This window comes from Lolium rigidum, chromosome 7, assembly GCF_022539505.1.
Source record: "Lolium rigidum isolate FL_2022 chromosome 7, APGP_CSIRO_Lrig_0.1, whole genome shotgun sequence".
In the NCBI taxonomy this organism is placed as follows: Eukaryota; Viridiplantae; Streptophyta; class Magnoliopsida; order Poales; family Poaceae; genus Lolium; species Lolium rigidum.
In genome coordinates this window covers 25,312,013-25,384,101 of record NC_061514.1, presented here as the reverse complement: position 1 = coordinate 25,384,101, position 72,089 = coordinate 25,312,013, and the positions used below count along the sequence as shown (strand labels likewise).

General features: G+C 47.8%; 2 protein-coding genes and 2 long non-coding RNA genes across 5 annotated transcripts in view; 3 read left to right on the top strand and 1 right to left on the bottom strand.

Moving 5' to 3' along the window:
* Window positions 1-12,772: 12,772 nt before the first annotated feature.
* LOC124679297 lies at window positions 12,773-15,121 on the top strand. Of its 2 annotated transcripts, XR_006994914.1 has the most exons (5): window positions 12,773-13,023; window positions 13,111-13,173; window positions 13,254-13,601; window positions 13,709-13,899; window positions 14,460-15,121. It is a non-coding gene; the product is annotated as an uncharacterized LOC124679297 (long non-coding RNA). The 2 variants fall into 2 exon arrangements; XR_006994913.1 differs by lacking the exon at window positions 12,773-13,023 and having other exon boundaries at window positions 13,079-13,173.
* Window positions 15,122-32,244: 17,123 nt separating this feature from the next.
* LOC124675876 lies at window positions 32,245-35,173 on the top strand. Its single transcript, XR_006993451.1, has 4 exons — window positions 32,245-32,311; window positions 33,678-34,498; window positions 34,583-34,735; window positions 34,831-35,173. It is a non-coding gene; the product is annotated as an uncharacterized LOC124675876 (long non-coding RNA).
* A 10,134-nt stretch (window positions 35,174-45,307) lies between these two features.
* On the top strand, window positions 45,308-45,830 carry LOC124678970 (subtilisin-chymotrypsin inhibitor-2A-like). Its single transcript, XM_047214809.1, has 2 exons — window positions 45,308-45,376; window positions 45,469-45,830. Exon 2 carries the CDS (start codon window positions 45,479-45,481, stop codon window positions 45,695-45,697), a length of 219 nt encoding a protein of 72 aa, XP_047070765.1. The 5' UTR covers window positions 45,308-45,376; window positions 45,469-45,478; the 3' UTR covers window positions 45,698-45,830.
* A 26,237-nt stretch (window positions 45,831-72,067) lies between these two features.
* The window catches only part of LOC124679148 (K(+) efflux antiporter 2, chloroplastic-like), a 9,175-nt gene continuing 9,153 nt past the window's right edge, over window positions 72,068-72,089 (bottom strand). The window contains exon 20 of the mRNA XM_047214959.1: window positions 72,068-72,089. This exon is cut by the window's right edge and continues 339 nt beyond it. The gene's annotated coding sequence lies outside the window, so the exon portion shown is untranslated.

The following is a 72,089-nucleotide window of genomic DNA, read 5'->3' as shown; positions in this document are numbered from 1 at the left end:
GCACTTCCCATGACAACTAGGTAAGAACATTAGCGAGCTCTATTTGGAGAGAGGGACGAGGAGGCAGAGCTTAGGTAGGGGACATAAAGACACACTGGATACTTCATCCCAGTGTGTTTCGCACGGTTTAAAAATATACATTTGAGATTTCATCAAGGGAGAATTAATACTCCACTATGACACACGTTTTGTTCATACCAAACTAAGTATGTGAGAGAGAGACCATGCCATACTATATATGCTTGACAAGGTGGAAAGCAATGGGTGTGTGTGTGTGTGTTTGGTCTTAAGCTCGTGCGTGCAACGCCAACGAGCAGCTGATGGCCTGATGCATGGTAGGTTGCAACGGGCGTAGGTTGTAGTAAGCTGGTAGCTGTGGCATGCTTACGGCCTGTAATGATAGGGAGGTAGATAGCCAACATGATGAGCGTGAGAGGATCTCTCGATCTCCTGTACTCTTATCTATCTATTTATATGTTGCTAGTACCTAAGCAGCTGGCCGACAAACCATCAAACCACTAACAATGGCGCCCAACATTCCTTTCCTGCTGCTAACAATAAGCCTCGCCCTGCTCCTACCACCACTCCCCATCGTGGCCATCCATCCGGATGCGCTGCAGCCGTTCCTAGATAGAGGCTCCACTTACTCGCTAGTGTCATTCCGCCTGGCCGACGAGGTGGCGGACCTGCAGCGTGACTTCCTTGCAGCCGCGACCAGGAACAGCGCAAAGATCCTAGAGGGGCTGAAGGTTGCCGCGAAGCAGACAGGCAAGGAGCTGGATCCACCCGAGTGGATCCTCGTCGACCTCATCACGACTGAGGGCGACGAGGAGGAGGTGGAGTCCACGGTGGCGGTACGCAACGATAACCTCTATATCGTTGGAGCCACCGACGACGAGCACGGGTGGCACTGCTTCGCTGGGACGGAAACGCTCATCAACGGGTGTTCCCGTCTCAGTTTCAACAGTGACTACGATGGCGTCAATGGCATGATGGCGCGAAAAGACCTCATTAACGTGCCGCTCGGCCGCGCGGCGCTGGAGAAAGCCGTGCGGGACCTTCGTGGCTACCGCGCCAACCAGCCGCTCGACGGCGCCGCTCCAACCACGGAGGCCAGCATGAAGCTGGCGATGGCAACCGCAGCGCTTACGATAAGCGAGGGGGCTCGGTTCACCTATGTAAGGCTGGTGCCAATGCACCGCCCGCCTCCCGCCCCGCCACGTCAGCTTCTCACCCCACTCTCACCCCACTCTCACCCCACCTTGCCAATGCATGGGCTATAGTGAGAGCTCTCACTTCTCTCTCCTCCCTACCGCCTCCCTATCGCCTCCCTACCGCCCCCACTAGCACCACTACCGCCCCTCTCTCGCCTCCCTCTCGCCCCCAACGCAGGCGTTAGCCGGGCGGCAGCGGGCGGTACCGCCCGGCGCCAGCGCCGTCGCCTGCCGCTAGCCTCTCGCCCCACTCCCGCCTCTCTCTCGCCCCAACGCCGCCGCTACCGCCCTCACTCACGCCTGCGTTGGCACCAGCCTAAGCGCACTCCTGAAAGCTGGATGGGAATCCGGGACCCGCCTGCTGTATCCCGAACGGCTTGTTTACTGGTCCCGGATTAGCTGTGCATTGGCCAAAGGCTGGGTGGGGAAGGAGGTTGGCAAGATTGCTAGAGCCTTCGGCATACCGGTCGGGATCGTCCCGGGGAAGGAGTGGGCGGCGGGGCTTCTGAACGTGGCGATATATGGGAGGGCATGTGAGATAGAGATTGATGCACTGATCTAGTGTAGGCTGTCTCCATTCACAAAGTTTAGCTAGCGCCCAGGAATAAAGAATAAGAATAAGGGCGCTCTCCTCTTTTGATTTCGTCTTTTAGACATTGTAATGTAATGTAATCACCTGAGAATTAATTAATAAAAGGCGGAAAATGTCGGACGGGTTGTTTAGCAAAAATATCCTTGCTGTTCTCGGACCAAACCCGAGGTCCACGCTGACGCCCCTCTTCTTCGCCCTCTCCTCTCTTCCCCTTAGGGCATGTACAACAATATCTAATCAGCTGTCTGTAATAAGGTCCACGTAGGAAAGTTTCTGACGTGGGAGAGAGAGAAAACACAAAACTGGAGAGCCCGTCTGTTAGATTATAGACGGTCTAATCGCTGCTTACCGACGGCATTATTACCCGTTGTATGGAGAGAGTCGCTAGTCATGGGCCGGTAAGATCGCACGATCACACGGAATCAACTTTCCCATTCCCGCAGAAGTAGCAAACAGTTGACGCGTTATAGACGGATAAACATACTTACTATTGTACGTGCTGTCTGTAAAGATGTCTACAGGTGAGGTGGACATTTGCTATAGACGCTAGCCGTCTGTACCAATGTACATGCCCTTATGCAATGATTTCCTGGAAGCATGACTAATAACTGCCACTTCGTTGTATACATGCTTATAACAGATAGTGAACACTAGTACTCGCACTTCGTTTTGTTACCATTACCTTTATTACTCAAATTTGGTTTATCTCCCTCTTGAGGATGCGTTTAATTTGCTAAAAGCCTACAACACATGCATATGTCCTCTGAAAATGTTGCTGAATAATTAAGCAGTTTTAGATTACTTGTATCACTTGCAGTTTCATCTCTGATTGCATTGTATCACCTACAGGCTATGTGGTCCGAGGAGTGGGAGTTGTATCCAAGGAAAGGGCCGAGCTCCAAGCATGGTGGTGGCCGACGGGGACTAGGAAGGCAGCGCGACGGTTTCATTCGCCAACGTATGTCCGTGACAGCGACCGTCAGGTAGATACGGAGGCACTGCTGCCGGTCGCCTGCCCGGAGGTGTTGCTTCCGGTTGGCCGACCACTTCCACGACAAGCTGATGCTGCTAGTGAGGCCCTTCTCCTCTTGTGTTAGTACAGCCACAATTTTTGCATGCTTGTACTTGTACTAGTGCTTGTTACTCCAAAAAATAACACCGGCGACAGACCAACGGCGGATTTTCATTCCTGCTCACTGTGTTATTCTTGGTACCCACGAGGTATTATTTCCTGATGCCAAGTTGACTGTGGTGTCATTACCACAAATTGCAGTATTTGTATACAAAGTTCCCTACATATGAAAGGCATTTCAACATGACAAGTTTATTGGAATGCATGCTTGTTGAATAAAACTTGTCTGTAGGTTGAAAGTTGAACTTTCAGTCAACGCACCTATCTATCCATGTCTTAAGATGCAGCTAACTAGCCTTCTGTGTCTGAACTTTGAGCATGTTTTAAGTTGGTGTTCTTTGCTCGGTCTAAACTTATCTCCAGTTAATGTTCTAAGTATCTTTCCTTTGTAAACCTGAGAAGCTCACTGAAAGTTGAAGTGAATATTGAATAAATCAATCGGAGTGAAACAATATTTCTTTGTAGGTAAGCATTTACTTTCCCCACACGAGCTAGATGCTTACTTCCATTGGATTATTTCAGAGAGTGATTGCTCTGTTAGATACACATAAAAAGAAATTGCAAAATTGCAAAATTGCACCATGGCTATCCAGTATATTAAGTAAGATGGGGTTCAAGTATCTGATGCAGATTGTCTGCAACTTTGCTCGTGTGCTTGTTATTCTATGCCAAAATTTCATGTCAAATTCACGTTCTATGCCCTGTTATTGCTCTCGAACTGTAATTTTGGTTATGTCTTCTAGGCTGCAGAAACCTGATGGATATAACCAAATACTAAATCAGCACAACAAGGTAGCAGATCGTCACACAAGAAAATAAGGAACCAATGTTAACCAAGAATTAACAAGCTCTGGCCTCTGCATCAACTTAACTCTTTAGTACTGCAAGCTTATTCTTTTACAGTGATGGTCTTTTCTTTGCAGTGTCCAAATCCTGACTTCAATAAAGAGCAAAATAGGTGGACAATGGTCTGAAGAATGCTTGTCGAAAGAGCAAGAGTACATGAATGGACTAGCAATACCATTCTAATGATGACCAAACAAAGGCACCCATTGAAACAATGGTCTGTTTACTGTACAACTAGATAGAGAATTTTAAGAATACCATCGCTGTATTATCATGCTCTTAACTTGCAACTTTTACTGTTTTGCATTACCGATGAAACTGAGAACACATCAGGCAGTTCTCACAAGATGCAGGGGAGCAGTAGTAGCACGAGCTCCACCGGTGGTAGGGAGAAGCATCACTTGGGTGGCGGCGCCGCCGGTGTTTGGTCACCGGAGGACCTGCAGCAGGTATGACTTCTTTTTAGTTTGTTTCTCATATGAATCTATTTTCAGCTGTGAATTAATGGAGATAGTTTGGTGATCAACACTTAAAACTTGGGTGGGTTAACTGAAAACATACATCTAGACTGTCCTTGACGAGGATGGTGATAATCGATTGGTTTCAGTCGATGGGATTTACTTCTTTTATGATTATATCTGCATGTAATCGTTCTATTTTCCTTTACTGTTTCACACACTATGGCGGTGTCGTGTAGGTGGTAATACCAGTTTTAGCATATTTCATATTTATGCAGTCCAATGGTACATGTGATTAAATGGGGAATGAAAAAATAGACAGGCGACGCAATTTTACTTTCTTGTGTTGATACCAAATTTTTGTTGACCTTCATTTGGTTAATTACACACTGGGACGCTGTTTTTTGTATTACTGGAAATCAAATCCTCTCCATCACTAATTAAAGTCTGGTATATTTCATCTTCTCACTATTCAGATGATGGTAAAAATAGCACAATTCAGCTGTTCTTTATGTGAGCATTTCGTGATTACTAGAATTTCATTAGGATATGGTAGTTCATATATTTCTGATTGGTTTCTCTGTGACTTTACAATTGTGTTGAGGCATCTAGGGCTTGGTTTTTTAGATATTGAAATGTATGTCGTCCAATCTTTCGCCTAAAAGGGATGATATTGGCGCGAAGCCGTTTGTCTCATCAATTAGTAAAAGAATTTACTTGTGTTGAATGTTTAATGTGCCAAGGAATATTATTGTTGGTCACACCGATCTGCCTTTTTTGCCTGTAATTTCCAAAGAAAAGAAGAAGATAATGGATGTTTTTTTCATACCCTCCATATCCTTAAGTCGTTGAGTACCTCAGTTAGTGTTGGCCGAATTAGTTTTTTTTTTTCATCTCACAACTGTATGTTCCCTTTGGTGCACTATTAGAATTCTCATTTTGAGTAGGCACTTAGGGATCCTTCCATGCATGTGACATTTGCGCCTTACTTCAACTTATGTTTTGTAACAACAACCGAGTCTGTCTTAGGTTGCCATCAAGGTAATATTTTACTACGCCAACCTACCTGCGAACTGCACAGACATGTCATGCCCATTTCCCTGTGTTTCAGATTTGATAATGTATGGGTTCTCCTCGACTGCGCCTTCGCCTCCTCTACATCGTGACCTCGTCGCGCAGCCCCGCCCCACCTGACTCTCCACCTCTCTCCCTCTAGCGTTGCGAGGCGATGGCCGACGAATGCAACTCTAGGGAGCCTGTAGGAGCAGGTGATGTGACTACCCTGTTAGTAAGTTTGCTGAGATGAATTTTGGTTGTTCGTATAGGGGAATTTTGGAGGGTGTATTTTCGTTTCTTCATAGATGTGACTATTACAAAAAATTCTAAATATTAGGCTCACTGTTTCCTAATACATCTAAGACTTGATAATACTTTTTTCCATGCGACTAGCAAAGTTATGTTGTACAAGTGCATCTGTGATGTGACTACCCTATTAGTAAGTTTGCTGAGATGAATTCAAGACTTGTACCATATAATTGCTATTAGCAGCAGTATGACTTCATTATCTAGAATGCCTCTGGTTCCTTTTCATTATCTTTGTGAATAGAGAAGTGGAACCACCTGGAAAATTAATTTATGAAATTTAGTATGTGATTTGGTGCATTGCTCTTTAATCATTATTTTGAAAACACAGTTCAATTTATTGGTAGTTTTCTTTATAGACTATCATACGATGTTCTGCAACCATAGTATGGCTTTGTATGTACTGTTGCCGTTTTCTTCATTTATATTTGGCCTATTCTTGAAAGTTGCAAGACATACAAAATTAGATCAACCTCATCATAATGAAGTCACAAGGTAGATGATGTTGTAGTCATATTTTTTCCTTGTGGAGACTAAAGTCGTTAAATTTATTGCATACCCACTTCATCTCCATGTGCTGCAGAAAATCACTGAAGTTGGTTCATGTGGGCCCTTCCAATGAGTAACCATTTTCAGGGAAAGAGCTCTTATATTAGTTACTCAAAGACTTACACAATGAGATCCATAGAGACGTTATTATGAATGTATGAGGGACTGTAATGCTTTTAAGCGAAAAAGCTAACATGAGATACACCAATATTGATTACCAGTGAGACTTATCTTAAGAGGTATTAGGACAAAAGGTGCACACCATTTGATTCTGAAGCATGTCACAGGTGGTCAAAGTGACAAAATACCAAATCATGCATCCCAGAAGGTATGGTTGGCCACATGATATTTCTTACATCAATCATTTTGTGTGCATCTTGATTTCTATGTGCCTATCCACACACATTAATTAATTTTTTTCAAACTGTCAGGTTAGGCATCCTAAAGAGCTCTAATGCTATCAAACAATCTGCAATGGGTTGAAAGGACAAAGGAGGAATGAATCAATAGTTTTCTTGGCCACCCAGAGCCTTGGCTGCGAAAACAAATTGTGTAGTCGTGTTACGCTTTGTTTCTACACGGTTGAGAGGTGGTATTTTGTCTCCTACTCTCCTTATAAAAAAAGTATGTTCTACAGTAGAGATGCCTTAATCATATGCATTATTTTGCACTTGGGCCTATGTACTTTCAATGTGAGTGCAAATATTGAAAGGAAATCTCTAATCTGGTTTTACAGGTGCACTTCTGTTATTGCTAGGTGCTAGAATAGGTTAGGATTGACCATAATTGTGGGTTCTGTGTTATCTCATATATATAGACAATTACAATATATACATGGAAACAAACCAATCACAAATCTCAACCATAATGGCCTGATTATAGAATATCTCAGGCACAAAGTATGGAAGGATATAACCGCATATCCTAGATGATGCGGTATGCCTAACATCCCCCGCTAGCCGCAACGGGAGATTCTCGGAAGCTGAGACTGGATCGGAAGTCCAAAAATAGCGGCGATGGCAGGCCTTTGGTGAAGATGTCCGCAAATTGCCGTGACGAAGGCACATGAAGAACTCGGATGTGCCCCAACGCAACACGATCTCAAACGAAGTGTAGATCAATCTCGATGTGTTTGGTGCGTTGATGCTGCACGGGGTTTGTGGACATGTAGACATCACTCACATTGTCAGCGACAAGCTTTCCCTCAGTAAGAAACCAAGGTTATCGAACTAGTAGGAGTCAAGGAACACGTGAAGGTTGTTGGTGGCGGAGTGTAGTGCGGCGCAACACCAGGGATTCCGGCGCCAACGTGGAACCCGCACAACACAATCAAAGTACTTTGCCCCAACGTAACGAGTGAGGTTGTCAATCTCACCGGCTTGTCTGTAAACGAGAGGATTAAATGTATAGTGTGGAAGATGATGTTTGTTTGCGAAGAACAGTAAAGAACAGAGTTTGCAGTAGATTGTATTTCAGATGTAAAGAATGGACCGGGGTCCACAGTTCACTAGTGGTGTCTCTCCCATAAGATAAATGGCATGTTGGGTGAACAAATTACACTTGGGCAATTGACAAATAAAGAAGGCATAACAATGCACATACATATATCACGATGAGTACTATGAGATTTAATCAGAGCATTACGACAAAGTACATTGACCGCTATCCAGCATGCATCTATGCCTAAAAAGTCCACCTTCAGGTTATCATCCGAACCCCTTTCAGCATTAAGTTGCAAACAACGAGACAATTGCATTAAGTATGGTGCGTAATGTAATCAGCACAAATATCCTTAGACAAAGCATTGATGTTTTATCCCTAGTGGCAACAAGACATCCACAACCTTAGAATTTTCTCGTCACTTGTCCCGGATTCAATGGAGGCATGAACCCACTATCGAGCATAAATACTCGCTCTTGGAGTTACAAGTATCAACTTGGCCAGAGCCTCTACTAGCAACGGAGAGCATGCAAGAACATAAACAACACATTTATGATAGATTGATAATCAACTTGACATAGTATTCCATATTCATCGGATCCCAACAAACACAACATGTAGCATTACAAATAGATGATCTTGATCATGATAGGCAGCTCACAAGATCTAACATGATAGCACAATGAGGAGAAGACAACCATCTAGCTACCGCTATGGACCCATAGTCCAGGGGTGAACTACTCACACATCGATCCGGAGGCGATCATGGTGATGAAGAGACCTCCGGGAGATGATTCCCCTCTCCGGCAGTGGTACCGGAGGCGATCTCCTGAATCCCCCGAGATGGGATTGGCGGCGGCGGCGTCTCTGGAAGGTTTTCCGTATCGTGGCTCTCGGTACTAGGGTTTTCGCGACGAAGGCTTTAAGTAGGCGGAAGGGCGGAGTCAGAGGGCTGACAGGGGACCCACACCATAGGGCGGCGCGGGCCTCCCTCTGGCCGCGCCGTCCTATGGGTACGGGGCCTCGTCGCCCCACTTCGTTTCCCTTTCGGTCTTCTGGAAGCTTCGTGGAAAAATAAGACCCTGGGCGTTGATTTCGTCCAATTCCGAGAATATTTTCTTTGTAGGATTTCTCGAAACCAAAAACAGCGTAAAACAACAGAATCGGCTCTTCGGCATCTCGTCAATAGGTTAGTGCCAGAAAATGCATAATAATGACATAAAATGTATATAAAACATGTGAGTATCATCATAAAAGTAGCATGGAACATAAGAAATTATAGATACGTTTGAGACGTATCAATAACCATATCGGGAGTAATCATCTGTGAATGTTAGCCATCCATACTTTTCATAGGAAATGGTCCACATATATCGGTGTGAATTATTTCTAGTGTTGATGTGCTTTGATTTGCACCCTTTTTAATTTGCTTTACAAATTTTCCTTTAATGCAATCGATGCATCGTTCTATGTCTCGAGAATTCTAATGGAGGAAGAATATCATTTTTAACGAGTCTTTCTATTCTCCCCTCGAAATATGGCCTAAGCGACAGTGCCATAATTTCGATGATTCATCAGTTCTTTTTCTTTTCTTTTGTTCTTTGTCCGACGCGGACAACATTCTTTCACTCACATTACACACAGACAACACCCACATAAGCATTATTACAACATATGGCACACTTGCCATGTACTTCCTGTCCATGTGTACTTTTCTGTTACCAGTTGCTTCAGCAGCTGGGTCGTACATATCTTTGAAGAACCAGCGAACTTGCTCTTTATTCTTTCAAGATACTCCCTTACGGAAGCACACTCTGCAATTGAGCTCACAATAGCGTTCTCAATTGTATTCTTTATAAAAGGCACTTAGCCACTTTTTATTCTCGCCATGCAAGCATCACCTTTTGGTCCGACCGTCGTGCGAACCCGAGTGTAATTGTCACCTCTGAGGGTTGGAACATCCTTGATGCAGCTCATCAAGTAGTACCCTCCTTTAAACCACAATGAAATTAGATCATAACAACAATTACATGCAATAATCCAATGTTGGTCAAAATTAGAACATACAACTGTTTGTGCAATTATATCTATATCACCGTTCGGCAAAAATAGAGATAAATGCGCCTCTTATTGCAACAAATCATGATCATGTCATTAATAACGTTGGTCAAAAAATATCAGAACCATAATTGTCACAATAATCACTTTAATCATCTCTTTAAAATTTTAACTTGTCACTTTTGCCCATATAATTACAACAAAACATGATCATGCCATTAATAACGTTGGTCATAAAATGACATGATCATAATTGTTTCAACAATCACTTTTAATCAACCCTTTAAATTTTAATCATCACTTTTGCATTTTTCAAATTTAAAATGCATCTTTAACTATTTGCAGCGGAAACTTTGAATTTAAACTTTAAACTTTTCAGAAGCATCTCTGTTACTTTTAATTTCCTAAAACAAATATCTCGTTGGTTCAATTTGCTCAGAAAAAAGAACTTGACAAAAAATGCTTCTTTTACTATTTGCAGCGGAAACTTTGACTTTATTAAACTTTAAAACTTTCAGAAGCATCTCTGTTACTTTTTAATTTCCTAAAACAAATATCTCGTTTGTTCAATTTGCTTAGGAAAAAAATTGACAAAAATTCTTCTTTTACTATTGCAGTGGAAATTTTTTCTTTAAACTATTAACTTTTTAACTTTTTCAGAGACATAAACTTTCATCTTGTAATTTCTGAACAAATATCACGTTGGTTCTATTTATTCAGAAAAAACTTGAACAAAATTAGGTCAAAAAAATGACCCAAAACTGCCTAAAATGCCTCTGAAAAAACATTAAACAGAAAACTGGGCGCAGCCCAAAAATACTCCCGCGGCCCACAGCCCACGCGAGCAGCGAATTGCTGCGCACCACACGGCGCGACTCTATCGCGGCCTGCTGACCGCGGCCAGTTGCCCACCAGCGGCCTCGTTAGGCAGCCCGCGGCCTGCCAAACGGCCCGCACCGGCGGCCACACGCTAGGAGCGTCCCCAGCCGTCCGATCAGATCGGACGTCCACACGCGCGTTTCGCGTCGCCTAAAACCGGCCGCCCCCTGGAAAACCCTAACACATTTGCCCCTGGCTCCGTCTCCCGCTCACATGCGGCGGCGGAAAGAAAAGAACCCCGAGCGCCCATGTCCGGCACCACGCCGGCGACGGCGCGAGCCCACGACGGCGGCAGCTCGGCGGGGCTTCCCTTTCTTCCCCTTTCTTTGTTGTTCCTCCCCACCGAGATCCTCGACCGCCATCTATACCGAGGGCCGGCGGCGAGTTGTGCTCCCAACACTCAGCCGCACGAGATAGATGTGGCGCCCCTCTGGCCCTTTTGCCGTCGCGTGCGCCCGGTGGGCGCACCGGCGTCAAATGGCTCAGCGGCGGCGCCCTTTGCCGTCGTGCGCGAGCAGCAGCAGCCGGTGGCCGCGAGCAGCAGCACACGCCGGCGACCGTGAGCAGCAGCAGTCGGTGGGGGTGGGCTTTTCCTTTCTTTGCCGGCGAGCCCGAGGCTCTGCCCGGTGAGCAATTACTTTTCCCCTTTCGGATTCGATCTAGGGTTAGGGTTTGGGGATGAATTAGTTCTGTTTTTTCTTTTTCTTTACTATCCCGATCACAAGATCTAAGGCCCTAGTGGCTCTGATACCAATGTTAAACTTGCTGGATCGACTAGAGTAGATCATGGCCGGGTAGGAGAGGGGTACTGTTAGTTTACCTTCTCCATTGGAGGTGGAGCTCGCCGACCTGGACATGGTGGCGACGGCGACGGCGTGTGGTCGAGCGAGAGGTGGTGGCGGAGCTTCCCGTCGGCACTGTGCGAAACCTAGATCGGTAGGTCGTGTCGGTGGGGCGAGTGGCACTCCGGTCAACCTCGTGATCTGTGCCACCGCCCCCACTACTGTATATATAGCACAGGCGATAGGGGCCCACCAACCAGATGCGGTTGGGCGCCCCCGATCAGGGCGCGGACGAGGTCAAGGGTCCGAGTTCGAGCCGTTGGGCTCGGACGCGAGGAGATCATCCTAACAACTAAAAGTAAATGAAACAACTTTCTAATAATAGTACTCAACTACCATAGATACAGCTTTGTAACATTTAGGCTTGCTCGGTCTGGTAGTTTTTACACATCTTTTTTCAATGCAAACATGGTGGATTTCACTTTGATAATTGTGTAGCACGAGACTGGAATCTGGATATCACAATATTCATGCAAGAATCCAAGACTTGCTTAGGCTGAGCTGACAAGGCTGTCTACCGCAATATTAAATCCAAGGCTGTATAGTGTACATGTACCACTGTCACCCAGCATCTCTCCATTTGAGCAGCTATGTACGTAACACATTTGCATTCTAGTTTTGCTACCTGGCCAAGTCTTGGGTTATAAAACAGTTCAATCGGCTTCTTAGGCCAACAATTTACATAGAAATGATATATTGTTTGTATAAAAGTGGTTCAGACTAATTTTTGTCTCTTTGGAAAAATGCTTTTATTATCTTCTAACCCACGCAGAATGCTAACATTTTGTATTTTTCTTTGCCACACAGCTACTGGCCATGGCTACGACCTTGGTGTTGGAGATCTGAGCATGATAGTTTATGTTGTACCAGGCTAGTGCGGAGTGATAAGAACCCTGTTTTGATTGTGATATTACCAGCCATGTGTTAGTCCTAAGGAAATCACTCGTAATTTTTTTTGTTTTGAAGATGATACTGATAAACCAATGGTACCATCAAGCGAGGAGAACATAGGTTGCAGATGAAACCACAATTGTCACTGAAACAACTAATCATGAGAGTTGGTCAAATGAAGTGGGAGGTGTATCTGACATTTGGTGTCCATCCATTCAGGACCGTGTCAAGGCACCAATGGTATTCGAGGACAGCGACAACGGTATCTGTCTTCGTGGGAGAGCTAGTATGTCAGGTTGGTGCACGGGCGATGAGGAGCTAGCAACACAACTATATGAAGAGAGTGCTAGAGAACATAAGAGCTGTAATTTTTATGTGGAGAAAGTTATAATTTTTCCATTTGCAGTTTTAATAACAGTAGTTTGTTGTCATTGGCAGGTGATTCTTACGTGCATTGTGACGAGCAACTGGCAAGGATGATGGCATATATGGAGTCGAACACTGGTAAGTTGTTGTACTTGTATACAGATTAAATTTAAATCTTTGCTGCAAGTTATGCTGACAGAATCATGAACTGCGTCCTCCGCAACAATGATCAATGATGACATCATTAGTTCATGGCTTGTGCCACCATCTGAAGAAGATGGGTGCTTTGGTGTTGATGCATTTGCGGGTGTCCCGCAAACGATGAACCCAAATGCTGCGCAGTCAGTAAATCCCGGGGTAAATGGTATACCACATGCAGCAGGTGTCGACCCAGGTTGGAAAATTTTACCGAACCACAAAAATCTTTTTATCTTTATCAGTAAAAGAATTAATAAGAATTGCGTATTTTTCTTCTTTGCAGAACCAGGTGTTGGTGAAGGAGTTATTGCTTCGGGAGGAGGTAACATGACCGCAGCTGATGCTGGTAATTACTTGGTAGATTGAGCTGCTTAGATTGTGCATTGAAAAAATCGCACCGCTGAATTCTATGTTTTTGAATATCAGCGGCTCGTGGGGCTGGGAACCCTGTAGGGATGAACATAACATATGATGCTGTGGAAGAATGTGAGTACCAAGCTGATTTGTAGATGCCGGTGGTCCTTCACGGGGATCTCGTGGCGAAGGTGGCACTGGCTCATCGGTTCGAGAAGTTTTAGGCAGCTCTAGCCTTGGAGTGCCATCATTTACTGTGACAGGATTTGCATTTGGAGTTGGGATGTCAGTACGTGTGAAGGCTGAAATTGGTGATAACTTCCCTGGCACTTATGGACCAAGTCATGAGGAACCACTCGCAAGCCTGGTGCTGAATTTCGTTGGACACATGATGAATTGCAGTCCAAGGGAACTAGACAGGTAACATCATAACCCAATAAAAAGAAAATCGACAACTTCACTAAGATATAGGTGACAGCTTGTCAAATGACATATTGCTGGGAATAAAATTGCTTCGGTTTCTGCAGGAAATGGTTTAAGCACACAAGACCTACGCGTTGATCTGAATGGGTGGGACTTCAAGATAGGGTTTGGACCTGCTGGCAGAATAACTTTTATCGGCTGGTCCACGGTGCACAGGATGGTGAAGTAGCTTGAGTTCAAGATATATGGATATTCTCCGATATGCTGGCGGCACATCTTCGACCCTAGATTTGCGGTAAGAAAAATAATCCTACCAAGTTGTAGTTGCTAATGTACAACTCTTAGGCTGGTGCCAACGCGGGCTGGAGTGGAGGCGATACCGCCCGCGACGGGGCGAGAGGCGGGCGGTGGTTCCACCGCCCGGCGGTAGGGGGCGGTACCGCCCGCCTATAGCCCGCGTTGGAGGCGAGAGCGGGGCGAGAGGGAGGCGATAGCGGTGCTAGTGGGGGCGGTAGGGAGGCGGTAGGGAGAGAGAGAGGAAGTGAGAGCTGGCACTATAGCCCGTGCACTGGCACCGTAGGGTGAGAGTGAGGAAAAAAGCTGACGTGGCAGGCTATAGTGTGGTGATGCATTGGCACCAGCCTTAATAACTTGCAGTGACGCCTGATGAATGTGAATGCTAGGCATATTGATAATGCGTATATGAACACTATGATGTTCTTTGAGGACCTTGGGTACAAGCTTGAGTTTGTGAAGAAGGTAAGCCGTATTGAAGAGAAAGTATACTGGATTGAGTTAAAGTTAGATATATATATTTACAGATATCTGAAAGGTTATTACTTATTTATTTGGCAGTTGATGATGCTGCCGGAATTCATGGAGAGCTGGGCATTGTATATTTTTGATCCTGAGAATAAGCATATGTTGGTTATGGATCCAGCCACAACCTTTGATGGCGCAGACGTGATGTGTGCTAAGCACGAGACAAATGCTAAGAAAGTGTTGTATGGCCTAGCCCGTTGAATCAACGAGAACATATGGGAGGTCAGTGCAGCTAATTCGCACATCAGCTACCCTGTAGGCGCACACTTCAACTGTATCAGTTGAGCTCCACAAAAACCCGTATAAAGTGTTTATGTGAAGGCAGAGCTGAGACTGCAGAAAAAATTACATTACATAACCTTCTGTTTTACAGTGAGCATAGTGGTATGTACGAGCATAGTGGTATGTACATCCGGGAGTACAATGCTGTGCGGGGCGACAAGAGGTTGGGCAGTTTTCGGGATGGGAATATTGCTGGTGCTGCGCCAGAGTAGCATTTGCAGTCTCCGTCCTTTTGCTGATGTAGTGAACTAAGTTACTAGATAATTATGTACACCTGACTGATTGGTTGTGTATTAAGTCTGTTCATGTGCAACATGTGTTGATGAAGAAGTGTTGTGTCTGTTTTACTTAGAGAGTTGATTATATTGTTCTGAGGTACAATTTGATGTTGAGAGAAAACAATGGTTTCCTCTTCCTGATTTCTCGTAGGAGTTGTGTGCATAATGTATAGTATGTACTACTGTCTGTCTGGGTCCACTTTTTGTGATCCAACGTTGTAGTGTTGGTTAGTAACTCTTTTATTTGAGTTGGATTATTATGTTAACTTCATTATGGTGACGACTGTGTTTCAGAGATGCTCAGGACCAAGTAGCAAAACAATATACTACTACATGAGCGCAAGAAACTTGAAAAATAACTTATTCAGTGTTGGCTCGATTGCAGTTCTTATTCGGTGTAAAAAAAACTACTTCATCCCCTTGGATGCGCTCGCGCGCTCATCATCTATGGGGCAGCTGCAACGAAATTAAGAAACAAGTAAATGTTAATATATAGTAGACGAGGGAGAGTCCGATCGAGAGACAAGAGAAGTGCATCTCTCATGGTCAATTAACAGGGTTAGGACATGCATACCGTTGGTGCGGGAGCGGTAGGCCATGGGTCGCGCTCGGAGGGGGCTTATTGGTTGCTCCCACGGCGCCACAGGGTTGACGATGGAGGGCTCTGCAACGGAACAAAAACGTACTCGAGGTTAGGTCAAGAGTAGGTAGGTGCATGACAAGATAATTAGGGTGCATCTCATGCATACGATACGTACCGTCTGTGGTGCTGCTGCAGGATTCCACCAGTTGTCGGGCAGCGTCGACTTGCTCGCCGGCGCATCCCATGTAGAATGTGAGCAGGTCTTGAAAGCTATATCCCGTGAGAAGATATTCCTGGCACACATCGAGCCGGCACAGGCACGGCGGGTTGTCATCGTGGCCGGCGTCCATCACGTGCTTGACCACGGCGCAGCAGGGCCTCCAGGCTGCCTGGTCTGGGCAGAAGAGATAGACCTGGCTCGCGATACTACAAGGGTTGCAGGTGGCGGCGGTGGCAGCGGCGGCAGCGTTGGCTAGTAGCAGGAGAAGAGGCAGGAGGAGGTGGCTAACTGCGGCGGCCATCAGCAGGACCCAGGGGGAGGACACACACGAGAGGCCGGCCGGGTGGGAGAATAAACAAGGGAGCGGTCAATGGTACTACATGTTATAGCATGTAGCCAAGAGCGAGCGTTCAGAGGCGTGATCTACCTGCTCGATCTGTTTAAAGTTGTATGTCCCTCGATCGGCATGTACAACCTGCAGCGTGCCCGACACTCCGATCGATCGAGTACGTGCAGACAAGGCAACTAGTACTTCGTCGGTGCCTCGGTGCCACCCAGTGGCACCGGCTTGGGCTGGGTGTGGCGCGCGTGTGGCCAGTGTAACGTGACTACGGACGCGTTTGGTTGTATGGGTCTAATTCGTGGCTCACTAGCGCAGCGGTGCAAGCATACTTGCGCGTTTTGAGAACGAGCTACGGGTCGAAATTGGCCTGTTGTTTGGTAGGTCATGCTGTACCGGCTGGGCCAAAAAGAACTTTCTATTTGTTTGCCTGCAGCCAAGCCCAAATCTCGATGGAGATGATATTAGGCGGTACCATTCAGGCATGCCTAAGGTTACCTCTTCTCTACAACGGTTAGCCTTACCATGCTCTCACCTCCCATCACACATAAATCACAGTTCATGATAGTTGCAATCAGTTCACGAAATCATCCCTAGCTACTGTGAATGGTAATTCATAACACGATGCTCCCTAGCTACTACGAATTGCAGTTTATCATAACGGGATCGTTCAACATACGGGGATCGATGCCCACTCTTGCCTCTTCACCTTCCAGGCATCATTGTCGTCTGCTTCCACGCCATGGCCTGTCTCTACTCCATCAAAACTGACAACCTCTTCGAAACCTAGGATCCAGTTGTGAAGAATGCAGCAAGAAAGGACCAGCTTTACCTGAGTTTCAAACGTGTGGAACGGTTTCTAGTCAAGGACCTTAAACCTGTTCTTCAATGCAGCAAAGGCCCTCCCAATGGTGACTCTAAGGCTTGAGTGTCTGAGATTGAACAACTCTCTCGCATTCAGAGGTCGGTGCTTCGCAGAGAACTCGTTGAGATGGTACCTTGTTTTCCTGAAGGGGGGTAGAATTCCAGGTCGGCATGCATATCCAACATCTCCAAGGTAGAACTTACCGTCAGGGATTTGCAATCCATCAGGCCTTGACAAGCTGTCGTCCAGGATGCTCGCATCATGAGCTGAACCCTCCTACCCAGCAAGCACGTAGGTGAACCACATATCAAAATCCACAGCTGCTAGAACGTTCTGGCTGGTGTAGTGCTTCCTCCCGCGGAATGCTGCAGACATTGATCTCGGTAATCATGTTTCTGACAGTAGCACACATCTGATAGGTAGAAGGAACATGATTTTGTACTCACCCTGAAATAGGGGAACCACCTGTAGCTGTTCTTGATCTTGGTTGGTGTGTTCATTGATGCTGGCTTGATCATTTCACCTCTGAGCTCCCCAACTGCGTACAACACCTGCTGGAAGTACCGAGAGATAGTCTCCGTGGATCGTCTGAATGTGTTATGGATGACTCTGAAACTCTAGTTATGACCGACGACATGAAGAAATATTGCGACTTGTTTTTCGATAGAGATGTGGATGCTATCAGTCAGTTGTCCTCTTTCCCTGAACGTTTTCACAAGTGCATAGAAAGGGGCTCTTCTCATCCGTAGCATCTGGATGGCCTCTGCGTCGTTGCAGTTGTAGATGTTGTTTAGGTTGGAAATCCTCTCCTGATCTCGTTGTAACATAGGTCCGTAAGTCACACGAGGAAAAGCAGCATGCCTAACTGCTCTCTTGTGCACCATCAGGATCCAGGCTTGTACGCAAATGATGAGTGCCGCGGCGTGATGCACAAGCTGGAGCTGGTCGGTCTACTCAAACAAGATCTATGCGTTACGAACGGTCTTATCGAACCCAACTAGTTCTACCAACATGAATCTAACACTAAGGTAGAGCAGAGGAGTTTTCACTTACCTCCGTCATGGTGGACGAAGGACAGGGCCGAAAGCCGCCGAAGATGTGTGCAGGTTCCACCGCGGCTGGAGAAGAGAACCCTGGTCCGACGCCGGAGACCGAAGGGAGATGCGCACTGCCAGATCTGGGTCACCGCCGCCGGTGCGAAATTTGGGGGAAGGAAAATTTTGGGAGGGGGCTAATGGAGAGGGTAACCGAAGAGGAAGGTTACCCCTACCTTTGCCGTGCAACGCCGCTAGGATTTCGGCTTCTCCCACCATGCCGAGGCGGAGCTCCCGCGCGAACGGCGTTGTCGGTTTTCGTCTCGCCAGGGTCTGGCCCTGTAGAAACTGTCAAACCGGGCATTCCTCCGGGGCCTGTCCCAGGGGTGCTTTAAAACCCGTGCTATGCAAAAACACGAGTGCGCCCAGGGAACCAAACGGCCCAAAAAATGCTGGCCCGATGCGAGCCAAGGGGCGCCCAGGCAACCAAACGCCCCTATGTGAGTGAGCATGGAGGTATGTACGGCTCAGCGGCACATCGGTTCGTTGCAACTTTGGGCGTCTTTGGTTCCTCCAAAGTTTCTAGGAAAGCTGTGTGTGGAAATACAACACCTAACGTACGATAGCTACCTACCTAGCTAGTGAGGCAGTTTGAACAAGTACGATTCCAACAGACGAACGAGAGCGGGCGAGAAAACTTGTTCGCTCGGTCCGCTCCGCGAGCGACATGGCGAAAGTTAATCAAGCCGGCTGCAGCCGGTCCCTCCCCACCCCTGCCTCTTACGCTCGCCGTTCCCGGGCGAAGCTCTGGCTGGGACTCTTCTCCCACTTGCACGGCGGCGGCGACACGGGCTCGCTGCGGTTGGCGGGGCGTGGCGTCGTGGTCACTCGGTGGCGGCATGGCGACTACGTGTGCTGGGTGTGCTCGTCGGCGTCTGAAGCTTGGGCATCTAGGCGGCCCAGATCTCGGGTGGTCTCAGTGACCTCCAGGTTGGTGGCTCTGCGTGGATTTGGCGCTGGAAGCTATGGAGCGGGGAGCTGCGGCTCGGAGGCAAGGGCGGTGGCATAAATGAGTTTGAAATGTAACAAACTCATATTAGTTATGTTGGGAAAACAGGCGTGAGATGCTGCAATGCTTTTTAGGCGCTTGCTACAATTGTTGTTTAACCACTTTCATTTCTACAAACACAATATTCTTTTGTTGTAATCATGTTTTATTTTTGTTGAAATTGATAGCGGTTTTTGTCACACCCGTAGCCAGAAAATGTTGTTTAACCAAAAAATTTGTCGCATCAATCTCTTGAAATGATGTGAGGATTTATTGTAAATTATTTTTTTGTTCAAATATATAATTTATGTTAGAAATGAAAAACGGATTTTACTTCTGTAATCTTGGAGTTGTTGTGAACGTTTGTCGTTATGCTAGAACTTGCAACACTGCATTTTGTTGTAGGGTGCTCATTGCGGGTGTAGATTCGATTTATTTTATAGTACAAGTTAGTTGTTTCATTCTATCGGTGGTATAAATTTGTATTTTCTAATTTTTATGAGCGATCTGTGCATATGCTCATGAGACACGGCATCAATTCTTAGGTATAACATGTGCGTGTGTGAGTAGCAATTGAAGTTTTAACCTATCTGACTCAAAACACCGGAATAGGAAATTTTATATTTTTTTAGGATATTCATCTATCTGACTCAAAAGAATGGAGCATAGAAATAAAAAAGGGCATTTTCATTTGGTTTATGTTTCAAGGAGCAAACAAAGGAATTTCACAATCCATCTGACGAAGAATTAACTCGCCAATACCTACAGATTGTAGACTTAGGGTTTCGTGGAAATAGAGGGCAACTAGAACTCGAAGGTGGTCAGACGAACAAAGATGCAACTCGAAATAATACGGTGGCTAGGGTTTTCAATTATCGATCCTTTCTTTGTCCTCGACTTCGCCTTAATTTATATAGGAGGCGCCGCCGAGGCTTTTCGTGCCATACAAGTTTACATACACCGTGCCGGATTAGACCTTTCCATATATTGTCTACAAGTTTTCCTATATTGACTCTATTTTCTTAACTCGCACGTCCTCATCTTCATGGGCCTTAAAACCTTTGGGTCCGTGGGCCTTGAACTCTTCGGATACGTATGAATAGGGACCAGGGACACACATACAACATATCCCTTGGGCATACCCATGTCACCATCCAAAATTATTCTTATTAATATCTTTGCAGCTCTTTTAACCTGTTGCGGTCAGAAACCCACCGGCGGGCGGCGACTGGCAACACCGTAGAGCCGGGAATCTCCCAGGACTGCGGCTGGCCCTGGTCCCTCCGAGCGACGGCCCGCAAAGCCTTCTGGTCACACGTCCGATGCTGTCGCAAGGGCGTGCCACCGACCTATACACGGTCGGGAAGGTGTTGGATGATGCCTCGCTTAGTTTCCTGCATGGCATACACGTAAACATTAAATACGAGGCTCGATCGGCTCTCAGGTTATCCTGTGAATCGGCTCAAAGAGCCGATCCACCCATGATTCGTACGAGGTGTACGAATATATGGTGGTCCTGCTTGATCAAGATAAAGCTAAAGCGATCTACGACGATTTAGGGTTTTCACCGCATAATCGGATCATCCTACTCACGATTGGGCCTCGCGCTCGCGTACGGTGATCGTAAGCCGATCCTCGTAACGGATCGGATCTACTAAACAATGATCAAGCGGGGTGCCGCCCCTACACCTAAGATAGGTGTAAGGGCGGCTAGATGTATAAGGGTTGCACTACGACATCATATGATACGAAGAACAATGCTAACCCTAACACATCTAAGATAACTACGTTGCTCGCCATCAAAAAGGCTTCAGTACGAGCAACGCATGAACAACGTAATAAGCTTACGATGCCTAGATCGCAAGATGCGATCTAGGCAGCATGGTGCTTACCAGGAGAAACCCTCGAGACGAAGGAGTTGGCGATGCTCCGAGATTGATTTGTGTTGAACGTTGGTTGTTGTTTATTTCATAAACCCTAGATACATATTTATAGTCCGGGGGACTTTCTAATTCAGGCGTGCACCTAACCGTGCACGGGTAAAACTCTAACTTCTAAATTAAGATGCGATCTACTATAATACATACACATGGGCAATTTAGCCCAACTTCTTCGTGTCAGGCCGCTTCAGAGATCCTCCACGCGTTTATCCTTCAAGCCCATCTCACCTACGGCCCATCTCCTGATTTGGCCAAAATCTGGTGATAACACATGCCCCCTGGTTTTGGTAATGATAATTTTAAAACCACTCTGTTTTTCCTCCGAGGGGTCATGTCGTGGCGAGCGGAACCGTCGCAGTATTTTCATCATGACGACTTGCCTTCCCAACTTCTCTGCACGATTTGACAGTTTTTTGGCACCACCTCCTCGAAAACTGTTCGAACATTAAATCCCCACTTCTTTTATTTAACCGCACCGAACAGTTCTCCTCCTCATCCTCTCCGCATTAGCACTCCAAAAGCCCTCCTGCGCACCATGTCTTCTTCTTCCTCCGCCTCATCGGGACTTTCCCTCGAGTCCTCTTCCTCCCACGAGCCGACGCCAGAACGGGACCCACAAGAGGTCCATGCGGCCAACATCCGCCGCGCCATAGAGGCCGGGGAGGAGCCCGGCCATGACTTCTCCATCTGGTCCGAGGACGACAAGTCCTCGACGGACGGGGAGAGCGACCTCCGCTTCCTTGCCGACGGGGAATCGGAGGAGGAGAGCGAGGACGATCGCTTCTCCTGGGATGACTTCACCTCCTCCGAGGAGGTGAAGGAGGAGGAGGAGGAGGAGGAGGACGACGACGACAGCCCCTCCGACGAGCCGCCGGCCAAGCGCCACTGCCCCTGGCCGGGGAATCTCAGTGATTTCGACAGCGACGATGACGACGACGACGAGGAGGATGAGGACAACGAAGGTCTGCCGGCGGCCGCTACGGCGAGCGACGACGAGCCCGCCGGGAGCAGCGCCGACAGCCGGCGACGAGGATGACGACGAGGGCAGCGACGGCCCGTAGATAGGACCCTCAGCATAGGATCGGTAGCGATGAGACGGGGCAATGTATCCCCTTAGTACTCCCTTTTGAGAGCAATCGGCTCTTCTATGTAAGAAATCTCGTTTATCAATGAAGAAATTCCCCAATTTGATTTTGCCGATTTCCTTTATGCCAATTTAGCCGATTTCCCCTCATACTGATTCCGCCGATCATCACTTAGCCAATGCTCAATGAGCCGATGACAACGCATCGGTCTCTCATAATCCGTTCTTCATCTCTTTGACGTCGGAGTGATCGTGAACTTGATCAATGCTAAAAAGTTGATGTTAACATATCAATCCTTCACGATCTATCTTTCACCTTTTTCGACCGATGACTTTGAGCTCTGGTGGACAATGAGGCAGACCAACGCCTTTAAGAGAGCCCCAGAACCGTTGCTGAAACGAATTGACGCTGAAGCCGATACCTCTGGATATTCAGATATTCAGTGATACTCTTCAAACCTGCCCAGTCCCCTTGAAAAAGGTTATGATGGAGGGCCATCCGATGAAATCTCAATCGGCTTCTTAAGAGCAGAATATCTACGCAGTCAGCTGCCCCCCGAGCCTCCATCAAGGCGAGAACAGCAGTGGGCCAACCAAACGTGCCACCATCGGCTTCCAAGTCATGATGCGGAGCCAGCCGATTTCAACAAAATCGGCTCCCCAGAGCAGAGAATCTTCAGGGTGAGATGCCCCCCGAGCTTTTCCAGGCAGAGAACCTTCGGAGTTCCGAGCCTCTGCTCACAACAGTTGTACCTCTGGAGTAGATGGCCATGCATCGGCTTTCTATCCTTAAGTCGATGTCTGCGCATCGGCTGTGCTTAAATTTTTTTTGAATTTTTTACGGCCGATTTATGTATCGGCCCCCATACTTCAATACCCATCATCAAAGAATATCTTGGGCTGCCGGGTATTTGAAAGACACTTCTACTCCATATCCTCGTGTTTTATCCACCTAGGTGCCCCTCGAGCCGATTCTTTCAAGGGATTTGATGGTATCGGCTCTTCAGGTATCCCCTGTTGGATCAAATGCTGAACCCAGGCAGAATGTATGATGAGGATAATTTTGGCCGATTGCTGGAATCGGCCTCCACGTTGCTTGCTCGATGAAGGTTTTTTGCAATGTTCCTCCATAAATCCTTGGGGCCGATCACTTGGATCGGCATCGCCACGTTTGTCCATAGATGTTGTTTTTGTTACACGGTCAGGCCGGTGGATGAAACCAACCTAACCCCGTCCTTTGTCACGTCGATGCGCTCGCAGTCGTCCAATCCTGGAGCACTAAACTCCGTTGGAAGGATGGAGACCATGTTTGTGCCAGCCGATGTCTCATCATCGGCTTTCTTTTGTCTGGGCGCCACTCTTTCCTTTGTGGCCGACCTTCTTCGTCCGGGGTTCGCTGAATTTTGGCGGCCGGATCAGGCCGTGCCTTCCTCAACGTGTGCGGGTATAACCTTTCGGCTTCCTCCAACCCACGCAGACGCTGAACCCTTCGCTTCTGGGAACGGCTGAGCCCATCAGGGCACCACCTTGGCCGATGATACTTGTCTTCTTCTTCATCATCGTCCTCTAGTTCCTCGAGATCTTCCACCCGAGCGGACTCAGCATGTTTGTTCCGAGGCGGGAGAGGCCCTAGACGTTTGAACACGGACACGTTAGCTGCATCCTTCTTCTTTTGTTTGCATTCAGGCAGTTGCCGATTGTTGGCAATCGGCTCATTCCTGAATCCCAGCGAGTGTACGAAGAAGGGGCAGTCCCAGTGCCTATCCACGTCGTCTTGCTCTCTCGTCTTTTCCTTGGCGTGGCGCTCATATCGCTCCTCGTTGTGATCATGCCGATGACGTCTCCTGTCGTCCCTAGACAGACGATCTCTTTCATCATCGTCGTTGTATCCCCGGCGTTGGTCGTATTGACCCACATACTTGTTGAGGAGGTGATCAGAGAGAGGTCGCTGATATCTTACGTTCCTCACTTCTCCCTCTGTGATGTAGCGCTTGCCGTCGTGGCGGAGCCGATCGCGTGGAGCGGCTTCCTCTGTGTCTTTGCTATGAGAGCAGCTGCCCTCATCTCCGTCCTTACCAGAGTGGTGCCCAGGTCCCACCATGTTGATATTGCACGAGAAATCTGGCACCCTCCATGGTAAGTATAATCCACCATGTTAACGGCGGGGAATGGGTGTGTGTCGACCTTCATGGCGTACTGGTTGAAAATTAGCCGCCCTTTTTCTATCGCCATTTGGATCTGCTGACGCCACACCCTGCAGTCGTTAGTGGTGTGGGTGAACGTGTTATGCCACTTGCAGTATGGCTTTCCGTTCAGCTCCTGCACCGTGGGGATCTTGTGGCCTTCGGGTACCTTTAGCTGCTTCTCCGTAAGTAAGAGGTCGAAAATCTGCTCAGCTTTGGTCACGTCGAAGTCGAACCCTTTTGGAGGGCCTTGTGGCTTAACCCACTTGCAAGACACGGGGCCTGCCGCCCGAGTCCATTCAGCCACTGCTACCTCTCGATCTCCCGCAGCACCTTCATCCTCGTATCGCCTCAACCAGGACCACCGCACGCTTGAATTTGTCTCGGTAAACATCCGGGTGGCGCTGTTCATATGCTGACAGCTTCGCACCATGTGCGCCAATGAAGGGTAGTACTGCTGGGAGGCCACGTCCTTGATCGATGATGAGAGACCCACCACCGCCAACTCGACTGCTTCTTTTTCACTTACGTGAACCGAATAGCATCGGTTCCTAATGGTCCTGAAGCGCTGGATGTCTCCTGACACCGTTTCCCCGCGCTTCTGTCGTACTTGTGCTAGATCGGCAATACCAGCCTCGGAAGCCTCTGAGTGATACTCGTATGTGGAACTGCTCTTCCAAGCTGCTTCCAAGTCCGGATTGAGTTCGGTGGCAGCGATGTGTACCACCCGAAAGCCGATCCTGTGAGGGACTGTGCGAAGAACCTCACACGCAGCTCGTCTGATGCTGAGATCGTGCCCAGGCTGTGCCAAATATCGGCTCACATGCTCGATGGAGCTGGAACCATCCGATCCACTAAACTTTGTGAAGTCGGGGAGCCGATATTTGGGTGGTAGCGGGATCAATTCGTACTCGTTGGGGTACGGCTTGGTATAGCTGAATGTCTTCCTTTTCGGCATCATGCCGAACTGATCTTTCGAGAATTGTACAAATCTGATCCGCGGTGATGGCTGAAGGTGTCGAACCCCGAAGATTCGCCGGGTGGCATACTTAGCCAGCCATGCTTGCTTTTCCGGTTCTGAGCCAAGCTGCAGGAGCTGAGCTGCGGAGGTTTGTCGGAGTGGCGTACTTAGCTAGCCACGTCCGCTTCTCAAGATCTGCTCCCGACGTTCCTCCCTGCTGTTCCGGAGGTCCCTCGCTGTTGCGGCTCGGTTCGAGAGTGCCCGATTCATCGCGGTCGGCACGTATGCGCACGTGTATCCGTGCGGGATCTCCTTGGGCGCCTCATGTAGGAATTGGTAGTCACTAGGGTCACCACCAATCTTGTAGACGACGTATGCCGATGAGTTCGGCACTTCTGGTGCTGCCAACGCGAACGGCAGCGGTGGACGGGGCTGGAGTGGCATCTCTCCTTTGTAAGTCCCCAGAGCTGGTCCCGACGGAGAATACTGATGGCTCATGATTTCCTGGATCACGCGCGAGCGACACGCTCCAAAGTGTTCACCGGGCTCTCGGAGTGGCGGTGCGGCGAATGAGCCACCATGAAGTTGATCTCCTGACGCAGCGACCTGGTGCGTTCTTCGACGGGGCGGACAGGTCCACTCCATCGAGCGCGCCTTCGGTGAGAACCCCTTCCACCTGATGCCATGGGAGCGGGTTCTGTGGAAAGAGCCGATGAGGTCGGCTTCGAGGACTGCCTTGATCTCATCATGCTTCTTCTTGAGCTCGTCAGTCAGATCCTCGTACTTGACCGGAGTGCCTTCCGCCATCCCAGATGTAGATGGCGATGCGGTGGATGTCGAAGATTGTCCCACCGGGCGTGCCGAAATGTGTTGCGGTCGAAACCCACCGGCGGGCAGCGGCCGGCAACACCGTAGAGCCGGGAATCTCCCGGGACTGCGGCTGGCCCCGGTCCCTCCGAGCGACGGCCCGCAAAGCCTTCCGGTCACACGTCCGATCTTCGTCGCAAGGGCGTGCCACCTGACCTATACCTGGTCGGGAAGGTGTTGGATGATGCCTCGCTTAGTTTCCTGCATGGCATACACGTAAACATTAAATACGAGGCTCGATCGGCTCTCGGGTTATCTCGTGAATCGGCTCAAAGAGCCGATCCACCCATGATTCGTACGAGGTGTACGAATATATGGTGGTCCTGCTTGATCAAGATAAAGCTAAAGCGATCTACGACGATTTAGGGTTTTCACCGCATAATCGGATCATCCTACTCACGATTGGGCCTCGCGCTCGCGTACGGTGATCGTAAGCCGATCCTAGACAGGGCCTAAAAACCAACACGAGGTTGATCCCCGGAACATCCCTGTCTAGGGCTAGCAAACTACACCCTACACGCCGCTGGATCCTCCAACCCTTTGTAAGGCCTAACTATTGCGGATATTAAACTAATCCTTGAAGAACAAGGAGCAACCGTAACGGATCGGATCTACTAAACAATGATCAAGCGGGGTGCCGCCCCTACACCTAAGATAGGTGTAAGGGCGGCTAGATGTATAAGGGTTGCACTACGACGAGCATATGATACGAAGAACAATGCTAACCCTAACACATCTAAGATAACTACGTTGCTCGCCATCAAAAAGGCTTCGATACGAGCAACGCATGAACAACGTAATAAGCTTACGTTGCCTAGATCGCAAGATGCGATCTAGGCAGCATGGTGCTACCGGGAGAAACCCTCGAGACGAAGGAGTTGGCGATGCGCCGAGATTGATTTGTGTTGAACGTTGGTTGTTGTTTATTTCATAAACCCTAGATACATATTTATAGTCCGGTGGACTTTCTAATTCAGGCGTGCACCTAACCGTGCACGGGTAAAACTCTAACTTCTAAATTAAGATGCGATCTACTATAATACAGATACATGGGCAATTTAGCCCAACTTCTTCGTGTCAGGCCGCTTCAGAGATCCTCCACGCGTTTATCCTTCAAGCCCATCTCACCTACGGCCCATCTCCTGATTTGGCCAAAATCTGGTGATAACATAACCTTAATTTGAAAATTCTTGTGTTTAGTTTATTTCCACGAATCAAACACCCGAAGACCCGTTCTATCTTAATTATGTATTTCTCTAGTTACTATGTTTTCCAAATCCTGCGAATCAACTTGTAGAAGAAAAATACTCAAGCTAATGAATTTTGTGGAAAGTCGAAAGGGAAAATACGTCCAATAACGCTTAGTCATGTGTGAATTGTTGACTGTTAACTGCCGAACGCTCAATATACTGGCACATTTGATTGAAAGATGTCAACTACCTCGGTTACAAATATAAGATGTTTTGGTAGGCTCAAAACATCTCGTAGGGCTTTTTTCAACATCAGTATTCTTGTCAAAATTTCTTATGCAATAATAAGATCGAAGGGCAGACACTTAAGATATGTACATCCTTGGATTTCATCTTGTCCCCATTCTTGGATTTCTTTTTTACAGATACCATCTATTGTATTTGAAGAAAATATTGGAAAAAAAGAGGGGTTTGAACTTGTAAAAAATAACACCGTCACCTATCTGTTTCTGAAGGCAAAGAAACCAGGGTGTTCAGCCAAAACAGTTATGAGCTATTTTAAACTGCTACCTTTGAACATGTGTAAGCTTATTCATGTGTGAATGGTTGATTGTCAACAATATAACGCTCAATGTACTGGCACATTTGAGTTGGAAGATGTAAACAACATTGGTTACAAAATATAAGATGTTTTGGTAGGCTCAAAGCATCTCATAATTTGAAACAGAGGTAATATCATTTATGTCGCCTATCTCCAAGATATCATGGGCAATCACCGCTAGATTGAATGAAAACAAGGATGTTTATCGACACTTTCCACAGTGGGCGGACTCTCTTTTCAACATCAGTATTCTTGTCAACATACCGTTAGTATGATGGCTCTTGGTAATATGATTGAACGGCAGTACACTGAAGATATCTACAACCTTTGATTTCATCTCGTCCGCGTCCTTGGATTTCTTTTTTTACAGAAACCATCTACGGTATTTTAAGAAAATGTTGGAAAAAAAGAGAGGTTTGAACTGTAAAAAACAACACCGTCTGTATCTTGTTTTGGATCCGGCCCGTTGCACGTGAGATCGATCAAGATCATATCCGACCCGGAGAGCAAGGCACAGCCCAAGAAAAAAGCTACACACCAGCACAGAAGAGCAGATCGATCGGGCAGGGGCTACTGCCTACTCTGTTCAGCGCACGAGCATACGCAATCGCGCGCCAGATCGACCATGGAGCTGCTACCGGAGGACCTACTCGCCGACATCCTCCGCCGTCTCTCCGCCCACGACCTCGCCGCGGCGCGGTGCGTGCACAGTTCCTGGCGCGCCGTCATCCACAGCCACCGCCTGATGCAACTTGTCCCGCTCCCGCTCGCCGGCATCTTCATCAGCTTCAACGACCACGCATTCTCGGAGCTCTTGGCCCGCCCTGTGCCGCCGTCCGCCAAGGTCAGCGGCAAGGTCCACCAGTACATGCCGACCGCTGATCCAATCCCGGTCGCAGACCACTGCAACGGCCTCCTCCTCCTTAGCTGCGGCTACGTAGCCAACCCCGCCACGCGGCGGTGGGCAACCCTGCCCTTCCCGCCGCCGTCGTTTCCCATCAGCTGGAACGGCTTCCCCTGCTATGACTACCTCGTGTTCGACCCTGCCGTGTCGCCGCACTACGAGGTTGTCACGATCCCTCACCTTCCTAATAAGGGCGCGAAGATGGCAGATGCCCAGGTCGATGCGTGGGAGTGGCCTCCCTCGTCCATGATGCTGCTCGTCTTCTCCTCCGCGACCAATAGGTGGGAGGAGAGGTGGTTCGAGCGGCAAGGGAAGGCGCTGGGTACCGTTGCCGAGGTGCGGCAGCCTTGGCCCGGCGACGAGCAATACGGCGTCTACTGGCGTGGCCACCTCTACGTGCACCACAATTTTATTTGGAGGTACCACTCTACATATGTGTGTATACTTTAACGTTGCAGCATCATGTATTTAATATCACTTGTTTTTAAAACGAATTTTGAATTTCCGTTTTGTCAGCTAATGCATTTGTTTTTCCGCAGAATATCTTTGCCGAGTGCCAAGTACCGAGCAATTGATCCGCCTGATGGTATCTACACGAGCGACGGCCAAGAACGAAGACTCGGAAGATCAGAGAAGGGAGTGTATCTTGCGTCAATTGCTTCTTCTCCCGGGCGGCGGCTACGAGTTTGGATCCTCGATGAATCATATGATCATCCTAAGTGGGTTCTAAAGCATCAGGCTGATCTTACGCACATATTGTCACACCGGAGGTGCAATCCTGAAGCTCGCGGGTCTTGGGTCATGGAAGACGTCAACTATCATTTCTACAGCGATAGGTTTCCGGATTACGGTGGACAAGCATCGCCACCGGAAGATAGGTTTGAGTGGGACTCTGACAACGACGATGTTCTCGACATGAAAGATACAACTGAAGGGCGGTACAGGGAAGGTATCACCATCCTCGGATTTCATCCACACAAAGAAGTCTTATTTCTGAGCGAGTCGATGAGGAGAGGATTGGCCTATCATCTCGATGCGTCCAAGCTTCAGGACCTGGGAAATATGTACCCGACACGATATGATGACTTTGCTGATCCTCATAGATTCATATCACTAGCTTTTCCGTACACGCCGTGTTGGACTGTAGAGTTCCCTTCAAATAATTGATTCTGAAGCTCATATGGATTTTTCACTTTGGAGTTAGAAGCAAACCATGGTCCATGGTGTGCCAAAAAAAAAAAACCATGGTCCATGGCGCAGTTAAATAGGATTGACATCGCGTGATGTTACTGTATCTTTTTTTTTATTTTACTTTAAAGATGAGTCCATCCTGAAGTTTAGTAGTCTATGCAATGATTCCTAATTAAGCGTAGTAAACCATAATGCAAGTATTTTAATATGAACAATTTTATAATTTTATATCGATTTTGCCAATTCCCAGTCAACTTTTGATCCAGAGTTTACTTAATTTCTAGTCGACCCGAGAAAGTTAGATTGCGTCGTGCCATGAATTGCAACATGGACTGCAACCGAGATTTTTTTCCGATTTGAAAATTGTGTTGAGTTGCAACTCAAAAAGAGAAAATACTCTCAAATCATGGTGAGTTGTCTAACGTTATGCTTCCAACCAAACAACAATAATCCCTCTCGTCTCTATTTGGTTCATCTACAAATATGGACAAGGCCAACTTAACCATGTTTGCACTTCTGCCAATGGTGTATTTGGTTCACTTGGTATCTCTTAGTGGGAACACTCTTCCTAAGAGCCTGTGGAGCTCATATGCCAAAATATGTGGAACTGGGCCCATGCTTGTATGGCTAGCCTAAGACACATCGACAAATCGGATTTAGTCATTACTAAAACCGAAGTCAGTAGGGGTACTATTATGAAAAAACATACCTTTTGCGGGGGAGAAAGGGAGATATGGATTGTCTATAGGGCCTCGTTGATCAATAGTGCAAAAAAAAAAAACACCGGAATAGGATTTTTTTAAGGGTATTCATCTATCTGACTCAAAATAATGGAGCATAGAAATAAGGAAAAAATAACAGGGGCATTCTCCTTTGGTATATGTTTCAAAGAGCAAACAAAGGAATTTCACAATCCATCCAAAACTGTTTTTATTACTAATATCTTTGCATCTGTTTTAACCCTAGTTTGAAAATTCTTGTGTTCAGTTTATTGCCACGAATCAAACACCCGAAGTCCTGTTCTATCTTAATTATGTATTTCTCCAGTTATTACTATGTTTTCGAAATCCTGCGTATCAGCTTGTAGAATAAAAATACTCGAGCTAATGAATCTCGTGGAAAGTCGAACGGAAAAATACATCCAATATCGTTTGTAACAATATTTTCTAACTAACTTTGTAACAGTTACGTCCCCAAGTGCCATAATTCAAATAACCTATATCTCCAAAATATAACATTTTTCAGAAAAAAAAGGCTAGAGAAATAGTAATAGGCCCAAGTCAAAAAAAAAGTCTAGGCCCAACAAACCACCAGGTTCAACAAGCACGAGCCTGGATATATATATATATATACCCCCAAACAAAAACACGAGGCTGGAACGAAATCGATAGTTCTCCGGTCCGGTCCACCATCGCCACCCAACAGGTCGTTCCAGGCGAGCGGGAGCGGCAGGCGGCGGCACACCATGGCGGGCGGGGTTAGCGCAGCGGGTCGCGTGGGCTGTACTAGGGTTTCAGTCGTCGACCGGAGAGCTTGGAATCGACCGACGCCGGCGAAGAGGAACCGGAGGCGGAGGACCGGGACGCTCGGATTCAAGCGGTGCCTCCTCCCCGCTACTCATTGGATGGCAGGTTTGTTAGTTTGTCCCCTCTATCGACTTTGATGCGTCTTGTCTTGGATCACAAACTGTCGCACAGCACGGTTTCAATCCAAACACCAGACTAGCCTGCGCCTGCGCCTCTGCTTCTTTGGCCGACCAACACCTATATATGCAACATGCTCGCCATGACCTGACCTGCACTATTCCTGGCAAAAACACCCATGAATGAGTAGGTTTTTTTTCTTCTGAAATATAAAGGATGCGCCCACATTTAGCTTAATTTACCCAGTTTTCACCTGGAGGCTTCCATGGTTGAGGAGTCCAAGCCTAAAATCAGGACAGCTTCATGAGTTGCTACTTGCTACACATCCTGGGGCGCCCTTTTTGACCTGACCGGCCGGTGGGTACTTTGTTTTTGATATCCAGAGTTTCACCCAAACACTAATACACTACTGTCTCCTTAAAATGTTGTTAGAGATCTTGCGTTGTAGTTGGAGTGCATGTGTATGTTAAGTTGTCTGTATGATTCGTAATAACTCATGTGCTGTTGCAGACGGATTGATTGCTTCACGGGGTAAAAGGAAGCGCCAACGAGATTATGTTCCAGGTGGATCAACTAGTGACCATGCCAGCAGAGAGGAATCTCCCTGCCAACTAGATGATACTTCTCAGAGTGGCAAAACAGATATGTATTCAGGCCCAGATCTTCCAGAGGTACGTCAGTAAATTTGTGGACATGTGCTAACTACATGAACGAACATGACTTCATTTCTTGATCCTGTAATCGCCTACTTCATTAGTAGCTTTGTCTTGTTCCGGCTGTTACAGATTTAACCCCCTGCAAATGACACTGGCATGAGTCAGTTTTCTGTTATCTTTTTGGTAAGGTTCATGTAGACTTCCTAGAGCATCCCTGGCTGGTGCCTCTTTTGTGTTTAGGGTTAGGAGACTCCTCAGTGGGCAACTTGCGCCTGGCCTCTTCCAACAGTAGTACATGAGGGATGTCAACCTCATCTAGCTCAGAACAAACTTCTTGGAGCATCTCCCACACCTTACACATTATTTAAGAAAGCTACTTCCATCATATTTTTCAGATCACTAGGAGTTCCTATTTTGTCGGGTCCTCTGACTGAGTGTTTATGTATATCAATAGTTTGGTTGTTGATTGTTGTTAAGCTCAAGGTGCTACCATATAATCATTACTTTGGTTGTTGATTGTTGTTAAGCTCAAGGTGCTACCATATGATCTTGCACAAAAGGAGTTTTTGCTTCTCTCACTAAAGAAAGCTGGAGGCTTCTTTGTTTTTTTTGTTCACTACACAATCACTGCTCTTCACTAGCGTCATCTCTGTCTGGTCAGTGATGTTCAAAGGGATGACCAAATTCCTCCTGGTTGTATGACAATGGTACCACCTTCCATTGGATCAAAACCGCGGTAGCAACTGTCCGTTGTCTTTGCTCATTCACATGCAAGGTGGAAATTGACCATATGGACCAGACCATTTCTCTCAGTCCCCCTCCTTACCGACCCTGCAACAAAATCCCCAACAAATGGAAGCTAAATTGGTACTCCCTCCGGCCCAAATTAGTTGTCGCAGGTTTGCCTAAACCTGTGACAACTTATTAGTTATTTGGGCCGGAAGGAGTACCAAAATCTGAAATAAAAATAACGGAATGTGGATTACCAAGTCGATGAAAGCACTTGAGTTATTTACAGTGGCATCAAAATCCCCTGGAACACGTGATTTTGATGTTCACCAGGCTTTGCAGATTGCTCTATCATAATATTTCTCCTGATTAAAAGCAGCTATATCCAAATAAAGTAGGACCATATCAGTTACACATAGATTTTGACTTTTCATAGAGGTTAATTAATCATGTTGTTTTTGGTAACGCTGACAATGCTGTCTTTTTCGTAGCAAAAACCGCCGCCAATACTTTTGGGAAAAGATGCTCAATATACTAACCATGGTTACATTCCAGCGCGTTTTATCTCTGCAACATGGTGCACTTTGTGCAATCATGGGCATGTATTTTACAGTGCTGATGTTGAGCTTTTCTCTGATGCTTGTGCATGCAGGACATGTGGCACCATATACATTCCTTAATGCCTCTGAGAGATGCTGCCCGAGCCGCCTGCCTGTCTCAATCCTTTCGGTATTCTTGGAAACGCCGTCCCAACCTAATTTTGAGTACGGAAACATTGGGCTTGGACGAACATGCACATCAAAAGGAAGCAGATATGGATTTCAGAATCAAAATTGACCACATCCTTAGAAACCACTCTGACACTGGACTGAGAAAACTCAAACTTAGGTCGATTCCAAATTACAATGCCAAGGACTCTGATTATATTGATAGATGGCTTCAAATCGCTTTTACACAAGCAATTGAAGAACTCACCCTTACCCTGTGTCTAGACAGTCACAAATACAAGTTCCCGTGCACACTTTTATCGAATGGGATGGCAGACTCGCTTCGTCATCTTTTCCTTGCCGGTTGTTCCTTTCATCCTACACCTGGGCTTTGTTGCTTGAGAAGCCTGACAAAATTAGAGCTGGTTATGGTGCGTAACTGCGTACTACAGGGGACACGTTATGGAGCCTTCTTTCCAGTTCTTCAGCTTTAGAACGGCTTTCACTTAATTGTTGCAACAAAGTAAGCTACTTGAAGATACCTTGCCATCTTCAGCGGCTAAGCCACGTGGAGGTGCATGAATGCAGCAAGCTGCGAGTGATAGAGAGCAAAGCTCCAAATCTCTCCAGATTTCACTTTCTAGGTAAGCTCAAGGTACAAATCTCACTTGGAGAAACATTGCAAGTGAAGAACTTGCACATGAACTGTACCGATTTTGGTTGTGATACTCGAGCAGAACTGGCATGCAGCATGCTAAGCAAGGAGGTATGCTCTAAAACTGTAGGTCTGTTTAATGATTCTTTATAAGTTAGCAATTGGAATTATAACTAATCTGACACTATTGTGTAGGTGATCAATTCACCAAATGTTTATAGTAAATTTCTTGAGCTGAAGTCCTTGAATATTACACTAGGAGAATTGCCCTTCGGTCGGAGCTTTGATTGTTCTTCTCTGGTCTCTTTGTTTGGTGCTTCACTCTCTTTGGAGACCTTCATCTCGCATGTAAGTGCCCTACTTTTATCCTGCAAACATGAGTAGTTAGTTAGCCATGGTGGAACTGTCAGCTGAAAGATGGTTGCCTTTTCATTCATCTCCAGGTTTCCAATGAACTCAAGCAGCATGCAATGGCTTTTGGAGATCCTTCGGGGCTGTGGATCTTGGGGACCGGCGGTGTTTTGTCCCCAATGAATAAGGGGCTGGTTGAGTTAGCATGTCATGTGCTCAGAGCCTGGTTAAGCTAAAATGCCCCATCCTGGGGACTGCAGCATCGCTTGTACTGAACAACAGATAAGTGTACATGGTAATACCAAATGCTTTAAGCGCTTGGCCATCGAAAACTAAACTAGGCAAAGTGTGAGCCTTTGTGAAGCTGTTCAACATGAGATGTCAAGTTGTGTGGTACTTATAGTTTGTTATAAAGCTGTAGCTAGATCCTGTTTTCTTAAATTACCGGGACCGGCTATTGTTTAAAATGGGGATTAGCACAGAGACAGAGGACCTTGGAGAAATTACTTTTTGTTGCCTGTGTTCATCATCTTTAGAATCTCAGCACTACTTTCTGCAATGACAATGTATGTGCTCATTGTGCTGGCTAATCTTTAAAGTATACTCCATGTTAGCCTTTTCTTCATGTCGACTTTACATTTGTCCGAACAGTGATTGTGTACTTGAAACATAAAACAGTATCACTCGCCTAACCTCTTGGTTTTTGGGTGCTGATCCTGGTTGCAACTCCTACTAAGTTGTATGAAGTGGGCGTTGGTCATGGCACCCAAACTGCAATAAGAGCTGAGCGAGCGTGAGGAAAGTAAGCTATCGAGGCTAATGGACAAGCCAGCCGGATATGTACCATGTGAAAGCTCTCGAGAAGCTGTGGTCTTGTTTGTGCACAGCCTTACAAGGGTTGCTGGAAGCTTGTCGCAGGGTACTATGTGACATCAGATCTGCTCAAAGCAGTAACGGCGTGACATAAAGGGGGTCACCTTGAGGATAATTATAGGCTAGCGTTCTTCTCCTATGGGAAACCAAATTGTTCATGTAGGAGTACTTGTCAAGTGAACCATTCCAAGCAGCTTGTACATGGAGTTCAGCAGCGCCTCGAGTAACCTGATGAAGCTTCAGAAGGAGGTGGATGTAGTTACTTGGCATGTGGCATTTGTCTCGACTTTAAACAAATTTGGATGTATCTAGATACTAATATAGATCTAGATACGTACCGGTAATGCTCTGTTCTGTCCATTTGTATTACATCTAGCCTGTTATCGATAGGTCACCCCTTAGTCAGCATTTTCTTTCATGTCAATCATCAGTATATTGTTTCAGTGCTGTATTGTGGTCAGACATTTTTTACGTATATATTGTTGAAGTGCTGAGACATTTTCAAGCGTTCTACAATATCTATAAGAGTTGTATACAGTGGGTCACTCGGAGCATGTTGATCAATACAAACACCACACATCGAGATACCCAGCGAAGAACTATCTAGTAGCATCTCCCTCACTTTAAAAGTTAAAATGTCCAACTCATTTCATCCATCAGCTAAGGTTCTGATAACACCACACATGGATAGCAGTTACATATATAGTGGCATCTCCCTCACTTAAAAAGAATATCTGGAAAGTATAAAAAAAATAGTTGCATATCTCTGATAGGAAACAATCTTATTCGTCCGACGACACGCTAACCGGATGCTTGCTCAACTAAATTACCAGAGCTCGAATAGACATGGCAATTCACGGAAGGATACGCCACAAAACTGTTGTAGATTTTGGTGCTGCAATCTCCAAAAGTACATGCCAGCTTGACCGTCACCCTTTTAAGCATCGGCGAGCATTTGGATATAAAGCCTAAGAAGTCAACCTCGTGATCCTCACCGGTGAGCCCGTCGATTTCCAATTCCTCGAGACGTGGCAAGGAGATACTTTGCCTTCTCCAGTTCTTGGGGTTAGCACAAAGACAATTTCCTGAGCAAGCTCGTCTCTGCTTAAGAAAATGATGGACATTATAATGCATTATTGATTTATGCTAGTAGCTCCACAACTGGGACCATATCGAAACCAGATTTTCGCTCAACATCTGTAAGCTAAACGTGGGTGAATATTACCGGTGGACACGATGGTTGGATGACGATCTTGAGCTTCTCCGTAGCAGCACGAATCCGCTCCATCCCGAGTATACGCAGCACCAGTGCGCCGAAAATGTGCCCACATGTACACAGTCTTAGGTCCAACACTGAGAAGTTGGTAATCAAAAGTTTCTCCATCTCCTTTGGTAAGATCGGCCTTGAACCCAGACGACCCTGCAAAACAAGTTGGCAAGGTATTATGCATTAAAGGAATCTGAATTTAGTGCCTAACTCCAGTAAATTGGGCACAGATGACTGACTTACGCTAAGAATGCAAGATATGTGCAAGCACAAGGTATGCACACGAGGGTCACATGTGTCTAGCTCTTGCCCGCTCTCTAGACTCGCGCACTCGAGACGCCAGAAACCAAACATCACAGCCGATGTTGTGTACCGGCGCTTCCATGAGACCTTCTCAACCATAGGCGCTGAGATGGACACGCTGAGTTCGCTACCACTACCAGCCGAAATCTCCATCTCCAATTTCTTAAGCTTGGGTGTGACTATGTCGATGTTGTGGCATTCCGTGTTACTATGGACATGAAGGTCCTGCACCGACGCCGAGTGGACCGTGACATCACCCGAAGCCATGGCCACCTTGAGCACACGCAAGTGTGGGCAGCGGCTGAGCAAGGTGCTGAGGTCGACAATGCTACAACCCTCAGAGATGGACAGCCCCTCGAGCGCCGAGAACTCGCCATCCAGCAGTGCTGTGAAGTATACATTTTCTAGATCCAGCTCAATTGACATGGCACGCTGGAAGCAAGGTAGGTCGGCCTCAATGGGTGAATCAAAGTGGTGAGTGAATACGAGCTTCTGCGCTGATATCCTCGCCATGGCGCGGAGAAGATCACGAAATCCCGGGGCGTAAAGATTGTCTGTGGAGCGACTGTCGACGCCGAGGAGGGACAAGGTGAGGCCGAGCGCCGCAGCCGCCGCCTCGAGTGCCTTGAGAGCTGCTTTGAGCGCGCGGAGATGGAGCACACCACGGAAGACGACACCGAGAACGCGAAGGCGCGGGCAGCGGCGGAGCAAGGTGCGGAGGTCGACGATGTTGCCAGCAATGGACAAGTTCTCGAGGACAGGGAAATCGCCGGACGGTGGCGGGCTGAGCCTGAGCAGCCCGACGTCGAGCTCGATCGAAGTGGCACGGTGGAAGCAGGGCAGGTGGGCTGCTTCCATATCCAGGGCAAAATCGTGAGTGAACACGAGCTTCTGCGGCGACAGCCTCGCCGTGGTGCAGAGAAGGCGGTGGAGTCGAGCGGCGTCGACTCCGTGCCGGTGGCGAGTGTCAATGTGGACGCCGAAGAGGGACAGCTCGAGGCCGCGCGCCGTAGCCGCCGGTTCCAGCGCGGCGAGCTCAGCATCGAGCGAGTCAGGATCGACACCGCGGAAGGTGACGGCAAGCACGCGCAGGCGCGGGCAGCGGCCGAGCAAGGCGCCGAGGCCGGCGACGTTGCCGGCGAGCGACAGACTCTCGAGCGCGGGGAACTCCCCGGCCGGCGGCGGCCTGATGCTGTGCAGCCCGGCGTCGACCTCGATCGAGGCGGCGCGGTGGAAGCAGGGCAGCACCACAACTCCGCCGTACGCTTGCCGAGGCTCCTCCCTGAGGACGAGCACCAGCTCCGCCGGCGAGAGCAGCGCCGCGGCGCGCAGCAGCGGGCTCGGTTCACGTGGTGTTACCGGGAAGCTGATGCGGATGGAGGACGCCACGGCCGAAGCGGCGGCGGAGAATCTGGCGAGCGCCGCCTCGATCTTGTCGGCTGCGTCGGCGCGGAAGGCGAGATCGGCGAGGCGCGTCCAGAGGCCGAGCCACCGCCGCGAGAGGAGGCCGGTGCGCGCGGCGGCGCGGACGCTGCCGAGGCGTGCGAGGATCAGCAGGATCATGTCGTCGGCGAGAGCGCTGATGCGATCCGAAGACGGTGGGAGGCGGCCGGAGCTGGCTCCATTCGGTGGCGGCGGCGAGCGCCTGCGACGCGCCGATCGCGATTCCATCATCGCCTAGGAATGGAATGGGTAAACCCCTGCAACTGGAACTCCGCCGTCCGCCCCAACAAAGACAAAGGAACCTAAAAAGGCCCGAACTCACCCGCCCCTCCAGCGTCAACCAGCCCAGCCCATCATAGCCCTACCTTTTTTACATTTCAAATTGTTAGTTTTTTTTTTCAAACAAAATTGCGAGAATCAACTTGTTATTGGCGAACATTAATCACGTGTTCTAATTTAAGATGTAGATTCTCAAAAAAAAAATGTAGACACTGCGTGTAGACACACAAGCTATTGTACACCAAGCTACATGTATTTTAACTAGTAAATTGCACTGCGATTTCTCACTAGAAGAATATTATAAGAAGGAGAGTGGATTTTGTAAGTACAAAAGTATTTCTCCAAAAGAAAACATATATCTAATAAATTATATAATAAAATTATATCATAGTTTTTTACAGTTCCAATATTGAATAAGGTGTCAATTGGGAGACACTTTCTTGTTTTGGTCGGATAATTGGAATATTGGCGATCTTCATAGACCCATCAAAGAAAGATTTCCAAGGCTCTTCTCCTATGTACTGAATGAGAATATGTTGGTTGCTCATGTCTATGAGGTGGATGATATTACATCACTGTTTTACCTCCCGCTTTCGAGGGCCGCCTATGATGAGTTGTCTGAACTTCAGATCATGATGCAGTTGAATCCTCTTACAAATCAAAAAGATGTCTGGACTTATTGTTGGGGTGATTCTTACACGGCGGTAAAATTTTATCAGCATATTCGTTCTTACATTAGTGTGCCTAAGGTAGGTTTATCAGTGGCTGTGGCAATCATGCTGTGTGAAAAAAACTAAAGTCTTTGGTTGGTTGCTTCTTCGAGATCGCCTGAACACGCGAGATTTGCTTGGAATGTAACAGAGGAAACACGTTGTGTTCTATGTCCCTTACATGCATATGAAGACATAGTACACCTTTTCTTTGAGTGTAATTTTAACCAGCGCATATGGAATTATTTGCAGATAGAATGGAGTAGTCATGAGGACTTGCAAACTGTGGTGGCGGCTGCAAAGTGGAGTTTTGTTCATCCTTTTTTCATGGACGTTGCCATCACGTCATGTTGGCAGATATGGCTGTTGCGAAATGCATTTTTTTTTTTAGGAATGAACGCCTCAATTTTGCAAAGTGGAGGAATAATTTTATCAATGACATTTCCCTTCTTAAGCATAGGATTAAAGCAAAGCATCTAGATAGCCTTTCTAAGTGGATCACCTCTCTCCCATAGGTTGGTTACTATTGTATATATGTAGGTAGGTATGCTCTATCTTGTATTTGTACTTGTATTCTAAGTTTGAAATAAATTTAGTTGTGGGACTTTTGCCTTACAGTCCAAGGTCAAAATAAAATAAAATTGTGGAGTAAAAGGTTTAAATGAACCAACTTGAGGATTTTGTTTTCTTAAAAAGACCGTTGTCACTTGAGCACAAATATGAGTTGAAAAGCGACTATATGTCCAAAAGTAGAAAAATATATTTCATATCTACATGGTGGAGTATATTTCACCTAGATGGTACAATTCCAAACAACAAATTTGACGTAATAGAGGGTCTCAATATACTGTCGAAACAAGCTACCGAATGTGCAGTACTAAAACTTTGACGTAATAGAGGGTCTCAACTTGGTCATTTACTCATTTAGTACCGCAGCCTGAGACGTATCCAAGAATGAACATTCACAAATTTATTTTGGAGTTTTTTAAACATGCAAGTTTGAATTTTAAAGAGTGATATCATGGTATCACTAGTTATTTTTCCTCCTCGTTCATCCATTCGTCAAACAAGTTTAAGCGTGGAGGAAGCTCCCATTCAGGAACAATTTAGGCATTATAGGCTTTATTCACTAATTTGCTAGGTCATTTTAGATTTTTCTAGAGTTTTCATTTTTCTTTTAAGGGGAATCTCATTTTCTGAATAGTTGTATCGTGAGAAGCTAGCTAAAGCTGAGTAGATCCTGGATTTTTCACCGAAATCGGAGCGAGGGCACACGAAGCACACTTCTGGCTAGATGTGTCAATCTATAAACTGAAACATAGTACCACCTTTGAATAATTTTTTTTTTCGAAATGGGGAGTGGAACCCCGGCTTCTGCATCGTGATGATGCACACGGCCTTTTATTAATAAAGTGATAGTACAAAATTAAAATATCTTAGGCATCACCTAGAATTGATACAAGAATCAACCAGCGAAAGACAACTAGAAAAAACGGACTACTCATCATTGTATCCGTCTATTGTGCCGCCAGCCAGCTCGGCACAAGATATCCCGAGCGACCATCCGGAGCCGTGTGCATCCAAGTAGCCATAGCATCCCGCTGTCCCTCCGGTGACAGAAGAGCCCACAACCGGACCCGGTATGACACCATATGGATAACCTGCAAAAAGTGAAATGAAGGTTTCTTGTTAAAAATAATATCATTCCTTGTCCTCCGGATAGACCGAGCATAAGGCAGAAACCCCAATATGGATGAAAGCCTTTGATTGTCTATCAACTCCATTTAGCCAGTTACCAAACATATTGGTAATACTGGTTGGAGGTGGGAGAGCAAAAGTAAAATCAATCGCACGCCAGAGAATTTTAGCTAAAGGACAAGTGATAAACAAATGCTCAATAGTCTCCTGTTCACCACAAAAAACACATTTTGTACAACCATTCCATCTTCTTTTGGCTAAATTGTCTTTAGTGAGTAAAACTTTGTTACTTAAGAACCACATAAATATTTTTATCTTTAAAGAAACTTTAACTTTCCAAAGATATTTTCGCAAAAAGGGGGTGTGATCATTCATAAAATCATCATACATAGATTTCACTGTAAACACGCCATTTGTTGTCAATTTCCAAACAAAGTGACCCCTCTCATCAGATAAATTAATCCTCATAAGTCTTCTGCATAACTGTAACCATAAAGCCCATTTGTTTCCCACCAACAATCTTCTGAAACTGATATTCAGAGGTGTTTGGGCTAACACATGAGCTACTGTTACATTCTTATGATGCACAATACTATATAAGGATGGATATTGTTGTGTTAAAGGTTTATTTCCTAACCAGGTATCTTCCCAAAAACGGACATTCGTACCATTACCTATTTGAAAAAAACCTCTTCTAAAAAAATCGTCTTTAACCTTCATTAATCCCTTCCAAAAGGGAGAATCTGTTGGTTTAGCTTGTGCCTCGGATAAGGTCTTTTGTCTTAACTATTTATTCTGCAGCAACTCCTGCCACACCCCATCCTCGTTAAGAAGTTTATAAAGCCACTTACTCAATAAACATCTATTTTTCAATTCAAGGACCTCAATACCAAGACCCCCTTGATCCCTAGGCCTGCGAGACGATATTCCACTTGGTGAGCCTATATTTTCTTTTGTTTTCTTCAGATTGCCAGAAGAAGCGAGACCTATAAAAATCCAATCTTTTCCTTACCCCAACGGGTAATTCTAGAAAAGAAAGCATGAACATCGGTAAGCTTGATAAAACTGAATTGATAAGGACCAGTCTGTCCCCATAGGACAATAATCGACCCTTCCAGCATCCCAATTTGCTCTCAAATCGGGTCTCCACTGGATACCAATCAGAAAGTTTAAGCTTTCTAAAGTGTATATGAATACCTAAATATTTAAAAGGTAGAGAACCAGCGTCACATCCAAAGATCTGTTTATACTGGTCCACATCATCCATTGCCTTCCCAAAACAAAAAATCTCGCTCTTGTGGAAATTAATTTTAAGCCCGGATAACTCTTCAAAAAGGCATAAGATTAGTTTCATATTTACGGCCTTCTGGAGATCATGTTCCAAGAAAAGGATAGTATCATCAGCATATTGTAGGATAGAGATCCCCCCTTCAACAAGGTGAGGAATGAGTCCTCCTACCTGATCATCATTCTTTGCTCTCTCAATTAAGATAGCAAGCATGTCTACCACAATATTAAATAGGATAGGTGACAAAGGATCACCTTGTCTCAAACCTTTTTTAGTTTGGAAGTAATGACCAATGTCATCATTTACCTTAACTCCTACACTACCCCCTTGGACGTATTGACTGATCATCCTACACCATTCAGGAGCAAACCCCTTCATCCTCAAAGTTTGTTGTAGGAATGACCATTTCACTTTATCATATGCCTTTTCAAAGTCAATCTTAAATAGAACCCCATCCAACTTCTTAGTATGTAGCTCATGAATAGTTTCATGAAGAATGACCACCCCTTCTAGAATATTCCTTCCCGGCATAAAAGCGGATTGTGTTGGTCTAATAACTCGTGGGGCAATTCCTGTAATACGATTTGTACCAGCTTTGGTAAAGATTTTAAAACATACATTCAGTAGACAGATAGGTCTATATTGTTGTATTTGCACCGCATCCTCTTTCTTCGGTAATAAAGTAATGACGCCGAAATTCAACTTGTAAAGAGGCAAATCCCCAATACTAAATTGATTGAACAGCGCCATCAAGTCATGTTTTATTACTTCCCAAAATGTCTGATAAAACTCTGCCGGAAAACCATCAGGCCCCGGCGCTTTATTACGTTCCATCTGAAAAAGTGCCTCATGAACCTCCTCCTCAGAGAAAGAAGCTGTCAAGATCGCATTCTCAACAGTCGATATCTGAGGAATGTCCTGCACCTCTTCCTCTACCAATAAGGCGTATGAAACTAGCTGAAAGTCAAATCTTACTAAATTTTTCAAAATATTTGAAAAAACATATCAGTATCTACAATGTTTAATAAATATATAGTGAAATATATTTTATAGTGGATCTATTCATGAAAGCCCACACAACGGTCCAAACACAAAGCTCATATACACACACATACACTCATCCCTATAAATACACACACACAAACCCTACCCTTATTAGTTATTTCGATCAAAGGAGATAATTAGTTGACACCTAAACAGAGTCTATATGCATTTTCTCTTTTATTACTACCTATTATTTTGAAGAAAAAGAATAAATAAGGTATCGATGTTACACTCATGTCCTCGTCACCGATATGCCGTTTAGCTAACCATAGCAGACGATCAGATCGATCCGATCCACTGAATACCAGCCAGGCTATGCAAGAGTGAGTAGGACGCGCCACGTGCGTTGTCCTACCTACTAGCTGATATGACTAATGAAAGTATGAAACACGTCATGTATACAAGTCGTACTACGATACAGTACCTTTACACGTATTCTTAACGTTATCTTCTTAGTTTGGAGCTCCATACTAGTCTTTTTTTTTAACAGGAGAGGTCCCGAAGGACCTAGAGCTTCAATGACATATCAGCGGTGGCAGTACAAATTACATAAAGGATCCTGAAGAAAAGAGAAATTACAAATCGACCCAAGCATTTTGCACTAAGGACCTTATACTAAAAATAGGAAACGCGATCCAGGCCAGCTCCAGATCCACCGCAGTCAAGGTCGCCGGAGCCAACCTCCATGCCACTGGGGACAGAACCACTTGGGGCATGGAGACGGGAGCTAACTCCGACGATGCTATTGAGCCTCCGTCTAGATGATTGGAGGTTGAGGAAGACCTGAGGACGAAGAATGAGCGTCGTCACCTCAGGATGGAGGGGCCGCCCTACGGCCAACGAGTACAGCGACATCGACGCCGTGGTGAACCTCCAAGGGTGGAGGGGCCACCCTTCGGCCATTAGGTACGGCGACAGTGGCGCCGTCGAAGTCCTCCGACTAGAAGCTTGCAAACTCCCCTGGCGCAGATCTAGGAGAAGACAGATCCATGGAAGGGCCTTGCTGCCGTTCTCGCCACCACGGCGAGCATCGAGCAGGAGGCACCAACCATGGACCGCCGCTTCTTCAAGATCTAGGGCCCTGACAGCTTCTTCAAGCTTATTCTTGGACGGGGAAAGGAGAAGATTGAGCAGTGGCCACCAGCACCACTCCGTTGCCACCATCCAGATCTCCGTCACCGGCCGCCCAGCGCCGCTTGGAAACGCCGGGAGCTCTCCGTCCGCCGGCATAGCGCAAGACACCACAAAGGGAACATAAACTACTCCTTGACTACTATATACAGAGGGGGGCCGACCTCCCCTCTCCCAGTCACTCCGGCCGGCGAGGCCGCCAGAGGAGAGGAAGAGGGGAGCCGGCGAAAAAGAAGAGGCTCTCAAGTTACTGTTCACTCACGAGAGAGGGAAGGGGGAGGGGGGGAATGGTCGAACTCATCGCTGCTCCATACTAGTCTATCCCGGCCAAAAAAATCAGCTAAGGGTTTGCTTGTTTGGCCTGATTGCGTCCACGAAGAACACCATGCATATTACACGCATGCACCTCAACTCAATAGTCTTCGCTCGTGTGGCACGTTCGCACGTACCTATCCATTCTACTAACTTTCGCTTCGAATCAATCTATAAATACGGCACCCTAGCTAGGAATGCCTCAACCAAACAGCCACAACAGGAAAGCTAGGCTATCTATCGGATCAGCATCGTCTTTCACAAGTCGAGGGACAAGCCCAATTCAAGACGTGAGTCCTCCATTCTGATGAATCTCTAGCTGATAACTACGAACTTTGATTTCTAGTACTGCAGCTCATGAGCTTTGTTTGATCAAGCACAGTTGGACCAGCATGAGCTCCTCGGACGAAGTCGCCGGCGGCAAGAAGACGTCGTGGCCGGAGCTGGTCGGTAAATCCATCGAGGAGGCGAAGAAGACCATCCTCAGCGACAGGCCGGACGTGAAAACCGTCGAGGTCTTCCCGGTGGGCACGGGGGTGACCAAGGACTTGAGGTTTGACCGCGTCCGTATCTTCGTCGACACCGTCGCCGAGATACCCCGCATCGGCTAGCGTTGCTTGATGCAGCACTATGCTCGACCTTGTCGATCAGCTCAAGAATAAATTACCAACGAAGAAGATGTGTAAAAGTATGTCTACTTTGTCTGCAGTTCTCTGAATAAACTCTATAGCCAGTGGCTATACATGACGTTCTTGGCTATTTGTCGATCGCTATGTAATTGTATTGCAAATTTGTTTGCAGCTTTGGTCAACGGTATTATGGATTTGCAGTGGTATTGTTTCATTTTTCTTTTTTGTTTGTTTTCCAACTCTATCAACGCACTATCGTATTAGTCCATAGAGTTTCCAGTTTTGGTCAGCAAACTAGCCTGAATTTATTACCGCCTTGGCAATATGATCATCTCAGTATTCAAGATTTCAAAGGAAACAACTACCATACATCTCTCTCATGCGGCGGTCTCCAAGGAAAAACCTCCGAGAACACAAGCAATGGTGTTATCTCCAGCCGCCTCCCCAATTTAAAAAGAAACAACTACGCTGCGTCGGATTGAGCGTTTGGGGATGCTTTTTTTTTCGGGCCGAGTTTGGGGACTTCGTTCCCGAGCCGCATCCCCAAACGAGGCCCAAATTAATAAAACGAAAATAAAGTTTTCATTTGAATTTAATTATATTTTACAAGTTTGAATGAAAACAGCTAGATTGTCTGACCCTAGCCTACTAGCCGCCCGACGGTGCATTCCATGGCCCCGCCCCGTCGTCGCCTCCCCTCCGTCGTAGCTCCTGCGCCGCGCGCCGCCTCTCCCAACGGAGCAGATGCCGGTGCTCGTTCGCCGCGTCGTCACCTACCCTCCCAGATGCTCCTGCTGGAGGGAGAGTTCGACGGCACGTCGAACCTGCTCCTCTTCGCGGGCATGGGCGTTGTCCTGAAGCTTCTTCTGCGACTCGAACGACTCAAGGAGCGTCAGTTGCTGCGCCGCCTCCTCCTCCGGGTCCGGCCTGTCATCGTCGGGCCATTCGAAGTCGTCCTCGTCCTCCTCCGCCTACTCCCCCTCCGCCGCCCCTCCTCCTCCTCCTCCTCCTCCTCCTCCTCCATTTGCGCTGCCGCAGCCGCCACCCACGCATCCGCCTCTGCCACCCAGGCAGCCGCTTTCGCTGCCGCCGCCTCCCGCAGCTGCTGCTCCAGCGCCTCATGCCGTTGTCATTGATGGAGCTCCCACATCCGCAGTCGCTCCCGCAGCTTCTCAATGCACAGTCAATCGTACATCTCATCCGCATGGCGGCGCCGCTGCTCCCGCTCAGCACGCCACCGCTCGCCCATCTCCTCCGCCTGGCGCCGGGCCGCCTCTTCCGCCGTGGCAGCGTCGAACACCGCTATGGTTCCGCTAGCACCGCCTGCTCCCACGCTTCATTCTCCGCAGCCTCCGGGTCGACGTCGAACTCTTGTGGTGGTGGAGATGGAAGTGGAGGTGGAGACGGTGGTGGGGGCAACTGGCCGTTGCCGGTGCAGTTCATCATTGCGTAGGTGGTGCGTAGCCGATGAGGCATGTGTTTACAGCGGAGAAAGGGATGCCGACGGTTGTGGTGGCGACCATTGAATGGAGGAGGCTCTTTTATAGACGCCAGCGTCACAAGAAGAGACGTGAAGAGGCCAGAAGCCGCTGGAAGAAAGAGCGGGAACTCACCGTGGCGTGCAAACGGCGGTGACGCGTGGAGGAGGCGCAGCGCCGACGAGACGTCTCGCCTGCCCCTCCGTTGCCATTAAGGAAAAGATGCGAGGCTTTGTTCATGTGTCAATGACGCGTCGGCCCGCCACTACCTGTCTCGCTTCTTGCTGTGTCGGGCGCCCTGAGCGTCCCCTGGACCGGGATGGGTTCGGGGCGCCGGACACTGTATTGGCCCACGCCGGACGAAAGGAGGCTTTGGAACGCGCGATTGGGTCCGAAAATATGTTCGGCGCCCCCAATGACAAGGTATCAACTTGTCAATGCCTACGGGTTATAGGCTAGGGTTTAGTTAGAAGTAGAGGGCAAGTAGATCTCGAAGGTTTCAGCCGAAAAGTACTCGACGATTATGAAAACTAGGGTTTGTGAACAATGATTCGATGATCTCTTCGTCCCTCGACTCCCCCTTTATATAAGAGGCGGAGCCGAGGGTTTCGTTTCGTACAAGTTACAGAGTCCGGAACGGTTTCTAACTCATCCCGCCAGATTACAAACAACACTTCCTATTACAACTCTACTTTCCTTAATATATCTTGGGCTCCCGAATCTTCTTATTCTTCGGGTAATGGGCCTTCATTAAACCCCGGGTACTATCTTTGGCAAGCCCATTTGGGATGCCTATGTCGATAGCCCCGAGATTTTGCTTGAATCGTAGAGTCAGGGAAAATCTCCACTGTTTATTTTTATTTGACAATTTAAACTTTTCTATATTTCTTCATATAAATTTCTATATTGCACAGGGATACTGGTAGTTGGGGCTAGTTCATCTGACGGATCAGGTACTAGTTAACTGCTCTAGTGGCAATCCGCAAAAACCTACTTCAAGATCACGTCCCTGGACATGATCTCGGGATACTGGTGCAAACTCCGACGAGTGCCGCTTAAGGTCTTACCATTCCGTCGAGTCCCGAGTCAAATTTATCGAGTACCTAACGCGTCCGTTAGGATTTTTCTTCGTATCCGTTGATACGGATAAAAGTAGCAGAGCGCAGTCTTAGGCGATGCCACGCCCGAGCAGAACGGATCGGGGTCTTACCTTCGCAAATTTGCGGCATTCAGAAATTGATCGCAACTTTGGCGTTCTGAGAATATATTGTCGAGTGCTTTTCCGGCTGTTGGAATGGCACATTTTATCGAGTCAAATATGACTTATATTAATCTCCCGATGGGAGTATATGTAGAGTTAATTATAACTCGAAATATACTCTCTTGCTTTTCTATCTTTCTTCCTTTTCCTTTTTTAATTTCATCGGGCACGCGAACAGCGTTCCCGATGGGAGTAGCCCCCGAGGCTACAGCCAAGAACTTGTGCTTGGTTGTAGGCTCAACATTTTAATCCACCTTGTCGCTATATTGTCAGTATTTCCCGATATTCTCTTTTTTTTATATCTCTCGGGTGCGCGAACAGCGCTCCCGATGGGAGTAGCCCCCGAGGCTACAACCACGAACTTGTGCTTGGTTGTAGGCTCCCGCAATTTCTATATTGCCATAGTCGAAATTTTACTTTTATCGAAGTAGCCCCCGAGCATTTGGGCAAAAACTTGTATTTGACCAAAGGCTCCCGAAGTATTCAAATAACTTCTCCTGTCGCCATTCTTCTTTTATTTTTTCTTGTCGACATACTTTCCTTTGTCAAATTCAATTCATCTCTATTAATAGTCAGGACTTTGCTGCCTTGTGGGTCCATTATTTCCACCTCATTGACACGTCGTGCAAGTGGGGGACACACGTCCTCCGCTTTTCCTGGCGCACGTACGGTAACGCCTGTTCCATTCCATCTCAGTAAAAATACCCTTTTACCCTTGTATCTACAAGATCCTTTTTTCACCACACGATTTCTTCATCCAACGGTGCACTGCTTCGCCCGAATCCTATATAAACCTTTCTTCAACCTCGGTCTACTCCTTCGCTTGCGCCGCACATTGTTCCCCTCTGCAAAAACTTCCCTTGCGCCCAACTCTGTTTGATCTTCCGCACGCACAAGCATTGCTTTTTCCAGTGCCGTTGATGCCACCGCGCACGCGACTCACTCGCCACAGTACTCCAGAATCCAAGATGGCTGCTGAAGATCTTGAGTGGGAGAGATCTAAAATCTCCAACCAAGATGTCAACATGCTGAAGAGGCTTGGCTTGATGAAGAAAGAAGATGCCATCCGCTTTCCCAGCGAAGAAAGCTATCCCAACCCTCCAATGGAGTACCGGGTTAGTTTCGTTGATCATCTCATCCGCGGCCTTTCTACCCCAATTCACGATTTCCTCCGCGGCCTTCTCTTTGTCTATGGGATTCAGCTGCACCAGCTGACCCCCAATTCCATCCTTCATATTTCTATTTTCATCACACTGTGCGAATGCTTCCTTGGAATCACTCCTAATTGGGTTCTTTGGAAACGTATTTTCTGCCTCCGCCGCAATGGCTCCCACAACGCCACTTATAACATAGGTGGTGTTGTTATCTGTGTCCGAACTGACGTTGATTACTTCGACGTCAAATTTCCTGATTCTGTCCAAGGATGGCGCAAAAGGTGGCTCTACATACACGAAGAAAGTGCCAACTCTCTAGAGCACAACATAGTCTCTTTTGACGGAAGTGCCAAAATTCAACGCCGCCGCTCCTGGGATGCTGAAGCTTCCGAAGAAGAGAAAAAGGCGACAGAAGCACTTATGTCTCGTATTCATCAGCTTCAAAATACTCGAGGCAAAGAGCTGTCTAGTGTCCAAATCACTGCCTACTTTCTTAGGATTAGAGTGCAGCCTCTTCGAGGCTCGCAAAAATCCCCTTTGGACATATGCTTGGTGACAATGACGCCAATAGGCTCTCCAATGATCTTTCCGTGAAGGACTTGGAAAAGCTTATTCGAAGAATTTCCTCGCCGAGCAAGAGGGATCCTATTCCTTCCTCTTGCCGCGTGGAACCATACAGCTCCACCAATCCTCTCCCCAAGGTATTTTGTCTTCTCGAGTTTTTATCTTGTTCCGAATTTTTCCCGCATCTCATTGTATTGATATCTCTCTAATTTTTCTCTTGTCGTTATTTTTCTCGGAACCATCCTACTATGGATTCTCTTCCTCCTCTTCCTGAGGGTGGAGATGTCGAGGAAAGGGCCGTTGTCGCCGATGACAACCAGGAGGCCCCCTCTTTTGTGAATGAACCCGCAGATTCTCGAAAATCTGCGGGATCTATTGAAAAGGATGCTGCTTCTGAAGGTACTACATCAGCACAATCTCCTCATCCTGCTGTTTCTCCCAAGAACAAAAGGAAAAGGAATGATGTCGAAGATTCCGGGACCTCCCAACCCGAAGAAGTTGCTCCTTCACCGCGAAAGGCAGCGTATGACCCATATCTTGAGAGTCTCATCAGTTCGTGAGTTCCCTGTCTTTTTATTTTTTTTTATTTTTTTATTTTTCTATTCGAAGAATTTTGTTTGCCTTGCTTTTTATGATGCCTCCTCTTTTTCCACAGTGATGATGATGAAGAAACACCAACTTTGGATGTGGCTGCTCGAACGAGTACGTCACATACTCTAGTTATTTCGGAGAAGCCAGTTGAAGGAGAAGAATCTTCGCCTCCTCAACAAAACGTTGGCACATCTACTCCTCCTTCGAGCCCCCTTGTCCCTTCGCCGAAAAGGGCAAGGACTGAAGCAATTCCGGAGCCGAGTCTCCAATTGAGTAGCTCTTCGAACCCTCTCTTGGATGATGTAAGTTCTCCATACTCTTGTCACTGTCTGTACTTCCTCTGTTTGCTTCTAAATGCCATTGTATTTTTCTCATACCGAAATTTTTCTTGCTTTGTCCTTTTCTTTCCTTAACAGCCCATGATCAAAGAGCTTATTCGCATCGGTGCTCAATTCATTGGGTATCGTGAATATGCTCACCAAACTGAAGGTGATGCCTTGCTTGCTTTCTTTTTACCATTACTCCGTTACTCCTTTGTTGTCGATATTTTAACAAAGTTCTATCTTTCTTGGCGAGAGAAATTGGCGGCTATCAACGAGCGTTCCAATGCACTAGCTCAAAAATTAGAGCAAAGTGAAGAGGCTCGTAAGAAGGCCGAATTGGACGCTGTTCAAGCTAGAGCAGAGGCTGACAAGGCCAAGACTGAAGCTGCTGGTGTCGAAGATCTTAGAAAGAGACTTCACGCTGCCGAGAATTCGCCGAGCGAGCACATAGCTGCACAATCTGCTCGCGAGGAAGCGATCCTTAAGCGTATAAGGACGCAAAGTCGCCGCTTCCTCAGTAAGTATCTGAACCACTTCATATCCTTTGTATTTTCTTCTCCGCATTCATTTGTTGCTCAATAAGTTTCTTTCTTGACAGATAGAACAGCTCAAGAGTTTGAACTTGAAGATCCCGACAATGATGCCCTTCTTGACGCCCTTTCATTCCTCGAGTTTCATGGGTCAGAGGCACGCGAAGGCATTGATCATGCCAAAGCAGGGCTGTCGCGGCTCTTTCCCTATTTCTTCCCAAAGAAAGAGGAACCCGCGACTTTCCTTAACTTGGCCAAGTGCTTTAATCCACCAGAAGATCTTGGGCTGAGGGTGCGTCATGAGAATATGAAGGTTGCCGTTGAAAACACTGTTGCCTTGGTTGCCGATAGCCGGCAAACTATCGACTGGGCGAAAGTTGGCGACACTGAGCAGATAGAACAATCAAAATGGAAGTCGCTGATCAAGGCAGCTAAGCCCAATACGAAGAAAATCCTGGCCTATCTCGGGATCAAGCCAGCTTCGACTCCTAGCTCATCGAGGCCGGAGGTCTAGTTGCATGCCTCCTTGTTTTTTCTTTCTCTGTTTCTTTTGCTTTTGTCGCCATTTTAGCCTTGGCGACAATTACTCTGTTAGTCCCTCTGGAGAACTTCTTTTTGTAATGTCCGTGTAAATTTTCTAGAAAGTAATGAAATTCCTCTTCGTGCTTATCATTGATCCTGGGGCTTTCTTTTCCAGTTAATATTTGATAATTACTCGACCACTCCTTGTTCTGCCGCTGCTTCACCTGCATCTTCCTTCTCGAAGAAAGTACTAGTCGACCATAATCCCCTCGAAGGTTCGTCAAGCAGACATTTGTCGGAAGATTTGCAAGAACTTCGACAACAACTTCAATCTATGAAGAAACAGACTCTGGCAATGATGGAACAATCTCGGAAAGCATCTGAGCAAGAAAAACTTGCTCTTCAACAAGCCAAAGAAGCTATGGCTGCCAAGGATGCTGCTGTATTAGAAACAAAGGGAGCCACGACCCGAGAAAATAGTATGCTTGAGCTGATGCTGGAAGCTAGCACAGATATGTTAGGTACGTTTTTGCGATCTCATGATGCCTTCTCTTTATTTTGCTGTGCCTTTCTTCAAATTTCTTGCCTTGTCGCTTAATAGGCTCGGTTCTTGATGCTGCTGCCGAAGATCAAAGAGTGAACAAGAGAACAAATCTTCTTGTCAATCTTTCCCTTAACCATGGCTGTTTGTTCTGGGCCACTCCTAAACGAGCCCAACAAATTGTTAGGTTCCAAGACCGTGCTTGCCAAGTGCGCGAATTTCTCAGTTTTTGCACGACAACATTAACCCTTGTCTATAGGATTTTATTTCCTCGAAATGAGGTTCCCAAAACTCTTCCTGAATTATTGGAGGTATTCAGAGATGCTCCCCGCATTCATAACTTTGTGCGGGCTCAACTCTCTGCTGGAGCGAGATTCTCCATGATTATGATAAACATCTGTCATCCAAAGTTAGACCTGACGAAGATTGTTGCTGATTGTCTGGCCAAGAAAACGCGGCGGAAAAATGATATTGACTCAATCGATGATATGGTAGCTCCCGTGGCCGAATCGATGATAGATGAGCTTCTTCGGATGGACTCAGAGTTCTTTATCAAGGGTTCTTATGCTGAACATAAAACAACCAGAGGCTTGTCCGTAGATAGTATCTTGGGATTTAACTGATTTGTACTATATTGGAAACCTTGTATCTCACTCTTTTTTGATTTCTTTTTTATTTATTTCCGAAGAAATTTATTGAATATTGCCGAAGCCCTCTATATTGTTGAAGCCCCGAGCCTAACTGGGCAAAGGTTGTACTATTTTTTCCACCTTGAAGGTTTATCTTTCTGTTGTAATAAGACATCCTTGTTTTTCCCTTGATGGATTGCCAATCTTCGAGTATCTTTGATGTCGAAGTTCTTTATTTTTATTGCGAGGTTCTTAGACCAGAGCACTTAAGATTTTTGACGTGTACACTATATTTATGATTGCTGGCTTCCGATTTTTATATTTGGCGAGGTATTAATGTACCAAGGCGAAATATTTCGATGAATCTATATTGTATGTATTTTGAGACTTAGGCGTTGAGCCCCCGAGCGTGTCGAAAAATAAGAAGTATATCTCCACTATCTTTATTATATTGCAGCACCACGAGCCCGCCTCATTAAAAACCTTTCCGGCCCCACTCGGTGCCCCGAAAAGGAAAAGAGTGCGTCTGAAAACTCGCGGGCGTTTCAGTACATTGTATTTTTTGCAGAGAAGAACTATATTTCGACTCTAGGCGTAGAATCGCCTGAGCTGCGCCACATTCCAGGGGTTTTGCTCCTCCACCCCTGTCTTCTTGTCCTTTATCCTGTATGCTCCTCCTCCGATTACTTCCGTGACAATGTAAGGGCCAAGCCATGGTGACTCGAGTTTTTCATGACTTTTTTGCGTGAGCCGAAGAACTAGGTCTCCCACCTGAAAAGATCTTGGCCGCAAACGTCGACTGTGGTAGTTCTTCAAGTCCTGTTGGTACTTGGTTACCCTTGATAATACTTCGTCTCGAGCTTCGTCGAGTGCGTCTACGTCGTCTTCCAATGCTATCCTGGAAGTTTCTTCATTATACTCTGTGACTGCGGGGGAGTCGTGCTCTATCTCTATTGGTAGTATCGCCTCTCGCTCCATGGACCGGAAAAACGGGGTCTCCGTGTCGTCGTATTTGGTGTTGTTCGAATGCTCCACAACACACTTGGTAGTTCTTCGGGCCAGGTATGCCGAGCTTTTTCCAGTGGTCCCAACGAGCGTTTCTTGATGCCATTGCAGATGATGCCATTGGCTTTCTCGACTTGCCCATTGGTTTGAGGATGTGCAAGCGACGCAAAGTGCAACTTGATACCCACTTCTTTGCAATAATCTTTGAATTCGTGGGATGTAAAGTTACTCGCCATTGTCCGTGACGATCTTCGTGGGGCACTCCAAATCTGAAGACGAGGCCTCTTATGAATTTTACTGCGGATGCTCCGTCCGGCGAATTTATCGGCTTCGCTTCTATCCACTTTGTAAATTTGTCGACAGCTACTAGCATGTATTCCTTTCCTCCTGGCCACGATTTGTGTAACTTGCCCACCATATCGAGTCCCCATTGTGCAAAGGGCCATGACAATGGTATTGGTGCTAGTTCTGCTGCCGGAGAGTGAGGTTTTGCGGCAAACCTTTGACACGCACCGCAAGTCCTTACTATTTCTTTGGCGTCTTCGATTGCTGTCAACCAGTAGAATCCTGCCCGAAAAACCTTGGCTGCGATGGCTCGACTACTCGCGTGGTGGCCGCATATTCCTTCGTGTACATCCTTCAGAATTATTCTTCCTTCTTCGGGTGTGACACACCTTTGCAGGACGCCGGAAATACTTCGCTTGTACAATTCTCCTTTGATCACCGTGAAAGCTTTGGAGCGTCGAATTACTCGCCTTGCCTCAAGCTGGATCATCGGGTGTTTCTTTCCCGAGGATGTATGATACATATGCTTGCATCCAAGGAACCTGTACCATCATCACCAACTCTTGTTCCTCTTCATCCTCCGTGGTATCTGTGAGGGATGTCGAAGTTTTCTCTTTTGCTTTTTTCTGCACCTGTGTTGTCTTCGTAGATCTCTCCGCTATTTCTTCCCAGAATACTCCTGGCGGAATTGGGAGGTATTGCGACCCGATATTTGCGAGGACGTCAGCTTCATCGTTGCTCAATCTCATCGATGTGATTTACCTCGCATCCATCAAATAGCTTCTCGAGTTCATTGTACACCTCCTTGTATGCTATCATGCTATCATTGACTGCATCACGTTGGTTCATAACTTGCTGAGCCACCAATTGTGAGTCGCCAAAGATTTTTAATCGAGTTGCACCACAAGCTTTCGCCATCTTCATCCCGTGTATGAGGGCTTCGTATTCTGCTTCATTGTTAGATGCGTTAGTGAACGTCATCCGAAGGATATACTTCAATTTGTCGCCTTCAGGTGATATAAGTACTACTCCTGCGCCGGCTCCTTCTACTCTCTTGGACCCGTCGAAATTCATGGTCCAGGTTCTCGACAAGTCTGGGGGTCCTGTGTTTTGCAGCTCCATCCACTCTGCGATGAAGTCTGGCAGAACTTGCGACTTGATTGCTTTTCGTTTTTCATACGTGATGTCCCGAGGGGAAAGTTCTATTCCCCAAAGGGAGACACGGCCCGTAGCTTCTGGATTGTTTAGTATATTTGACAAGGGAGCTTCATTGACCACTATGATCGGGTGTGCCGAAAAATAGTGGCGCAATTTTCGTGCTGTTGTGAACACTCCGTATGCTAGCTTTTGGTACTGAGGGTATCTTTGTTTTGATGGCGATAAAACTTCGCTGACGAAGTATACTGGCCTCTGTACTCCGTGGAGTTTTCCTTCTTCTTCTCTTTCGACAACTAGCACCGTGCTCACCACTTGGTGCGTGGCTGCGATATATAGCAGGAGAGGTTCCTTGTCCTTCGGCGCCACCAAAATTGGTGGTGTCGAGATTTTGCGCTTCAAATCTTCGAAGGCTCTGTCGGCCTCCTCGTTCCACTGGAATTTGTCTCCTTGCTTTATCAGAGCGTAAAATGGTAACGCTTTTTCTCCCGGCTGGCGACGAATCCGCTCAAAGCTGCGACTCGCCTGAGTTAGTCGTTGTATCTCTTTCAACTTTGTTGGCTTTCTCATTGTTACGATAGCTTGTATTTTATCGGGATTTGCTTCAATCCCTCTTGCTGAGACTAGAAACCCCAAGAGTTCTCCTGTTTGGGACACCAAAGGAACACTTCGTTGGGTTCAACTTCGAGCGAGAATTTGTTGAGGTTGTCGAAAGTTTCCTTGAGATCCTCGATCGGTGTTGTCCCCTTTTTTGATGTTATGACGACATCGTCGATATATACTTGCACGTTTTTTCCAATCTGTGTCGCCAAACACTTCTGCATCATCCTCTGGTATGTTGCTCCCGCATTTTTTAGACCAAAGGGCATTGTTCTGTAGCAAAACACGCCGTAAGGTGTAATGAACGCGGTCTTTACTTCATCTTCTTCTTTCAATCTGATCTGGTTATAACCAGAATACGCGTCCAGGAAGGAAAGATGTTCGCATCCAGCCGTGGAGTCGATAATTTGATCGATCCTTGGGAGGGGAAAGTGATACTTTGGACAATGTTTATTGAGACACGTAAAGTCGACGCACATGCGAAGGACCTTAGTGTTTTTCTTTGGCACCATCACAGGATTTGCTACCCATGTGGCTTACGTGAATATCTCTTTGATAAAACCAGCTTCTTGTAGTCGATCGATTTCGACGAGCATAGCTTTGCGGTTTGGTTCGAAAACGCCGCAAAGGTTGTTTGATTGGTCTCGCTAATGGATCCAAATTTAGGTGGTGCTCGGCAAGTTCCCTGGGTACTCCTGGCATGTCAGCTGGACACCATGCGAAGATTTTCCAGTTCTCACGGAGGAACTCGACGAGCGCGCTTTCCTATGCGATATCCATGTTGTTTGCGATAGATGTCGTCTTTTTCGGGTCTGTCGGGTGAATCTGCACCTCCTTTGAGTTTTTCTCGGTCTTGAAAGTTGATTCTTTATTTGGCCTTCCAACGTCTGGCAATACGTCGTAATCAGTCATACTTTTGGACGCCAAATACTCAGCTTGCATCCCGAAAGTTTCTGATAACCGATGAAAATCCTTGTCGCACTTGTCGGCTAAAGCGAAGCTTCCTTTAAGCGTGATTGTGTTATCACCGGAATTTGACCAAGTCGAGAGGTGGGCCGCGATCAAGATGGTCCGAAGATATATATACATGGAGGAATACGTGGATCGGCCTTTTATACCAAGTTGGGCTTAATTGCCCGTGTATACGTAACATATTAGATCGTATTTTAGTTTAGAGATAGAATCTTACTCGTGCACGGTTTAGTGCACGCCCTCATTAGAAAGTCCCCTGGACTATAAATATGTACCTAGGGTTTATGGAATAAACAACAACTCACGTTCAACCCCAAAACAAACCAATCTCGGCGCATCGCCAACTCCTTCGTCTCGAGGGTTTCTATCGGAGTAAGCGACATGCTTGCCTAGATCGCATCTTGCGATCTAGGCAGCACAAGCCCACGTTGTTCATGCGTTGCTCGTACTTGAAGCGCTTTTTATGGCGAGCAACGTAGTTATCATTAGATGTGTTAGGGTTAGCATTGTTCTTCGTTTAAGCATGCTTACGTAGTGCAACCCTTGCATATCTAGCCGCCCTCACGCCTATCTCGGGTGTGGGGGCGGCACCCGCTTGATCATTATGTAGTAGATCTGATCCGTTACGATTGCTCCTTGTTCTACAAGGATTAGTTTAATATCTGCAATAGTTAGGCCTTACAAAGGGGGAGGATCCGAGTGGCACGTAGGGTGGCGTTCGCAAGTCCTAAACGGGATGTTCCGAGGATCAACTTCATGTTGGTTTTTAGGCCTTGTTTAGGATCGGCTTACGAGCACCGTGCGTGGCCGCGAGGCCCAACTCTGGAGTAGGATGATCCGATTATGCGGTGAAAACCCTAAATCGTCGTAGATCTCATTAGCTTCATCTTGATCAAGCGGGACCACCAAGTATTCGTGCACCCCGTACGGATCATGGGTGGATCGGCTCTTTGAGCCGATTCACGAGATAACCCGAGAGCCGATCGAGGCTCGTATTTAATGTTTACATGTATGCCCTGCAGAAACTAAGCGAGGCATCCCCATCACCTTCACGACCAGGTATAGGTCAGGTGGCACGCCCTTGCACTTCACATCGCCGCGTGTGACCGGAAGAGCATTGCGGGCCGTCGCTCGGAGGGGTCTCGGCCGGCCGCAGCTCTAGGCTCTTCCCGGCTCTACGGTGTTGACAAGGCCGCTGCCCGCCGGTGGGTTTTGGCGATCAACACATTCCGGCACGCCGGTGGGACAATCGTCTACATCAACCACATCGCCATCTACATCCGAGATGGCGGACGGCACGCCGATCACCTACGAGGATCTGCTCGACGACCTCAAGAAGCAATACAACGAGATCAAGGCCACCCTCGAAGCCGACCTCATCGGCTCTTTTCAGAGAACCCGTTCCCATGGCATCAGATGGAAGGGATTCTCACCGCAAGGTGCGCTCGATGGGATAAACCTCTCTACCCCGTCAGAGGAACGCACCGAGTGCTGCGGCGGGGAGATCAACTACACGGTGGCTCACTCGCTACACCGCCACTCTGAGAACTTGGTCAACGTGTTGGAGCGTGTCGCTCTGCGCGTGATCCAGGAGATCATGAGCCACCAGTACTCGCCGTCAGGACCAGCTCCCGGGGCTCATCAAGGAGAGTTGACATCCCAGTCCCGTCTACCAAGCAGAGGAAAGCCGATGGCGAGACTTCGGCTGATGCGAACGCATTGCTCGTCCTCCCGACGGAGCCTAGTGCTCCAGATTTACACGAGGGGAACTACGATACCTTCATGAGAGGGCTTTGACCCAGCGAGCCGGCGAAGATTATGTTCACCACACGGTTTGCTTGGGTCCAACGACGATCTAACGAACAGCGACCACGTCGGCTACACGAATCCCAACGGAGCTGACGTGCGAGTACACGCAAAGCCGATATCTGTAGTTACCGGACGAGTTCGGCTCGAGGGAGGCATATGGTCACCACACCGGACGAGATGGTAAATGATAGCCGGTGGAAAATCGGCCGAGTAAAAAAAAAAAGGGGAGAGAAGCAAAACGTTGCAAATGTAGCGATTAACACATCAAGGCCCTGCCGAGAAGCAAAATCATCTCGTCTATGAAAGCCCTGCGAAGAAACACACCGAGGGCGATGATGGCATCAACACGGATGCGTTCCGCCTCGGCCGATCTCAGCCTCGTCGTCGGCGTCTTTGCCCGTCACCGGCTGATTGCTCGGGGAACGGATTTCAGCCGGATCGGTCTTCAGATCGGCTGTGAGACCTTTTGCTTCTTCTTCAGAGCGGGCAACAAGGGCCTCCTTGTCTTGGATGAGCCGTTTGGTCACCCTTACCCTCTCTTCAAGGTCCTCCAGCTCCTTGTGCAAGGTCTCGAGTTCGGTGCGGGTGGCAGAAGTATCCGTCTTGGCGTCCAGAGCAGCCTTCTTCTCATTGAGCCGTCGGCACTTCTCGGCAATGTCGGCTCTCGGCGGAAGTTGGGAGTGTCGAAGAGTAATCCTTTGGCGAGCTGATTGCACCCGTGACTTAAAGACCGACAGGGTGACGGCGGGCCAAAGCTTCACTTGCAGAGTCATAGGGAGATGAGAATGGATATCCTCGAGGATGCCTTTGACTTCTTCGGAATTCTCAATCGAGCCTCAATAGAGGTAGAGAGCAAGTCCTTGAGGCGCCGGAGCTGGCCACGGACCGTGCTGATATCCGGCTCCCCACTTGCCTTGGAAGGAATGGGATCGATGGATGCTTGGGTCGAACGTAAGCAAGCTCGAGAGATCACAACCCCGATAAGGCAAACACGATGAGTTTAACAGGTAACAAGGAACTGATGGAGCCAAAGAGGAGAGACATACCTCTCCCAAGGGAGAAGGAGCAGCCGACGCAGTAACGATCGGCTTTTCTGGGGGCTCGGTTGGATCAACCGCTCGTGCAGCCGCTGGCGTCGGGGCAGCTAGCTCCAGGGTAGCGGACGGCCTCGGTACCTCCTCAACATCCCCGCTAGACGTTTCGGCGGCCTACAAGGGGAAGTGATTAGCCGATCCAAATGATAACGGGACAGCATGAAAGCGTGACCACGAAGATAATTACATTCGAGACCTCCTGGCTTGATGAAGAGGTTGGTGGGTTCTTACGAGCCCTTTTGACACAGCGGTGCTTCGTACGTAACCCCGATCCGGTCGGGGCCTCGAGGAGCGGGGGTTCCGGTGATCAACCTTTTCTTGGAAGCCGGCGCTGGCGAAGCCGTCTGACTCCGGGTAGTGGACCTCTCGGAATCACCCGAGTTCGATTCTCCCTGGCTGGTTTCTTCGGCTCCGCTGGAGGATCCTTCAGTAGAGGCATGTAGGAAAGGATACAAGCGCGTCATGAACAAATTCTTTGAAAAAGCGGATGAGCGCCTGCAGGGTCTGAACCAACTTACACGCAAGCTTTCCTGGGCCGGAGCTTTACGCTTCGGGGTTTTCCCTGGCCGCTACCTTCTTCACCGCCGTCCTCGCCCGAGTCGAGGCTCGGGGGCAACGGGCCCCGAAGATGCTTTACTCTTGGAAGCCGATTTCGGTGAAATCGGCTGACTCTGCATTATAACTTTCTTCGGGGAGGCGAGCTCGCGAGAAGAGAACCCACTGGTGCCGGAGGAAGAAAGACGAAAGGGGAGCCGTCGGCTTGTGTAGGAGCTGGGCCATCTTGTTGCTGCCAAGAGAAGAGAGTCGGTTCACGGACAATCACCATAAGGCGATTACAAGAAATACTTAAGTAACGGTGCACTGGTCGGCAGGGGGATCATATTCGGCGTCAAGCTCCTTCAGCTGCGGTCCTAGTGCCCTCCACGAAGACATGGGTCTTCCACATAGACCACCAAGTTTCAAAACCGTCGGTGGTGAAGGAGAAACGGAGGTCGTGGGGAATTGGTATGGCCAAAGCGTCAAAGAAGGTATAGCACCTTTGGGCGGTGAGGATGTCAGGCAGTTCAGCTCTACTTGCTGTCAGGTGGTGTAGGAAGAAGTGTGGGGGCACCTGTCCGAGACCAAGCTACCGAGCCGCTACTATCGGTTGATAACACTCATAACCGGGCTTGATGATCCGGTTCGAGGTGCTCATGCCAACGAGGGAGAAAGCAAGGACGAATCATGAGGGAGTACAAGTGCCGTGTGCCGGCGTCATCGGCAAAGTCGTCCAATCGGAAAGAGACGGGGTTTTCAAAATTTGCCGATTCAGTATAAGGGTGGAACAGGGGGTTGTCTAAATCCTGGAAGAAAATCTTAAACCACCCTGCTGCTTCCTTGGGGATCAATCTGCTGCCGGGAGACCATACAGGGCTTGGCATGTAGCTGGTGCATCGAATTTCCTTGCCATTTTCATCCGGAAAGGTGCGAGTTGGTCAGCGATGGGAAGTCCGGGATTTGGCTTTGGAAGTATAGTTGGGCCCACAGTTGAATGAACCACCAGGGGCCGCCAGTTTTAACTGTCTTGCGAGTGAACAGTTTGACAGACATCAGTTGAAGGGATCGATAAATCTCTCCAAGGAATAGCTTGCCTAGACCAAGTTGGGTGCCTTTAGCGAGTTCATAGGCCAGGGAGAGGTAATTCTTGGTAGGAGCAAGTGACGGACCACGAGAATATGAAGTGCTCCAACCAGAAATTCAAGAAGGTCGTGTGCTCCCTCTCCGTCACGGGGCCTTTGGTTTTCATATAACGATTGAGATAGGCACCCCGGCTGGTACACTCTTTTTTAGAGGAGAGAGTGAAAGGGACCTTTGGCGAGCTTGAATGCGAAGAGGCTGGGAGATGCAATGTCTAGCCCCGTGATCATGGCCACATCCAGCAGGGTCGGAGTCATAGGACCATGACCAAACATGAAACGAGTTCGATGCGTCAGACCAGAAGTAGCCGATGGTTTTCAAGATGTTCTCATTCTTCTCAAGAGGAGACAGCGATAATGACAGGGCATCGGCTATTCCTATGGTTTCCCAAGTGGCATAGTGGGATTTTGATACCCTACTCGTACCATGCCACCCAACCTTCGGGGGGATTGGGCCGGGCTCGCGAGCGGTCGGCCCAGAAGTCGAGATCTAGGTTTTGGCTCACAAAGGGGATTCCGTTAGCTTCGCATGAGATTAACGGGGCAGGGCTCTCGGAAGAACGAGGACCGAGGCACATCGAATTTGCGAGAGAAGGATGTGGCGGAAGAATGTCCGAAACCTAAATTAGTGGCGGAGCGAGGCATTAATTCGGGTGTTTGCATTAATCCCGTGTCAAAGTCAAACGGCGAGAGGAGGTTGAGGATTACCTTCGATCCGGAAACCGTGGTATCGGTGTTAGCCGATTCCGCCATGAGATGCGTTGACGAAATTGGAAGCCGCGCGGTCGAGATCCGTGTAGGGGGTGGTGGATTGGAACCGCTCGGGCGACGATTTGGGGATCTGACTCTGTCTTTGCAGATGGAGCTCGCGGGTTACCGTTTGGCAGGATGGCTAGCTCAACGTTACCCGGTGTGTTTATGAGAGAGACCGATGCGGCGCCATCGGTTTCCTTTTTTAAAAGATCGTGTGATTTCGACTATCGGCAAAACGGCTGGCTGGGAACGCTTCTTCAGTATTAAAAGAGGGTTTTTAATAAAGAGCCGATTGCTCAAGGAGAGCCGATTGTTTGCATACCACTGATGCCATGTTACTAATCCTCGCTGCCTTCATTATCGGCATCATGGCTCCTCACACGCAAAATATGAAGAGACAAGAGATACTTGCAACGGTGATGCCACGACATGACCCGACGAGAGAAGAGCATGATGATTTTGGAAATGATATTTCCAAAACCAGGGGGGCATGTGTTATCACCGGAATTTGACCAAGTCGGAGGTGGGCCGCGATCAAGATGGTCACGGAGATATATATACATGGAGGAATACGTGGATCGGCCTTTTATACCAAGTTGGGCTTAATTGCCCGTGTATACGTAACATATTAGATCGTATTTTAGTTTAGAGATAGAATCTTACTCGTGCACGGTTTAGTGCACGCCCTCATTAGAAAGTCCCCTGGACTATAAATATGTACCTAGGGTTTATGGAATAAACAACAACTCACGTTCAACCCCAAAACAAACCAATCTCGGCGCATCGCCAACTCCTTCGTCTCGAGGGTTTCTATCGGGTAAGCGACATGCTGCCTAGATCGCATCTTGCGATCTAGGCAGCACTAAGCCCACGTTGTTCATGCGTTGCTCGTACTTGAAGCGCTTTTGATGGCGAGCAACGTAGTTATCATTAGATGTGTTAGGGTTAGCATTGTTCTTCGTTTAAGCATGCTTACGTAGTGCAACCCTTGCATATCTAGCCGCCCTCACGCCTATCTCGGGTGTGGGGGCGGCACCCGCTTGATCATTATGTAGTAGATCTGATCCGTTACGATTGCTCCTTGTTCTACAAGGATTAGTTTAATATCCGCAATAGTTAGGCCTTACAAAGGGGGAGGATCCGGTGGCACGTAGGGTGGCGTTCGCAAGTCCTAAACGGGATGTTCCGAGGATCAACTTCATGTTGGTTTTTAGGCCTTGTTTAGGATCGGCTTACGAGCACCGTGCGTGGCCGCGAGGCCCAACCTGGAGTAGGATGATCCGATTATGCGGTGAAAACCCTAAATCGTCGTAGATCTCATTAGCTTCATCTTGATCAAGCAGGACCACCAAGTATTCGTGCACCCCGTACGGATCATGGGTGGATCGGCTCTTTGAGCCGATTCACGGGATAACTCGAGAGCCGATCGAGGCTCGTATTTAATGTTTACATGTATGCCCTACGAGAAACTAAGCGAGGCATCCCCATCACCTTCCCCGACCGGGTATAGGTCAGGTGGCACGCCCTGCACTTCGCATCGCCGCGTGTGACCAGAAGAGCATTGCGGGCCGTCGCTCGGAGGGGTCTCAGCCAGCCGCAGCTCTAGGCTCTTCCCGGCTCTACGGTGTTGACAAGGCCGCTGCCCGCCGGTGGGTTTTGGCAGTCAACAGATTGGTCCCTTTGGTCCAGGCAATCTCCACAACAGACATGTATAGTGTGGTACTGCCATAAACCTAGCGTATGCTGGTCGTCCCAACAAAGCGTGGTATTGCGACGGAAAATCCACGACTTCAAATTCCAGCTTCTCGATTCTATAATTCTCTCGAGTTCCAAACTGAATGTCAAGATTTATCTTCCCCAATGGATAATTTGGTTTCTCCGGTGTGATGCCGTGGAACCTTGTGTCCGTTGGCTTCAGGTTTGCTAAGGATATGTTCATCTTCCTCAATGTATCTGCGTACATAAGGTTTAAGCTGCTGCCACCATCTATGAATACTCGAGAAACATCAAATCCCGCAATAACTGGCGGCGAGAATAAGTGCTGGCTGCCCTGGTCGAGGAACTTGCTGCGGATGATCCGCTATGGTGAAGCCGATGTCTTGCCCCGACCAATTGAGGTACTCAAGCTGTTGGTGGAGGCATTTTCTCCGCCATGAACACCTGTCTCGAGATCACTTTTTGAGTTACGTTGGACGGCCTTCCCTTCCGAATCATCGACACCGCTCCGTTTGAGTTAGGATCGACATAAGGTGGTGGTGGAGGTGCTGCCGCTATTCCGAGCCGGTGTCGGTTGTCGTCCGTAATCGCGGGAGGTGGTGGCGAGTGAACCTCACTCCCGGGCTCCCGAGGATTTCTCTGTGCTTGCTCGAGCATGAGCGTTCTGCGCATATCCGAACATTGCACTGAAAATTTCGACGGTCTTTCGCGGGTGCCTGACTGTCTTTTTCCGTTGCTTGTCGATGAAAAAATGCATCTGGCACGGTCCGTTCATCATTTCTTCGGGTGACACGAAAGGCCTTGGGAACCTAGGCCCGCTATTTTGCCTGTTGCGAGAGTCGTCCCTGTTTTCGCCTCGCTGCTCGCTGCTTCTCTGATAATCATCTCTATTGTTTCCTCCTGTGTTTGCTCGAAAGCTCGCCGAAATCTGCCCAGGGCGTCATAGTTCGAGTGCTTGCCGGGGGAATCGTCGCCTCGATTGGTAATTTCGACCACGGTCCTCCTCTGGTGACCTGTGCCGTTTGTTGTGGACAGCACCCTCTCCATCTGCCCATCTATTTGCTATCTCCATTAACGCGGATACCGTCTTTGGATTGGTCCTTCCCAAGTCCTCGACAAAATCTCCACGCCTAATTCCTGCGACAAACGCATCTATTGCTCTCTCGTCAGATATATTTTCTGCCGAGTTTTTTATGATGTTCCACCTTTGGATGTATTTTCTCATTGACTCATCTGGCTTTTGTCGACATGCTCTCGGCTCTTCTAACGACGCAGGTTTTTTGCACGTGGACCTGAAGTTCTTGACGAATACATCCTCGAAACTTTCCCAGCTGTCGATAGATCCTGGCGGAAGCTTTTTGATCCAAGATCGTGCGGCTCCACGTAAGTGCACCTGAATACTGTGCATGGCTGTTGCCCTAGTTCCTCCGAGTTAACTTCACCGTCTCGAGGTAATCAACTAGCCAATCTTCGGATCTTGCGGACCATCGATTTTTTGAAATGATCGGGTAGCTTGAATCTGAGGGGACTCGAGTTTTCGGACTCTCCTCGTGAAGCATGGTAGGCCGCACATATCCTCGTCGTCAAGCTCCGGGATTGCCGATGATCTCTTACGCTTTGCCTCGCTCTATCGACCCTTGCTTGTGCTCCTGTGTCTCTTGCTCCACTTGGTCCTTCGGGGACTGCCGCCGTTGCTGCTTGCGGGTCGTGGACTATTTTGCCTTGCCGCTCCTTCGGGAGGCGTTGATACAAACACTGTCCCCATAGCTCCAACCCACTGCTAACGCCATATTGTATAATGTTTCCCTTGGATCACACGGGGGTGGCCTAGATGCGAGGATATAAGCTTGTGTCGCCATATACCCAGCTTACGGTGTCTTAGGGATAATGTTTCCTCTTGTATCTATCGACATAAAGGACATGTCGAGGTTTTGAACTAAGTGCTCTCTTTACGCTCGGGTATGTGTTGTAACCTTGATCTTCCTCTGTTCAGAGCCTCCCTATGGCTATCACCCGAAACTCTAGATTGTCGACTTAGATCTGCCCTTCTCTGCTGGATGCGAAAGCTGCCTCCTTTCTCTGTTCAACTCAGGTATGCTGTTTTTCTATTTCTACGGCAGCTCGTGCGAGCCTATATTGATAAGCTTGCGGTTCTTGAGCCGTAGCCGTTGTCGTCATTGGCTCCGAACCATCTAAAGCTTTTGCAGCTCTATCCCAGGCTACTTGTGGAAGTTGAACTCTGACACGTGGTGTGGGTCCGACATATTTAGTGCCCATACCTCTCCTTAGATACGAGGGATCGACATAGGGATTACCCAAATCGTCGAAAGCCTCGATGTTTCCTCTTGATTTTCAATAGCATAAATCTGATGATATTTTGTACTCGGATCTATGTTGGGTTTGGTGACATCATTGTTGAGATTGATGAAGACCTTGCCCACTGTGATAGATTTGTCGATGAAGTCGTAACTGTCGACATCGCTTGAGTCATCGCTTATATATGAGTCCGCAGATGACTCGAACGATACGTCGCCGAAGATCTTGGCGAGTTTCTCTCTTGCTCTGGTGCTGACGTAACGTGTTTCCGAAGTTTCTTCTTCTCCTGACTCGGTTGACGATGTATAACTTGAAAAATCGGAATCGACCGCCGACGATCCCGACGAATTCGGAATTTCGACACGATACGATCCTTCCTTCTCGACGCGAAAGTGAAACCTTCCGAACGTCATCTCCATGGGCTCCGCCAGATACGCATATGCATCCAAACGGGAGGGTGGGTGAGGAACAAAATCGACAAGACCGGCGGCGATCTGTTTACCTCGATCCATTGTGTTGCTTCCGGTTGACGATGTCGAAGATCTTGAACGTGCCATCGAGATCGGATCCTTACGCCTCTAATTCCCACGAGACGGCGCCAATTGACAAGGTATCAACTTGTCAATGCCTACGGAGTTATAGGCTAGGGTTTAGTTAGAAGTAGAGGGCAAGTAGATCTCGAAGGTTTCAGCCGAAAAGTACTCGACGATTATGAAAACTAGGGTTTGTGAACAATGATTCGATGATCTCTTCGTCCCTCGACTCCCCCTTTATATAAGAGGCGGAGCCGAGGGTTTCGTTTCGTACAAGTTACAGAGTCCGGAACGGTTTCTAACTCATCCCGCTAGATTACAAACAACACTTCCTATTACAACTCTACTTTCCTTAATATATCTTGGGCTCCCGAATCTTCTTATTCTTCGGGTAATGGGCCTTCATTAAACCCCGGGTACTATCTTTGGCAAGCCCATTTGGGATGCCTATGTCACCCAAAACTTTTGGAGGTCGCTTTGGGGATGCGGCTGGACCTGTTTACATGTTTGCTTTCTTTTTAAAAGTATGCTGGTTTCTTTAATAGAAATGGGGGATGGGGGCTCGTTGAGTAAAAGCATGAAGCCAAACTACAGTACAATCATGAACAAGGACTTCATATTAACTGAACTATTCTTAAGGAAGTCAAGAATCATGAAAAGTGATATTGTTAGCACTGTTGTGTGAAAAAAAATGAATTCTCCCTACGTTCAAAATTAACCTGCATTTTGGTGTAGTTAAAGTCAAAGTTTGTCAAGTTCGAACAAAAATATAAAAATGAACATCTAAAATATAAGATTAGTAATTACAGTCTATAATTTTATATTACGAATTTAATATGGTTGATGTTGATATTTTTTTCATACGTACCTGGTCAAAATTATAAATTTTGACTTTGACTAAACAGAGAAGATGGGGTAATTAAAAACTGGAGGGAGTATGCAACACTAGATGTCTCAATCTATAAACTGAAATATAGAACCACCTTTGAATAAGTAAGGCGTATGAAACTAGTTGAAAGTCAAATCTTACTAAGTTTATCAAAATATTAGAAAAAAAATATCAGTATCTACAATGTTTAATAAATATATAGTGAAATATATTTTATGGTGGATCTACTCATGACAGATAAACACAAAGCTCACATACACATGCATACACTCATTTCGATAAATACACACACTCAAACCTACTCCTATGAGTTGATCGATCAAAGGAGATAATTACTAGTTGACACCTAAACAAACTATATAAGCATTATCTCTTTCATTACTACCTGTTATTTTGAAGAAAAAATATGGCACCGATGTTACATTCATGTCCTCGTCACCGATCGATATGCTGTTTAGCTAACTATAGCAGACGTCAGATCAATCCGATCCACTGAATCCAGGCTATGCAAGAGTGAGTAGGACGCGCCACGTGCGTATTCTAGTCGTACTACGATACAGTACCTTTACACGTATTCTTAACGTTATCTTCTTAGTTTGGTACGGAGGTAGTAGCTGATAACTAATGAAACATGCCATTTATACTACTAGTCGTACGCTACAGTATCCTTTACACGTATTCTAACATTATCTTCTTATTAATTTGGAGGTTCCGTCTAGTCAATCCCGGCCAAACAAATCAGTTAGACGTTGCTTGTTTGACCTGATTGCGCTCACGCAGGACGAACACGTACCATGCATAGTACACGCGCATGCACCTCAGCTCAATAGTCTTTGCTCGTGTGGCACGTTCGTACGTACCTATCCATTCTACTAGTAGTACTAATCTCGCTTCGAATCACTCTATAAATACGGCACCCTAGCTACGGAATGCCTCATCCAAACAACCACTACAGGAAAGCTAGGCTATCTGTCGGATCAGCATCGTCGTCCATCAGTCGAGGGATACGCCCAATTCAAGACGTAAGTCCTCCCTTCTGATGAATCTGTAGCTGATACCTACAAACTTTGATTTCTAGTACTGCAGCTTATGAGCTCTGTTTGATCAAGCACAGTTGGACCAGCATGAGCTCCTCGGACGAAGTCGCCGGCGGCAAGAAGACGTCGTGGCCGGAGCTGGTCGGGAAATCCATCGAGGAGGCGAAGAAGACCATCCTCAAGGACAGGCCGGACGTGAAGACCGTCGAGGTCTTCCCCGTCGGCGCGTCGGTGACCGAGGACTTGAGGTTTGACCGCGTCCGCATCTTCGTCGACACCGTCGCGGAGATCCCCCGCATCGGCTAGCTAGCGTTGCTTTAATTCATGCTGCAGTATGCTCGACCAGCTCAAGAATAAGTTGCCGACGACGAGAATATGTACAAGTGTGTCTCGACTCTCGAGCTGTTACTATGTCTGTAATTCTCTGAATAAACTCTGTAGCTAGTGAGTATGCATGATGCTCTTAGCTATTTTGTCGATCGCTATGTAATGGTATTGAGAGTTTGTTGCAGCTTTGGATGTCAACGGTACTATGGCTTTGAAGTAGTATCGTTTCGTTCGTTTCCATCTCCAACTCTGTCAGCGCACTATCGTATTAGTCCATAATTTCAGTTTTGAAGAGTTCAAAGCGAACATCTGACAGACTAACACCTCTCATGGGGCGCTCTATTCGGCCACGTGGACCATCATCGTCGTCCGGGGCGCCGCGTCGCTTTGCTCAACTCCACAGCACAACTCCCGAAACATGCTAGTACAACAGTGGCACTGTGGCAGCGTGGTCATCTTTTTTTAATGATTATTTCATATGCACATAATATAGCCTGGTTTACATCCACAAACTTGTTTACATTGTGTTGATACGTGTTGAGAGAATTCGAATTTAAGAGGAACATTTGCCCGTGAAAACGTGTTGAGAGAATTTAAATTTAAGAGGACCATTTGCCAGTTGACGCTACGATCCTACTGGCTGCCATAAAATTCAGAGTGCCTGGGATGAACTAGCAACTCACACCAGAGGTTAGCATTAGAGCATCTCCAGTCGCGTCCCCCAAACCGTCCCTCAAACCGCGCCGGATTGAGCGTTTGGGGGACGTGTTTCGTTCGTGCCGCGTTTGGGGGACGTCGCTCCCCAGTCGCGTCCCCCAAACAAAATTTCGCAAATTTTAAACTTAACTAGATTCGATTAGATTCGTCCAAACTTACATAGATTCGAACGAAATTTGACTAACTTTAAAACTAAACCTAATCTAGAACCACTTGCGGCGGCCGGAGGCGTCGTAGTACTGCTTGGAAGTTGTACATCTCGTCGGTGACGACCTCTCGCTTGACGCGCTCGTCGACGGGCTCGTCCACGGGCTCGTCCTTCACCAAGCCGCTTGGTCCTGCCTCGCCGTCGTCGGTGAGGTCCACCGACGGCTTGTCGGAGTCGCGGATGGACATGGCAATCGCCGCGTCCAGGTTGCCCCTCCGAGCGTCCTTGTCGTCCATGGACGCCAAGAACGCCGCCCGCAGCCCCGGGCGGTCCTCGGGGTCGTCGGCTGCGGCGATGAGCCGCTGCCGCCGCTCGTACTCCGCCGGCGGCGCCGCCTGCGACGCTTCCTCCGGCTCCTCCTTCGCCTCCGGCTCGGGATGAGGAGGCGCCGCCGCGCCTCCCTTGCTCGCCGCCCGCCGCCGCTACCGCCACGCCTCGTGTTGACGGGCGTCGCCGGCTCCTCCTTGACCTCCCGTTTGGGAACGGTGTACGGCGCCGACCGGTACGACGAGGACGGCGTCGATCGCGCCGGTCCCGAGGAAGAAGAGTGCGAGAGGACGAGTACGTCGTCCTCCTCGGCTGCCATTGAGGAGACGGCGGCGGCGACGACGGCATCTCCGGCCTTGGAGCGCCGTTGCGGAGGCCGCGGATGACGTTCTCGAGGGTGCGCCCGGAACGCCCCGAACGCGGGCGCGGCCTTCCTCGTTCCAGCTGTTGGGCCCGCCGATGAGGCCGGTGGTGCTGTGCATCTCGACGTCGTACTTGGCCTTGAAGTACGTGACCCGCGGTCGTCGTTGTCCTTGGCCGCCCATGTCGGATCCGCCCGCTCCTCGGCGGTGAGTTGAGCCCGACGGGCCTTGATGGCGTCCCGCCATTGCTCGCGTGCGCGGCTTCGGCGGCGGCGGAACGCCAATGCCGTTCACGGCCATCTTCCGGCCGCCGCCGCGCGGCCGCATGTCCGGCGGGGCCGGATACCGGGCGTGGTACGGCGCCCACGCCTCCGCCACGGTGAGGCTGCCGCGGCCGAGGCCGTTCGCCGCGGCGATCTTGCGGGAGGACGAGCTCGACATTTTTGAGCGGCGAGGAGAGGATGCGGGAAGGGGAGGCGGCGGCGACGAGAAGGATTATGATGAGCGGCGATAACTGGAGGGCGTCTTAAAACAGCGGCGGCGGCGTGGTGGTTGCACGCAATAACTCCGGCGCGGATGGCCACGCGGCCATGCACGACGAGACGCGTCCCTGCGTCGCCTGGAAAACGGGGACGCCATTAACGTCGCTTGACCAAAGGTAGGCGACGGGGTTTTAGCCTTCCGTGCCGGCCGACGCGTCGGGCCGCGTCGGTTGGCCTCGCGTTTCGTTGTGTCCGGCGTCCCCGGAGCGTCCCACGTGGGACGGGGACGGGCTCGGGGCGCCGGACACCGTATCGGGCCGCGCCGGACAAAAATGGGCTTTGGGGGACGCGGCTGGAACGCTTTTTTTGTCCGGCGCGCCCCAAATCGCTTTGGGGGACGGTTTGGGATTTGGGGGACGCGACTGGAGATGCTCTTAGCTATGCAATACTTTTCCAGAGCTTCCATTACCTCTCAACTATGTCTCAGCTCAAGAACTTACACACGTGTAGAGAGGCAGCAACCGCAAAATGGTGGACACTTTTTGCAAAATTATCGTGTCCTGCACCGGCCACCCTAA

What these genes read in the sequence shown, in the direction of transcription:
- LOC124678970 (XM_047214809.1), top strand. Translation starts at nt 45,479, where the DNA reads ATGAGCTCCTCGGACGAAGTCGCCGGCGGCAAGAAGACGTCGTGGCCG.